General features: G+C 35.1%; 1 long non-coding RNA gene across 2 annotated transcripts; it reads right to left on the bottom strand.

The window, feature by feature from the left end:
* Window positions 1-41,768: 41,768 nt before the first annotated feature.
* LOC120075703 (uncharacterized) lies at window positions 41,769-45,810 on the bottom strand. Of its 2 annotated transcripts, none has more exons than XR_016528960.1 (3): window positions 44,795-45,810; window positions 42,625-42,778; window positions 41,769-42,086 (listed from the first exon to the last, which is right to left on the bottom strand). It is a non-coding gene; the product is annotated as an uncharacterized LOC120075703 (long non-coding RNA). The 2 variants fall into 2 exon arrangements; XR_016528959.1 differs by having other exon boundaries at window positions 42,625-42,840; window positions 44,795-45,805.
* Window positions 45,811-72,089: the final 26,279 nt, after the last annotated feature.

Below are 72,089 nucleotides of genomic sequence, written 5' to 3'. Positions count from 1 at the left end.
GTATGCTCTCTATGCTATCTTTTTGTAAAACACTTTTACTTGATAGCATTTTTTGTGAGATTATTCCGAATGAATCATCAACTAAATTTTGGAAAATCATTTTCCTTTTATCTCATAGTTACCATAAAACTTCCAATAACCTCCCACTCAATTTGATTATTAGAGAAAAAGAATAATTAATTATCATATAATTAATATGTTATAAATAAATATAATAACCAACCAATTATATTATATTTATAACCTATAGTTTTAATATTTCATCATATGAAATATATAAACCATAGTTATTTTATATTTTATGGTATTTAATATAAATCATATTTATATTAATTCCTCCAATGATAATGTATCAAATACATTAAATCAATTATTTCACATATAATTGAATTTTCTCTTGTTAATTTGAACACTTAAATTAACCCAAAATCTGATTCTCAACTTGAACCCATTGAGCTACCAAGGGGATCTCATGGACTTGTAGCTTGAAGCTCTAACGGTACGTGAATAACTAATTAAACTCTTTAATCACGAGATCCACCATCCGTGAACTGTTGGTCACTTCATTAAAGACTGACAGCTACACTTTTCGCACTACAAATATATTTCTGTGTCCATAAGACCAATCAATAGTACGATGACCCTTGACAAATTGCTCAAGTACAATTGGGCCAATTTGTAGCTAAACGATCGTGTATACCCGATCGCGTTTACTAAACGATAGGAGCTTCACCCGAGCAATTCAAGACTCGGTTCGCCTGTGAACCGATTTGCTCGATGGAAAATGTAATAGATTGAATTTTTATTTTCGATTTTGAGGCGGTTCATCCTGGTCCATTAATCTTTGTGAATGTACATAGGATGTATGCTTATTTATATGTCATATGATATGCCATATAGAAAAAATCCCACCTTAGGTTATGCATTGGTCATGCATCATCTCTTTATTGTAAGTATTATGATTTAGAGAAGCATGATTTAAATTACATAAGAATGTGCTCATGCATCATATAATATAAGAGTTATATTTATGCACGCATAAAGCATAGACATGTATCTCTTTATATTATAAGTGTTATAGTATAAGGGTGTATGGAAGCATGTTTGCTTGGTTAATTACATGTATATAAAAGTTATGTATAGTAATAAATAGATATTTCATGAAACATGACACATAGGTTAAATTTATAAGAGTTATACATACCTAGTTATGTGGCAATATGTATGGTTTTAGTTGTTTCTTTTATAAAGGTTATAAGGAAATTAGAACTAAAATCTATAAGGAAGACATGCATGCGAACTTAGGTTTGAATCATGGTTTTAAAAGTGTTTTAAAACTTGGTGGAGATAGACCTAAGATCACGGTTCTAATGAGATTAACAACCTAGGCTATAATCTTTTAATTAGTTTAATAAGATTAAATTGACTAATAAAAGGTTAAAGTGTAGCAAACCTATCTATAAGGGACCTTTTGTCTAAGGTGGGTTCTATCTAGACTGAGGTATTTAAGGTGACGGAAACAAAACATCCCTATCTGGGAACCTACCTAGAAAAGTGAATTAGATAGATTTGATGCATGCATTCAAATTTGAGTATAGTCCATTAAAGAGTTTAATGTGACTACTTGAACTTGTTTAATTTCAAAGACAAGAGTTGTTTTTGGGAAAATTAAACTGACTTAGATTAAAATTAGTAGCCGGATGGTCTAAGTTAATGAACCCCTAGGTAGAACATTCAATAGGAGGTACTTGGGATATCTGATACTTCATTTAAACCTCTCGCATTTCTCCCTTTATGGTCCACACTGTGAGATCTATCCTCGGCCTCATGGCACCCTGGGAGTGTCCCCCTAAAGGATGGTGTTTGGATAGGTCAATATTAAGGTGGATGGAGAGAATGTTCATAGTAAGTGGGAGCGAGACGTGCGACAACATATCCCATGGTCTCTCTCGTTAGGTTGGATAAAGTTTTTGTACATCGCCTCGAGGCACCCTGGGAGTGTCCCTTTATAGGATGGTAGTTTTGCACGTTTCTTTATTTGATCTTCTGTATAAGATAAGGTCTTTAGTCTCTTGTCCTAATTTTCTTTTTCCCTATGGTTGGTGCATTAGGGTGGGACTCTAGGACCGAAAATGAGGAGTTACACTTACACGAAATTGTTAAGGGTTCACAGTCTTGGACCGAATGAATGGTGACTGTTAGGTGCAGTTCCAAGAGTTGATTTTGCCTAATGATTGAGAGTGTCTCATCCCAGTGAAGGGGCATCTGATCACCCCACCGGTGACGTTTGTCTTGTCTCATTGGGACATCATTATGAAATAGAAGTCTATTCACTTAGGGTACTTGGAAACTATTTTTCTAAAACTAAAATTGGTGTTAAAATGTTGTTTAGCATAGACTTATTAAGTTTTTTTTTTTTTTTCAGCAATGTTTTAAATGATTACAGCCACAATAGCTCTACTTAGCACCGAAAAACTGGCTGGCAAGAATTACGCTAGTTGGAAACACACGATCACAACAATATTAATCATCGATGATCTCATATTCGTCCTTATAGAAAAGTATCCTCCTATTCCACCTTCTAATGCTGATCAAAATGTTTGGGAGGCCTACGAGCATTGGACACGGGTGAATGTGAAGGCTCGAGTCTATATCTCGGCCAGTCTTAACAATGTTTTGGCCAAGAAGCATGAACTCATGGTCTCAGCACATGTGATCATGGGGTCCCTACGGGGGATGTTTGGACAACCGTCTGGACAACTTAAGCACGAGGCTCTCAAATGAATTTTCAACTCGAAAATGGAAGAAGGCACCTTTGTTTGTGAACATGTGCTTAATATAATGGTCCACTTCAATGTGGCGGAGATGAATGGGTCTCGGATCGATGAGGGCAGCCAGGTTAGCATTATCCTGCATTCGTTGCCAGATAGCTTCCTACACTTTGTCAGCAATGCGATTCTTAACAAAGTGGACTATACCCTTACAACTCTCCTCAACGAATTGTAAACATTCCAATCCTTATTGAAAAGTAAGGAGAATAAGATTGGTGAGGCAAATGTTGGCTCACCATCAAAGAAGTTCCATCAAGGTTCGACCTCAGGGACAAAGCCTGCACCATCTACTCCTTTCATTGGAAAGTGGAAGAAGAAGAATGGTGGTAAGGGAAGGGGAAGACACTTGCTAACCACAACCTGTCACCCAGCGTGGTAGGCATCCGATGCCGGTTGACAAGGGAAAGTGTTTCCACTGCAACCAAAATGGACAGTGGAAAAGGATCTGTCCTCGCTGGCTTAAGGAGAAGAAGGCGGCCAAGGCTAAGACCAAGGCTCAAGAAAAACAAGATAAATACAATTTACTAGTTTTGGAAACTTGTTTAATAGAGAATGATGATTCTGCTTGGGTTATTGACTCGGGCGCTACTAATCATGTTTGTTCTTCTTTTTAGGGGATTAAATCTTGACGGCAGCTGGAGGCTGGTGAGATGACGATGTGTGTAGGCACCGGGTATATCGTCTCAGCTGTGGTAGTGGGAGGAGTCCAGTTGACTTTACAGAAGAAATTTCTTGTTTTACATGATGTATATATAGCTCCGGAGTTGAAAATGAACTTAATTTCTGTAAAGTGTTTGTTGCAGTGTAAATATACTCTTGAATTTAACTTGAATAAGGTGTTTATTCATAAAGATGGAGTAGAAATCTGTACAGCATATCTGGAAAATAACTTGTATGTGCTAAAACCGTTAGCAACGAGTTCCCTCTATAATATAGAGAGGTTTAAAACTGCCACAACTCAAAGTAAATGTCAACGGGTTTCTCCCAAAGAAAATGCCCAACTTTGGCAACTTCGATTAGGGCACATCAATCTCAATAGAATTAAGAGGTTGGTGAAGAATGGACTTCTAAGTAAGTTAGAAGAAAATTCTTTACTGGTGTGCGAATCTTGCCTTGAGGGTAAGACAAGTAAAAGACCTTTTACTGGAAAAGGTTATCGAGCCAAAGATCCTCTAGAGTTAGTGCATTCTGACCTCTGTGGTCCAATGAATGTGCAAGCCAGGGAAGGCTATGAGTATTTCATCACTATTACTGATGATTACTCTAGGTATGGGTATGTTTATTTGATGCAACGGAAGTTTGAGTCCTTTGAAAAGTTCAAAGAGTTCAAGGCTGAAGTTGAAAATGCATTGGATAGATGGATTAAGGTACTTCAATCGGATCGAGGTGGAGAGTTTTTGGATTCGGTGTTCCAGAGCTATTTGATAAAACATGGAATCGTTTTCCAACTCTTAGCGTCGGGTACAACTCCGTAAAATGGTGTAGCAGAGAGGAGAAACAGAACCTTGTTGGACATGGTTTGGTTGTTGATGAGTTATGCTTCCTTACCGGACTTGTTTTAGGGTTTTGTAGTGGAGACTGTAGTGTATATACTCAACTGTGTTCCTTCCAATAATGTTGTGAGAATACCTTTGAAGTTATGAAATGGGCGTAAAGCTAGTTTACGTCACTTCCACATATGGGATTATCCAGCACATGTGCTTGAGGCTAACCAAAGAAATTGGAACCACGGTCAAGGTTGTGCCTTTTTGTAGGCTACCCCTAAAGGTACACGAGGGGGTTACTTTTATGATCCGATGGAAAACAGAGTGTTTGTTTCTACGAATGTTACCTTCTTGGAAGAGGATCATATCAGGGAGCACAGTCCACGTAGTAAGATCGTGTTACATGAGCTTTCCAATGAAACTACTGAAACTTCAATAAGAGTTGTTGAAAGGCCTGCTTCATCAGTAACAGTTGTTGATGATAGTTCATCTGGCAGGTCGGTTCTACCTCAAGAGTTGAGGGAACCTCGACACAGTGGGAGGGTTGCGAACCCACCTGTTCGCTATCTGGGTTTCACAGAAATCCTGTCTATAGTAGCCGATGGCGACGTTGAGGATTCGTTGTCTTATTAGAATACAATAGAGGATGCTGATCGAGATGAATGGGTCAAAGCCATGGATCTCAAGATGGTGTCGATGTACTTCAACTCAGTATAGGATTTTGTAAATAAGCCTGATGGGGTAAGACCTATAGGTTGCAAATGGATCTACAAGAGGAAACAGGGTGCCGATGAGAAGGTGCAAACCTTTTAAGGCTCGACTTGTTGCAAAGAGTTATACCCATATGGAGGGAGTCGACTATGAGGAGACTTTCTTACCTGTTGTCATGTTGAAGTCAATCTGCGTCTTCCTGTCCATTACCACTTATTATGATTATGAGATTGGGCAAATGGACATCAAAACTACCTTTTTGAATAGTAATCTTGAGGGCACCATTTATATGGTACAACCCGAGGGATTCATTGCCCAAGGTCAAGAGAAAAATGTTTGTAAACTGAATCGATCCATTTATAGGCTGAAATAGGCATCTTGATCTTGGAATATTCAGTTTGATACTACAATCAAATCGTATGGCTTTGATAAAAACGTTGATGAGCCTTGTGTCTACAAGAAAATCATCAACAATTTAGTAGTTTTCCTAGTGTTGTACGTAGACGATATCTTACTCATTGGCAATGATGTAGAACTACTGACTGCAGTTAAGAACTAGCTAGCGACCCAATTTCAAATGAAAGATTTTGGAGAGGCTCAGTTTGTTCTTGGTATTCAGATCTTTCGGGATTGAAAGAAAAAAGAGGTAGCACTGTCTCAAGCATCATACATTGATAAGATGTTGCTCAAGTACTCAATTCAGAACTCAAAAAGGGGTCTACTGTCTTTTAGGCATGGAGTTACTTTGTCTAAGGAAATGTGTCCTAAGACACCTCAAGAGGTTGAGGAGATGAGACGAGTCCCATATGCATCTGTCGTTGGCAGTTTGATGTATGTGATGCTCTATACTAGACCAGACATCTGCTATGTTGTGGGAACAGTTAGTAGGTATCAGTCTAACCCAAGCCAAGGTCACTGGACCGCAGTTAAGAACATCCTTAAGTATCTTCGGAGAACGAAGGACTACATGCTCGTGTATGGAACTAGCGATTTGATCCTTACTGGATACATGAATTCTAACTTTTAGACTGATAAGGACTCTAGAAAGTCCATTTCAGGGTCAGTTTTTACTCTTAATGGAGGAGCAGTAGTGTGGCAAAGTACTAAGTAGGGGTGCATCGCCCTGACTCCACGATGGAGACCGAGTATGTAGCGGCTTGTGAAGCTGTTAATGAGGTTGTTTGGCTCAGGAAGTTCCTGACAGATCTAGAAGTTGTTCCATACATGTCTAGGCCCATCACCCTCTATTGTGACAATAGCGGTGCTGTGGCAAACTCTAGGGATCCCAGGAGTTACAAGTGCGACAAACATATAGAGCGGAAGTATTATCTCATCCGCAAGATAGTGCATCAAGGGGATGATTGTTATGAAGATCGCTTCCAACCACAACGTTGTTGACTCATTTATGAAGACTCTCACGGCTACTTTTTTCAGGGTCACCTTCAGAGCATGGGTCTATAGGACCGCCGCGGCTAGACTAGTGCTAGTGGGAGATATTTGTTGTACTTGACCTTAGTGCCCTAGTTTATTGTTTTGTACTAGTTGTTTGTGCACCCCACTCGCTTTAGGACAAGTGGGAGATTGTTGGGGATGATGCCTTAAACTTTCGTTGGGTCCTGTAGTCTATAAACACAGTTTTGAACAAACGTTTGTGATGTAATTATATATGAATTTTTCTTCACTTTTGTCTATGGAACATTGGATGTTTTAATTGTTTTACCACAAACCAATCAACTAAGATCCTTGGTTGTCGTTTGTAATTTAAGCATGTATGTAGAGATATACAAGTGGATCATGTCTTAAGTGATAACCAAAATGGTATGTAGTATATGGATATAGGAGGGAAACCTTATTCTGGTAACGTTACGGATGCAGCTCGCTTTGTAGAATAGTTATAAGTGTTGTGACTTGCTACAGATGGTCTGATCTTGATCATTTATGTGGAGACATGCGAGCGGGAGCGTCCTATACAAAGGAGTTTGTATAAGACCGGACAATGAAGTGCTATAGTCTCGTTATATAACGTCGTTCATGACAGAGACTTCACTTCACTAGGATGACTATAGGTAACATGACTACAACCCTGAGTGAGTTAAGAACTCCTGCCTTTGAGGGTAGTCCTTTAATTTGTATAAGTGTGAGTGGCCAGATCGCCGACTCAAACCTAGCACTTTGGACGTTCATCTGATTTAGGAGCTGGGAACTCAGCTACACAAGATAAAATTCACTCCTTCCCCGAAGTAGGGGTAAGTAGATAGATTGCTCCCTAAAGGGCTGATTCTGGGGCTTGAATGATGTGGCGCCATACATTTCTCATGGCCCAAGAGGTGTCTACACATAGTAGGACTATGTTGTATTGTTCATTAGAGGGATTAGTGGTACTTAAGGAGTTAAATGTAACTACAGGGGCAAAATGGTAAATTGGCCCAGCTGTACTTATAAGCATCTGTGGTAAAAAGAGTGCAACTGTCAGTCTTTAGTGGAATGCCTTGCAGTTAACAGATGGTGGATCTCGTGACTAAATAGTTTAGTCAGCTATTCACATACCATTGGAGCTTCGAGCCATAGGTCCATAAGGTCCTCTTGGTAACTCAATGGATTCAGGTTGAGAATCAATTTTTGGGTCAGTTTTAAGTGTTCAAATTGACAAGAGGGAGTTCGATTATATACGATATGATTGAACTAGTCAATTATATAGGATATAGTTGACATGATGTATGAGATACATTAATTGGAGGAAAATGATATAAATATGATTTATATCTAGTGGAGGAGAAAATGACTATGGTTAATGTATTGCATGTGATGTGATATTAAACCATAGGTTATAAATATAATAAGATTATATTTATTTTTTAATTTGACAATTATAGGATAATTGTTGCCCAGCTTTTTCTCCATAACTAAATGAGTTAGTGGGAGGTTACATTCAACTTTTGTAACTGAAGGATAAAATGAAAATGGTTTTTATTTTGCAAAGCATCAGACATTCGCTTACCGAATTGTGTATACTGCCTATCGCATAGCAAATCGAGAGCATACACGATAGCTCAACTTTCCTAAACGATCGTATACACGCGTGGGGTTTACTAAATGGTCTTGCTTCCGCTCAGAGGTACTCTTTGATAAAAGTTCCTTCAGTAGTTACATCTAACTCCTTAAGTACCATCGATTCCTCTAATGAACAATAAGTCATAGTCCTATTATGACTAAGTTCTATCGAGCCAGGAGAGGGTGTGGCCACTATGTTTAAGACCCGAAATCAAATCTTAAGGGAGCAATTTATCTACTTACCCCTGCTTCAGAGAATGAGTGAATTTCTTCTTGCGTAGCTGAGTTCTCAGCTCCCTAATTAGATGAATCCCCAAAATGGTAGGATTGTTGAGTTGGCAATCTGGCTACTCTCACCCATACAATCAAAGGACCGCCCTCATAGGCAGGACTTCCCAACTCACTCAGGACTAAGGTCATGTCACCTATGATCATTATGGTGAAATGTAAGTCTCAATTATCAAAGGCGTTAAATAAAGAGACTAATCACCTCGTGGTCTGGTCTTATACAAACTCTTTGTATAGGATATACCCGTTCGCATATCTCTACATGAATGGTCAGGATCAGACCATTTGTAGCATTTTATAACACTTATAACATCTACAAAGTAGTCCATATCCGTAATGTCAACAGGATAAGGTATTCCTCCTTTATCTGTCTACTACAGACCATTTAGGTTATTACTTTAAGGCATGATCCACATGTATGTCTCACATAGCTGCTTGAGTTACATGAAATAACCACGAATCTTAGTTTATTGGATTTGAGTAAATGCTTATAAAATAACATTTATTTTATTAATAACAATATATGTACAAAATATTTTCAAACTACGAGACAACCGAGAGAATTAGGACATCAATCACACCAATCTCCCACTTGTCCTAATGCCTCGGGAGATTAATGTACAACACAAAAAACAATACAATATACAATAAACTAGGGCATACTTTATACCCCAGTATCATCTCCCACTTGCGCTAGAAAAGGTGTCGCATGTCTCGTAGACCCAGACTCTCCAAATGACCCTTGAACACTTTAGTCGTGAGAGTCTTTATAAACAAATTAGCAACGTTGTGCTCCGACGCGATCTTCGTGACTATCACATCACCCCGATGCACAATCTCCCTGATCAAATGATACCTTCGTTCAATATGCTTGCCTCTTTGGTGACTTTGAGGTTCTTAGAATTTTCTACAGCCCCACTATTATCACAATAGAGTGTGATCGGCAAAGACATATTTAGAACAACTTTTAAATCGGTAAGGAACTACCTAAGCCAAACAGCATCTTTAGCAGCTTCACAAGCGGCTACATATTTGGCTTCCATAGTGGAGTCTGCGATGCACCCTTGCTTGATGGTTTGCTAAACTACAACCCCTTCATTTAGAGTGAACACTGATCCTGATGTTGATTTTCGAGAATCTCTATCAGTCTGAAAGTCAAAGTCTATGTATCTTGTAAGGATCAAATGCTTATCTCAATACACGAACATATAGTCTCTCGTTCTCCGAAGATACTTGAGAATCGTTTTGACTGCCGTTCAGTGATCTAATGCTGGATTGGACTGATATCAACTGATAAACCCTACTGCATAGCAAATGTCAGGTCTACTACATAACATTGAATACGTAAGGCTACCAATAGTCGATGCATAAGGAATCTGTCTCATTTCCTCAACTTCTTGAGGTGTCTTAGGACATTGTTCCTTAGACAAAACAATTCCATGCTTGAAGAGTAATAAACCCCAAAACAATTCCATGCTTGAAGAGTAATAAACCCCTCTTTGAATTCTACATCGAGTACCTGATCAAAATCTTGTCAATGTACGATGCCTGAGACAAGGCCAACCTTTTGTTCTTACGATCCCTTATGATTTGGATCCCTAAAACAAACTGCACCTCTCCCAAATCTTTCATTTGGAATTGGGCGACTAGCCATTTCTTAATGTCAATCAGAAAACTTACATCATTCCTAATGAGTATGATGTCATCCACATACAGCAGAAGGAAAACTACTGAGCTGTTGATGATTTTCTTGTAAACACAAGCTCATCAACATTCTAATCAAAGCCAAATGATTTGATCGCATTATCAAATCTAATGTTCCAAGATCTAGATGCTTGTTTTAGTCCATAAATGGATCTATTAAGCTTGCAAACAATTTGCTCTTGATCTGGAACAATGAACCACTTTGGTTGAGCCATGTAGATGGGCTCCTCAAGATTACCATTCAGAAAGGTAGTCTTGATGTTCATTTTCCATATTCATAATCATAAAATGTGGCTATGGACATGAGAATCCTGATAGACTTCAACATGACAACAGGTGAGAAAGTTTCCTCATAGTCCACTCCCTCGACATGGGTATAACCCTTTGCCATAAGTCTAGCCTTAAAGATCTGCACCTTTTCATCTACACCTCTTTTCCTCTTGTAGATCCATTTACACCCTATAAATTTTATCCCATCAGGCTAATTCACAAGTTCCCAGACGAAATTGAAGTACATAGACTCCATTTCCTGATTCATGGCTTTAATTCACTCATCTTTGTCAACATCCTCCATTGCTTGCTTATAAGACAATGGATCCTCAACTCCATCATCAGATATAATATTTTGGGCTTCAGTCAAACCCATGTAGTGTTCCGATGGGTTCGCAACCCTCCCACTACGTCAAAGCAACCTTAACTCTTGAGATGGTTGACTAAATGAACCGACATCAACAACTCTTGTTGATCTATCAGTCTGTTCAACAAATCTTGTTGAACTCTCAGTAATCTCATTAGAAATCTCATTTAAAAAAAGCTTACTTCATGGTTTATGATCCCGTATGTGGTCTTCTTCCAAGAAGATAACATTTTTTTTATATAAACACCTTGTTCTCACTTGGATCATAGAAGTATCCACCCCTCGTTTCTTTGGGATAACCTACAAATAGGAAAAATTTCAAACGAAGTTTCAACTTTTTAGGGTTAGCCACAAGCACGTGGGCTAGACATCCCTAAATCTTGAAGTGGTGTAAACTACCTTTACGGCCTCTCCATAGCTCAAAAGGTGTTTTAGAACCACTTTTTAGGGAACATTGTTCAAAATATAAACTGTCTCCACTGCAAATCCCTAAAATGAGTCTGGAAGATGAGTATAACTCATCATAGACCGAACCATGTCCAACAGGGTTTTGTTTCTTCTTTCTTATGTATTATTCTGTTGAGGTGTACCTGGGGCTGAAAGTTCGGACGTGATTCCATGTTCTATCATATAGTTCCGGAATTCAAAGTCCATATACTCTCCACCATGATCAGATCGTGGTGTTTTTATCTTCTTACCTAACAAGTTTTCAACTTCAGCTTTATACTCCATGAACTTTTCAAGAGCATCAGACTTATGTTGCATTAGGTATAGATACCCATATCTTGCAAAATCATCTATGAAAGAGATGAAATATTCATACCTACCTTAAGCTCTTACACTCGTCGGATCACAGAGGTCTGAATATATAAGCTCCTGGCTCTATAACCTTTTCCAGTAAAAGGTCATTTGGTCATTTTGCCTTCAAGGCATGCTTCACATACCGACAAAGAGTTTTCTTCTAAACCATTTAGAAGTCCACATTTTACCAACTTCTCAATCCTATGGAGATTTATGTGACTTAACCTTAGATGCCAAAGATGGGTGTTTTTCTTAGGATAAACCCTTGGTCTTTTTGCAGTTGTCGCTATTTTGAACATTTCAGTATTAAGTAAGGCTTTTATGACTAATAGCCTTAGTACATACAAGTTATTTTCCATTAAACCAAAACCAATCTTCATACCATTTTTGAAAATAAACACTTTTATTCTCAGACAATGAGATGGAATAATCTTGTTCAATCAGATAAGAAACTGAAATTAAGTTCCTCTTGATATAAAGAACTATATAAACATTATCCAGTAACAGATAACGTTTCTTGTCCAAAAAGAACTTCAGCCTGCCTACAGCAACAGCTGAAACAACCTCACCAGTATCGACTTTAAGAGTCAATTCTCCATCTTCCAACTTTTTCCAGGAAATAAATACTTGGTAAGAAGAACTTACATTGTTAGTAGCACCTGAATCAAGAGGCAAAATCATCATTCTCTACCAATCATGCTCCAAGACAAATAAATCACATTACTGTCTTCCTCTTCATAAGAATAATGGGATCAGTATCAGAACCTATATAAGCTCCAAGTTCCATTTCAGAGAACAATTCAAATCGATGAACTTCATTAGAGTCAGCAATAATTGCTTTCTCTTTTAGTCTCTTGACATTCAAGAAAGACTGGAGGTTATCTTGGGAGCTGATACTACTGGTTTCTTTGTCATCTATCCCTTTTTGCTAAAAAAGTGAGAACTTAGGTTCAAACAATTCTTGCAATGAGTCCATGATCTGACGTGTAAAGACCATGTTCTCCACCCTTTTGGCCAATGCATCAGGTTTGCTAGCCAAAATGTGAAGTCGGGCCATCGAATTAACCTTCATCCACACCTCATATGCATTATGAACATTTCGCGATGCATCAAGGGTTGAGACTTGAGAACACTCCTCAACCATGAAAAACTCGAGGTTGTTTACCATGAAATACGTTTTAATAGCCTCTTTCCAATGTATGTAATCGGTCAAATTAGAAAAGGCAACTAACGGAAAATCATACAATGACATGTTGCTAAAAAAACAAACATATTGATCTGCATTTGATTTTAGCAAATACTCTTTTAAAACAAAATCCAATCTGGTTTAGCAAAATCTAAATGAACCCCATGTGACATCTAGTTTTGCAATGACACTTCAGTGGTTTAGGAAAAAAGCCACCAAAATGTAGTCAATTTATCCCTCCTCTGAATTCAGACACTCTCAGCTAATCATTACACCATAACAACTCTTGTTCCTATAACGACTAGCCATCATTAATTTGGTCAAGAAATAATTAACTTACTTAACAATTTCCTATAATTGTGACCCTTCATTTTAGATCCTAGAGTTCCACCCCAAACAGTCAATCCAAAGGAAAAAACTACGATTGGGGGAAAAACTAAAGCGACTCTATCCATTTCTGAAGTTCACCTTGATATTGACCAACCACACAAACTATCCGAAAGGGGACGCTCCCAGGGTGCCACGAGGTCATACAAGAAGATTTCATGGTGCAAACCAATAAAGAAGACCATGGGTCATGTTAACATACATCCTTCACCCATTTACTATAAATACTCTCTCCGTTCACTCGATATTGACTCATATAAACACCATCCGAACGGGGGTGCTCCCAGGGCACCACGAGGCCAAGCATGAATCTCACGGCATGAACATTCAAGGAGAAACGTGAGTGGAATTGACATATCATATATATCCTTTCCTCCCACTGAGTATTTTAAAACCTAGGGTTTAGTTTACTTAGAAAAACACAACTAGTGATTTTAACTAAGTGACTGTTTAGGTTTGCCCAAAATTAACTCTTTGGAAAATTGAACAACTTTTTATCGTCATTCATTAAACACTTTAACGAAGTCTTTGATCAACTGTTGTATGCTTGTAGTAAATCTATCTAATGCACCTTTCCAGGTAGATTCCTAGGTAGGGGCATTCCATTTTCGTCAGCTTAAATACTTTAGCCTAGCCAGAACCCACCTTAGACAAAAGGTCCCTTATAGATAGATTTATTACAAATTTAATCTTTTATTCAAATCAATTTAATCTTGTTAAACCGATTCAAAATATTAAACTTAGGTTTCTAATCTCATTAGAACCATGAACTTAGGTCTATCTCAATCAAATTTTAAAACCCTTTTAAAACATGATTTTACCTAAGTTCGCTTGTAACTCTTTCTTATTGATTTTAGTTCTAATTTTCATTATAAATCTTATAAAAAGAAACAACTAAAACCAACCACAATGTGAAGCAACACATTCATAAGGCATTTATAACTCTTATAAATAAACCTAAGCGTCATGCTCCGTGCATTGTTCGTTCATTAATACTTTTATTAACTCTTATTTAATAAAGCAATGAACCAAGCATATATGCTCTCATACACCCTTATACTATAACACTTATAATATAAAGATGATGCATAAATATGTATAATGCATGCATAAATATCTCTTATATTATATGATGCATGAGCATGCTTTAATGTAATTTTCATCATGTGATCTACTATATTATAACACTTATAATATAAAGATGATGCATGAAGAAATGCATAACCTAAGGTGGGTTTTAGATCTATATGTCATACATTATGGCATATAAAAAAACACACATCTCATGTACATTAAATAAAAGTTGATGAACTGAGATAATTAGCCTCAAATCCTTAAGAATAAAGCTAACTATTACAAAGAGTATTGAGTCCATCGATTCAAACAGGTGAATCGGGTCTTAAACCGTCCGGGCGAAGCCGCGTCTCCTTGATCGTGTAACAGCTCCTTGTGATCGCCTAGCAACGTTATACAAGCATAAATGATCGTTTAGCATGGATCAAGTGTCAATGACTATGCGATGAAGCATGAAGGTCACGTGATCGTGCAACGTACATTGTGTAACTCATGCTTTAAACGATCAAATAGACAACAACTACATGGTGAAGCATGATCGTCTAAATGATCGCGGAGCAAGCATCAAGTATCATATACCAAGTGATCGAGTAGCCAGTGACTATGTGATGAAACATGCTGGACTACACGATCGTTTAGTGCATGCGCCTACCATCCGACGAGTATTATAAACTCTATGCGATCGTTTACCCCAAGCGTCCACGCATCGAGCAGCCAACACAACACGATAGAGTAAACTCTTTACTTAATCGTTTAGCATCAGTTATGCGATCATTTAGTAAATACTACACGATCGGGTAGAACTTTTCTACACGATCGTTTAGCCAAATCTCAACGATCGTTTAGCCTGGACTACATGATGCGACCAACATTTGGTCTTCTTCCTCGATGAGAACAAAATCTTCATGCTTCGAAACTTCAACACGAACGACTTAAAAACACTTCAAATACTTTGGATACAAACTCGATTGCTTGTTAATTATGCCCAAAAACACAGGAGTCCTTACAAATTAACACTTTGTAAACTTAAAGAAAGCTTTAAACAGAGGCAATCATCTCATAAACATCCATCAACACATCCACAAACACATTTAACTCTTAAACGCATTGTAGAAAACTTAAAACCCACCATGACTGTAAAATAAGTTCAATACAGCAATGAAATTTGGAATATTAGAACAACCTGGCTCTAATACCAATTGAAGGAAATCTAAATAGACATCCTGTAAGGGGAAGCGAATCGTTCCAAATCCCATTGAGAAAGAACACACAAACAATTACAGTCCACACAGAAACGATTGTGCATAATCAGAAATTACAGCATGCTACTTAATATGAAGATACAAGGGATAAAGTATGCAAACCTTTGAAGAACTCTTCTTCAAGTATCCCTCGATCGTTCAACAGCACGAACTGGATCAGAACACGATCTCAATGAATGTATAAATGAACCTCAATCCCAATCGAGTCCAACTCTATCCTCAAACTGAATTAAAACACCACCAAATGGTTACCATGGTATTCTCGGTGTGAGAATCCAGGAGTTATGGGCTCTATATGACTTTGAGTTCAGGAAAGCAGGAGGTAGACAATCGAGTAAGTGGGAGATGAATGTTGTCTATCGTATAGACAAAATAATCGATCGTTTAGAAAGCTGAAGCCTATCATATAGACTTTGCTATTCAATTGTGTAGTAATGATTAAGCGAGTAACTATCGTATATTAAACTCGTAACTCGATTGCGTATGCTCTCTATGCTATCGTTTAGTAAAACACTTTTACTTGATAGCCTTTTTTGTGAGATTATTCCGAATGAATTATCAACTAAATTTTGGAAAACCATTTTCTTTTTATCTCACAGTTACCATAAAACTTCCAATAACCTACCACTCAATTCGATTATTAGAGAAAAAGAATAATTAATTATCATATAACTAATATGTTATAAATAAATATAATAACCAACTAATTATATTATATTTATAACCTATAGTTTTAATATTTCATCATAGGAAACATATAAACCATAGTTCTTTTTCTATTTTATGGCATTTAATATAAATCATATTTATATTAATTCCTCCAATGAGAATGTATCAAATACATTGAATCAATTTTATCACATATGATTGAATTTTCCCTTGTTAATTTGAACACTTCAAATTAACCCAAAAACTGATTCTCAACTTGAATCCATTGAGCTACCAAGGAGATCTCATGGACTTGTAGCTTAAAGCTCTAACGGCACGTGAATAACTGATTAAACTCCTTAATCACGAGATCCACTATCTGTTAACTGTTGGTCACTTCACTAAAAACTGACATCTGCACTATTCGCACTGCAAATATATTTCTGTGACTATATGACCAATCAACAGTACGATGACCCTTCACAAATCGCTCATAAGTACAATTGGGCCAATTCATAGTTAAAAGATCGTGTATACCCGGCCGCGTTTACTAAACAATAGGAGTTTCACCCGGGTGGTTCAAGATCTGGTTCGCCTGTGAACCGGTTTGCTCAATGGAAAATGTAATAGATTGAATTTTTATTTTCAATTTTGAGGCGGTTCATCCTAGTCCATTAATCTTTGTGAATGTACATAGGATGTATGTTTATTTATATGTCATATGGTATGCAAATAGAAGAAATCCCACCTTAGGTTATGCATTGGTCATGCATCATCTCTTTATTGTAAGTGCTATGATTTAGAGAAACATGATTTAAATTACATGTCCTCTCGGGCTAGGAAAGGGTGTTGCCACTATGTTCAAGACCCGAAATCAACTCTTAAAGAAGCAATTTATCTACTTACCCCTGCTTTGGGGAAGGAGTGAATTTCGTCTTAAGTAGTTGAGTTCCCAGCTCCTCAATCAAACGAATCCCCAAAATGGTAGGTTTGTTGAGTTGGCAATCTAGCCACTCTCACCCATGAAAATCAAAGAACCACCCTCATAGGCAAGACTTCCCAACTCACTCAGGATTAAGGTCATGTCACCTATGATCATTTTAGTGAAATGTAAGTTTCAATTATCAATGGCGTTATATAAAGAGACTAATCATCTCGTGGTTCGGTCTTATAAAAACTCTTTTTATAGGATATCTTCACTCGCATGTATCCACATGAATGGTCAGGATCAGACCATCTACAAAGCGAGTCATATCCATAGTGTCAACGGGATAAGGTATCCCTTCTTTATCCATCTATTATAGACCATTTAGGTCATTACTTAAGGCATGATCCACTTGTATGTCTCACATACATGCTTAAGTTACATGAAATAACCACGGATCTTAGTTTATTGGATTTGAGTAAATACTTATAAAATAAAATTTATTTTATCAATAACAATATGTGTACAAAATGTTTACAAATTACGATACCACCAGGAGAATTAGGATACCAATCCCAGCAAATAGTGTGATGACCCTTCACAAATTGCTCATAAGTATAGTTGGGCCAAAATTACTGTTTTACCCCTATAGTTACATCTAAATCCTTAAGTACCATTGTTCTCTCTAATGAACAATAAATCATAGTCCAACTATGACTAAATCCCTCTCGGTCCAAGAGAGGGTGTGGCCATATTGTTCAAGCCTCAAAATCAGCCGTTAAGACAGTAATTTATCTACTTACCCCGGCATGAGGGAAGGGGTAAATTCCATCTTGTATAGCTTTTTTCCCAAGTCCCCAATCAGAGGAATTCCTAAAATGGTAGGCATATTGAGTTCACGATCTGGCCACCCTCAGCCCATGCAAATCAAAGGACCTCCTTCATAGGTAGGAGTTTACAACTCACACAGGATTCAAGTCATGTCACCTATGGTTATCCTAGTGAAATGTAAGTCTCTACTATTAACGGCGTTATATAATGAGACTATTCATTTCGTGGTCCAATCTTATACAAACTTTTTGTATAGAATACCCTCACTCACATGTCTCCACATGAATGATCAGGATCATATCATTTCTAGCACTTTACAACACTTGTAACATCTACAAAGCAGGTCATATCCATAATGTCACTGGCAACATGATGTTTACCATCGCCCATAAACCCACGCCTATGAAAATAATATTTATAAATCACCGAACTAACTACTTATACTAACTGGTAGTACAACGGCAAGTCCGGAGTCGAACCTTAGAAAAGCACAAAAGATTAGTTTATCAAAGCTCGTTTTCAGTTAAAGAGATAAATTGGGGGTTTGGTGTGGATGGATAATTGAAATTGCATAAAAATAAAGTGCAAGAAAATAAAAGATAAAAGTGCAATTAATCGAGATATCTTAGCTTAGAGGAATAAATTTACCCAATGTAATTTAGATCATCGATCTAATTTATGACTTAAACTTCTTGTTTATGCTTAGCCAAATTGATTGGAATCCCAACCAATAGTCCTAATTATCTAACTAATCAAAATGCACAGAAAACGAATCCGCTCTATACAAATTTAAAAAGTGCATTAAGTTCTAAGGATTACGTTAAAAGGAGTGTTTAACTTCTAACGTCTAATTAAACAATTAATACAATTTTTTTCTCTAGGTTGCTAAGAGTCATCCTTTTTGCCTAACTTATTGCTTCCAATGAGATTAACTTATAAATATGTGTCAGATATTATAAGGTAATCACAAAGCATTAGAATCACATGACAAAATTATTAGGCGTCAATCAACAATTAAAATCATGCAATTCATAAATATAAATTCAGATAAAAACCCATAAACAAGTTTGTACACATCATTAAATTGAAATCTCACAAAATTACACCAAGTTCCTTCGAATCTCTAAACAAAGAAACCAAAATCTTACCTTCCCATTGAGGATGAGAAGCTACAATCTGGCATTTACTCGATAAATTACTAAAGAAACGCCCAAATAATAAGTGGAAGAGGGAAGAGAGGGGGAAAATCGGTTGGAGGGCGAAGGTGGGCATCTCTCTGCCCTAAAACGAAAAACTGATATTTATAGAGCAGCATCACAGCGTTGAAATGCTACTTTACTTTGCAACGTGCTTGCTACACTACATGTAGCGTTGCAACACTACCCTATCTTGCCCAAAATAGGTTAGTATTGCCTTATAGCATTGCATAATGCTCGTTTGAGCATTGCAACACTCCATCCAAGGGTTTTTTTGTCCGTTCATGTCCCTTTGAAGTCCAATTGCTCAAATTAGCTTCTATTTGCTCCAAATTAATCTCAAATAGCTCGTAACGACTGATTCTACCTCCAAGATGCTCAATACCTACAAAGTCATCAAATAAACACATTAAACATAGTAACAACCTAGAATTAAGAAGAGGAAAATAGCACATTTTCGGTGCTATCAAATACCCCCAAATCAATTCTTGATCATCTTCGACCAAGGTAGAATCACACATTCACACAAAATATTATGCTTGCTTAATCACAAGGGTCATTACTCTAGTTTCAACAAGCTATAAGAATGAGATTTGCAATAAAAAAAAGTATAATCAGATTACAATCAATCAATAAAACACATTTAAAAATGATTCTAAACTTTTCATGCATGAGTGAGACAAAAGCCCTACTAATTAAGCTCACAAAATCCAGAATGGTTTTATAAGGCCCTCAATTTGTTTTCTCCCTACACTAGCTTGAAGGTTCAAAAGCGGAGCTTCCTAGACTCAACTTTGTAATGGCACACTTAAGGAAACCAAATTTTTATTTTACCCTTTTTTTTAGTTTTTATTTTATTTTTTTACACAAAAGAGGAAGCCTTATCTCGACACATCACCTTCATTTTGGCTTGCTCACACAGGTGTCATGTAAGTCATCCACTACGAGCAATGTCTTCTAACAGGGTGCTAAAGCTTACTCATTCCCCGGGGTACTTTAGCTTAGAGAAAAAATACGGGTGTCATAACCGCCCCAGGTTAATTATATCCCAAGAAAGAGGAGTAATCCCCTTCAAAAATAACATACAAACTTGCTTTTACTTTACAACACACTCTGCCTTTTACAAACTTGCTTCTTACATACTCTACATTTGGCTTTTACAATACAAAACAAGAGTTTGGCAAAAACTCATGCATGCATTACTAGGTTGAGCTTCAGTCACTTAACACGTATCACCTAGGCCTTTCGGGGTGACAACAAAAATATAAGCCCCATAACACCATTCTAAGCATGAAAGTCCTAATCGTTGGACAATGGACTTAAAGGTGAATGAGAGGTAAGAAAAAAATTTTAAAACGGGCGAAAAATCATGATCATGCTCTTTAAACATAGTTTCATGCAAACCTAATTACAAAAAAGGGTGAGTCATCAACTACTTCATCATAACAAACCAAGCAAAAGAGTAAGCAAACAAATTTAGCACACAAACATTGTCCGAGCACAACGCTCAAGGACCCCAATAGTTACAACATATCCCACCTCAACTTAAAATGATACATTGGTCCCAATATATCTCTAACCTAAGCCCAATAAAATAAATAATCAATGGAACAGAAAACCTCCCTTGATGATGTTTTCGCACATGGGATGGTGGTAATAGGGCTGACTTAAATTGATCTTCTTCTTCTTTAAGGTAGAGGGAAAGATCCTACAAAATAAAAATAAGAAGTTAAACTAGAAAGCAATAAACGAAAGCAGTAAATTTTATCACCTGGCTCCCTCTAGGAAGGGCAAATTTTTAACGTCGATTACTCGACGTGACCTGTCCACTATCAAAGTACAAAGAAATTTTTGTATTTCTCTGGTCCTTTCTTGGATGAGTCAATATAACCTGGTAAGACTATAAGGCTTCTCATCTTCTAAAGAGAACCAGACAAGTCGAATTTGGATTTTTTAGAATATGGCAAAAAAGGTAAAAAGAAAGAATCAAAAGACTCAAGTGACCCAAAAGAGTCAAAAGAAAAAAATTATACAACAGACTCGTGAGGACTAGGGGAAGAAAACTCAAATATACACGAAATACCAGGAGTCAGAACAAGGCGAGTCTTTTTACCTCTAACTCGATCACCTGGATCTCGTAAGATTTAGGCTTAGCATTCTCCTTAACCTTACAAATTGGCAAGCATGGAGTGACGTTCTCATCATTACTAGAGTAGTAGCACTCTGCAAGGAACTCGGCCTCTGAGGTACGGATGATGGGTTGCTCTAGTGTGTTCTCTAGTCTCTGCATAGCCTCAGTTAGCTAGGCAACATGGGTAATCAATCCTTGCAGTCGAGCTTGAAAATCCTGTTGAAAATTCTTTGTATCCTGCTAAAACTGAGAAGTACTATTATCAAGTTCATAAACTAAAAACTCCAACGTCATACCTGGGCATGAATATCTAGGAAATGGTTCCTACTCCTCCACCGTGTCGACATGGACTACCTCATGCCTCTGGGCCTTTGAAAAATCAAAGGAATGATCTGGCAATGGCTCGTTCAGCCTCCTAACTGAAGTTGCAAACTAAGCAACAAGGTCACTCATACCTTGCAAGTCAGTTCTAGCCTCTGCCTCGGGGCAAAGACTCCTGCTGGATGCGCTCGAACTCTTGTTGCAAAGACTTCTGCTCAAACTTAAAAGCTCTATTGGTAAGCTCCATAACCAAAGCCTCTAAAGACATACCTGACCCTGAAGACTGAATGTGAGTCGACTGGTATGGTGCTACGAAATCTTCGCTACCAAAGCTCTGTTACTATCTTGAGTATCCATGGTCAAAGGACTCATTTCGCTAAGAATGGTGAGGCTCATATTCCTAAGGACCATAATACCCCTCCTCGGAGAATCCACATGGTGTTGGCATCCACTATAATCTCAAGCATGCTTATGTGGGATACCCCTCGAGTAGGAAACTCCTGCAAACCTCTACTTGTTGTGATCTCTTTTAAACCAAGTGGCCAACCAAGGAAGTCAACTCAGCAAGCTCGTGGTGAAGGCCACTCACCTCGTCATCAAAATTTGGCCTTTGGACGTCAAAAACTAATTCATAAATTCTATCATGCTTAACTGACACAAAAAGAAAACAAATCAAAGCAAAATAAGCTTTAACTAAGAATTAACTTAGAAGAACTAATTGACTTTTCCGGTAACGGTGCCAATTTGGCAACGTGGCATTTACCGTCACCCGGAACTAACTACTTATACTAACTGGTAGTTTAGAGGAATGAATTTACCCAATGTAATTTAGATCATCAACCCAATTTATGATTTAAACTTCTTATTTATGCTTAGCTCAATTGATTGGAATCCAAACCAATGGTCTTAATTATCTAATTAATCAAAATGCACAGAAAATGAATCTGCTCTATACAAATTAACAAATCGCATTAAGTCCTGGGGCTTACACTAAGATGAGTGTTTAACTTCCAACGTCTAATTAAACAATCAATACGGTTTTTTTTTCTCTAAATTGCTAGGAGCAGTCCTTTTTGCCTAACTAACCTATTGCTTCCAATGGGATTAACTTATAAATATGTGTCAGATATTACAAGGTAATCACAAAGCATTAGAATCACAAGATAAAATTATTAGGCGTCAATCAATAATTAAAATCATGCAATTCATAAATATAAATTTGGATCAAAACCCATAAACAAGTTTGTACACATCATTAAATTGAAATCTCAGAAAATTACATCGAGTTCCTCCAAATCCCTAAACTAAGAAACCAAAATCTTACCTTCCCATGGAGGATGAGAAGCTACAATTCGGCATCTACTCGATAAATTACTAAAGAAATGCCCAAATAACAAGTGGAAGAAGGAAGAAAGGGGAAAAAATGGCAGAAGGCCGAAGATGGGCGTCTCGTCTGCCTTAAAATGAAAAACTGATATTTATAGAACAACATCACAATGTTGCAACACTGCTCTGCTTTGCAGCGTGCTACCGTCTTCAATTCGTAGTGTTGCAACGCTGGCCTGTTTCACCCAAAATAGGTAGCTATTGCCTTATATTGTTGAGCAACGCTCTGTCTAGGGGTGTTTTCATCCGTTCACATCCCTTTGAAGTCCGGTTGCTCAAATTAGCTCTTTATTGCTCCAAATTAACCCCAATTAGCTCATAACAACTGATTTTACCTCCAAGATGCTCAATACCTACAAAATCATCAAATAAACACATTAAACATATAACCAAGAATTAAAAAGATGAAATTAGCGCATTTTCTTGCTATCAGTCACCAGGATAAGGTACCCAACCTTATTCATCTACTACAGACCATTTAGGTTATCATTTAAACATGATCCACCCGTATGTCTCTACATACATGTTTAAATTAGATAAAATTACCTAAGATCTTTGTTTATTGGATTAAGTGTATGCTCATAAAATAACAATTTATTTATAGAGAGTTTACAAACTACAAGAATACAAGAGAGATTTAGGACACCAATTCAACAAGTGAGAGGTTGAGGCCTCAATGTTCAAGACCCGGAATCAGCTATTAAGGGAGCAATTAATCTACTTTTCCTAAGGTCGAGAAAGGAGTGAATTCCATTTTGTGTAGTTTTATTTCCAACTCCTTACTCGGACAAGTCCCCAAAATGGTAGGCTTGTTGAGCCGGCTAACAAGGCCACTCTCATCCATAAAAATCAAAGGATTGCCCTCATAAACAGGAGTTCACAACTAACTCAGGATTAAGGTCAAGTCACCTATGGTCATCCTTGTGAAATGTACGTCTCTTATAGCAACGGTGTTTATTGAGAGACATTCATTTCACGGTCTGGTCTTATACAAACTCTTCGTATAGAATACTCCCACTCGCATGTCTCCTTATGAACGATCTAGTTCAAATCATTTGTAGCACTTTACAATAATTGTAACATCTACAAAGCAAGCCATATTTGTAATATCACTAGGGTAAGGTACCTCTTTATCCATCTACTACAGACGATTTAGGTTACTACTTAAACATGATCTACCTGTATGTCTCTACATTCATGTTTAAGTTTCATAAAATAACCTTGGATCTTAGTTTATTGGATCGAATTAATGTAGTCTAAACATTAATAAAATACCTCTTATTTTTTTAGATATATAATTTGTCTTTACAAACTACAAGATACACTCGATTTAGGACATTAACTCCAACACAAAAATATGCTTTGAACATAGGAAAACTTTTAGGATAAAGGCATGCGTTGGACTAGGAGGAAATGAGTAAAATTGGCCAAGGGTTGGGAGTGAGGGTTGAACGCATAGTAAGAAAATTGGAAATTTGACTAAGTGTTAGGAAGAAATGAGTGGGATACAATCCTTGAAGCATGTTTGAACAAGTTCAACTCGTCTCTCTTAAGTTGAATGCATACTAGTATATAGAAGCACATTTGGACGCATAGTCCATGGAGAAATTGAAGGATTAACCAAGTATTAAGTATGTAAGAAGTAAGGGCTCAACCTTGGTTGGAAGTAGGAATGAGTCCAACCCATCACCTTAATATTGGTAGGATAGTTAGAGTAATGTTGGTAGAGTAAATGGAATAATATTGGTAGCATAGTGAAAGAAATCGTGCATGAGGATTTCCATGAGCAGCGGAAAGATCATTCCAAATTACAATCATGTATGAACATTACAATTACAGACATAAACACAAACATACGAATATGCATTCATTACAGAAGTTACAGCATGATACAACAAATACTCAAGGAGAAATCTACAAACATTTGTAGACTCATCTCCACGCTCCTTTGTCACGAATGCTCGAACACAGCAACCTCGAACGCTCGAACAACACAACTGCTACATAGCACGAACACCGCGCACTCGAACTCAACGATTGCCTCCGTCACAAACACCCCAATGGCATGAACGGCCTTCACAGAACTTCAACGATGTTGAGTTGAGTATGACACCACCAAGAAGGTTACCTTGGTATTCTCGGTGTGAGAATCCAGAGAGTGGGCACTATGCGGACTTGGTTTGAGGCAGAAGACGGAATAAACAACAATCATGTAAACAATTGAACAAGTGGGGGAAGGCAGAACCTATCGTATAGGTTGATGCCCAATCGTTTAACAAAAGCTAAGCGATCGTTTTGCCCATCGCTTAGTTATGTGCATGTCGCCTACAAACACTATATGATCATTTACCTTAGTCAAGATGTCACTTAGTAAATTCTATTTACTTGACAACTTCCGTGAGATTATTTTCGGAGAGAGAAAATCTCAAAAAACAATTTGCCAAAAAACTTAATAAATTAGGAAAAAAAATTTCCTTTTATCTCACGATTACCATGAAACCACCAATAACCTCTCACTCAATTGGTTATTAGAGAAAAAGATTTAATTATCCAATAATTAATATTATTATAAATATAATTGATAACCAACTTATCATTCTATATTTATAACATATAGTTTTAATATTTCATCTCATGAAACATATAAACCATAACTCTTTTTTTATTCCATGGCATTTAATGTAAATCTCATTTACATTAATCCTCCACTAGATATATCTCATATATCGTACCGATCATATCATATATAATCAAATTATCTCTTGTTAATTTGAACATTTCAAATCAACACCAAGAACTGATCCTTAATTGAATCCATTGAGCTACCAAGGGAACCTTATGGACCTGTAGCTTGAAGCTCCAATGGTAAGTGAATAACTGACTAAACTCTTTAGTCACGGGACCCACCATCCATTAACTGCCGAAACTCCACTAAAGACCGATAGTTGAACTCTCCTTACCACAGATATATTATGTGTCCATCTTAACCAATCAGCAGTGCAACAACCCTTCACAGATCGCTCGTAAGTATAGCTAGGCCAATAACCGTTATGCCCCTGTAGTTACATCTAATTCCTTAAGTACCACTGATCCCTCTAATGAACATCAGACATAGTCTTACTATGACTGAGTCCTCTCTTCCAAAGAGAAGTTGTGGCCACTATGTTCAAGCCCCAGAATCAGCCCTTAAGGGAGCAATCTCTCTACTTATCCCTGCTACAGAAAATGAGTGAATTTCATCTTGTGGATTGAGTTCCCAGCTCCAAGATCAGACAACTCCTCAAAAAGGTAGGTATGTTGAGTTGGCAATCTAGCCACTCTCATCCATACTAATCAAAGAACTGCCCTTAAAAGAAGGAGTTCCCAAAACACTTAGGATTGAAGTCGTGTCACCTATGGTCATTTCGGTGAGATGTAAGTCTCTAGTATCAACGACGTTATATACAGAGTCTAGTCATCTGTGGTTCTGGTCTTACATAAACTCTTTGTACAGGACACCCCCGCTCACACGTCTCCACATGAATGGTCAGAATCTACCATCTGTAGTAGTTTACAACACTTACAAACCTCTACAAAGCGGGTCGTATCGGTAGTGTCATTAGGATTAGGTATCCCACCTTAATCCTTATACTACATACCTATTTAGGTTATCACTTAAGGCATGATCCACTTGTATATCATATATACATGCTTAAGCTCACATAAGATAACCATGGAGCTTTGTTTATTGGATATGAATAAATGCCAGAATGAAATAACAATTATTTTATTCATCAAACAATGTGTATCATTAAAAACAACGAGACTCCAAGAGAATTATGACACCAATCCCAACACATAATAGAATAATGTTAGTAGCAAAGTTCAACTCGTAGCATAGTTGAGTAAAACCCTAAGTGTTCTATGTTGAACACATAGGAAAGTAGTCAAGAAACTATGCTACAAAGAATGAGAAACCATGCTATGAGAAAGAGGAACTATGCTATGAGAATGAGAACTATGCTATGAACTTAAGTGGTGAATTAGACTATGCCATCAGGTGGCGAACTATGCTCAGGTAGTGGACTATGCCTTCAGGTGGTGAATTATGCTCAGATGGTGAACTATGCCTTCAAAGGGTGAATAGGTGGTGAACTATGCCATTAGGTGGTGAATTATGCTCAGAGGACGAACTATGCTCAGGTGGTGAACTATGCCTTCAAGTGGTGAACTATGCTCAGGTGGTGAACTATGTCATCAAGTGGTGAATTATGCACAAGTGGTGAACTATGACATCAATAGTGAATTATGCTCATGTGGTTAGCTATGTCATCAAATGGTGAACTATGCACAGGTGATGAACTAAGCTATGAACTTAAAGAGAGGTATCATGCATTGAGATAGGAGGTTACTTGGGGAGCAAAGCTAAGTTGACAACTAAAAGGGGCATATGACAGACTTGGAAGAAGTCTTAACTAAGTCTAAATAGCAGGTGGCCACATATGGAGTAAGGAGGATTCATATAAAATGTTGGGCTAAAGTAATTCGTTAGCGGCTTGTCAACTTAATTCGGAATCGATCGTCATCAGCTTTCTGTTCCATCGTGATTAATTATGCTTTCACCCAGATGCGCCCACCAAGTTGCGCCGGCTCTATGCGACAATCCTTCTTGCGATCATTGTTTTTTTGTGATCGCATTTTACACTTTGTATCACCGCATATTCTGCAAAAAATACAAAAGTTAACTTTTTCTATGCGATGAACGCATGCGACCGCAATGTTATAAACTTAATGCTTTTTGGACACAATCTTATATAATTTATCAACGCAAACCTGCATTGTTTGAGAACGGGCATTTAATAACTTAGCACTGTAATAACGTGCATTTCTGCCCGTTATCAATCAGAGAATCTGTCCCATATCTATTTAGTAATCCTTGCGTTCAACCCTGGACTTACCAGGACCCTAACAAGTCTTATACTTAGGCTTTGTTAGGAAAACTTGCATGATCATCGCATCCACACATCATTTCATCACATGATAAATCAACGCATCAAGTTTTTGGCGCCGTTGTCGGGGATTACGGTATAGATTGCGCTAACATCAAACCTCTTTGATCTTTGAAGCTTTCAACCTTTGAAGTATTGTCATTCCTCCTATGAAGGAAGAAGCAACCATCGTATGAGCGAAAGAAATGCTCCTAAGCTCAAGTACGATCCAAAGATTGAAAGAACTTTTCGCAAAAGGCAGAGAAACAGACGTAAACGGCAAAGAAGAGTTCGTAGAATGGTTGAACAACCTGAAGAACAAGTAGCGAATGAAAACAACATGATGGAAAATCCCATCCTACTGGCAAATGATCGTAATAGACCCATTTGGGATTATGCGTCACCAAATTTGTATGATTTCTCTCCAGGAATCATGAGACTAGCATTGGATGGATCAAGGTTCAAGATGAAGCCAGTAATGTTACAAATGATACAAACAACAGGATAGTTCGGAGGACAGCATGGTGAAGATCCGCACGCCTATCTACGAAGCTTCATTGAAATCTACAACACTTCTGTGTTCCCTAATATTTCCCCATAAAAGGTTCGACTCACGTTATTTCCATTTTCACTATGCGATAAAGCGAGAAAATGGGCATACTCTCTCGAACCAGAAGATAACGTCATGGGAACAAGTTGAGAAATTTATGAAGAAGTATTTCTCTCCCACAGAAAATGCCAAATGGAGGAAATTGATCACCAATTTTGAACAAGAAGAAGATGAATCGCTCAGTGACACATAGGCGAGATTCAAGAGACTAGTACGCGATTGCTCACACAATAGAGTATCGAATTGCCTTCAAATGGAGATTTTCTATCATGGACTCAACTCTGCATCACAGACAGCTGCCAATGCTGCAGCAGCAGGAGGTCTTTTGGACAAAACATATTATGAAGCAAAGAATATTCTCGATTGCATCTCAAAAAACCATGAAGATTGGCAAGAAAGCGATCAAAGAACGAAGCCCAGAGAAGGTAATTTGAGTAATTGTGCCATCGCATCGTTACAAAATCATATGAATGCGATGATAAACTTGTTGCAAGGCATCGCATTAAACAATTCAGGAGCTCGAAATGGGCAAGTCAATGTGATAGAGTAAACAAGCACCAACTTTGTCTTATGTGAAGAATCGCATTCTTTTGAGGAATGCCAACAAAATCCTCAATCAGTTTACTTTGTCAAAAAAAATCATTTTTCAAATACTTACAACTCAAGGTGGCAAAATCACCCTAATTTTTCTTGGAAGAACAGCCAACAGCAAGGCAATCAGCCTGTGGCTCAGAGAGAGGGACCACCAGGGTTTTTTCATAGATCTAATGGACAACAGCAAGCTAGCAGTTCTCAACCACCATCCTCATCATCCCTGGAAAACCCGTTGAAGCAATACATCGAAAAGAATGAAACAGTCCTTTAAAACCAAGCTACATCCATCCATAATTTGGAAATTCAAATGGGAAAAATTGCGAGAGAGCTAAAGAACAGACCCCAACGGACATTGCCTAGCTCAACCGAGATTCCACGCAATCCAGGGAATGCTGGGAAAGAACATTGCCAAGCAGTCACCCTAAAGAGTGGAAAAGCGGTGATAGAAGTCATAAAAGAGCCTCGCAAGACCAAGTTAAAGGAGCAACCTGTGATTGAATCAAAAAAGCCTCTATCGCAGACTGAATCAAAGGAGTCCAAGACTAAGGAGCCAGAAGATGCAACCACCTCTAAGCCTCCAGACCATGAAACATTGGAAGTGCAGCTACCTCCATTTCCTCAAAGACTGAAAAAGAAACATAACGATGAAGGCCAGTATCAGCGCTTCTTGGAAATATTGAAACAATTGCACATCAATATTCCATTCATAAAAGTGATAGAGCAGATGCCCGTGTATGTGAAATTTTTTAAGGAAATGTTCTCGAAGAAGAGAAGCACGGGAAGATTCGCCACGGTGGCATTGACACAAAAATACAACACTATAATTCCACCAAAGATGCACGACCCAGGCAGTTTAACGATACCCTGCTCGATAGGAGGAATTTGTATTGGTCAAGCATTATGTGATCTTGGGGCAAGCATAAACTTAATGCTCCTTTTAATTTTCAAAAGATTGAATGTGGGACAGCTAACACCCATAACGGTAACTCTTCAACTTGCTGATAGATCCTTGGTGCACTTTGAAGGGAAATTAAAAGATGTCTTGGTAACAATAGACATATTCATTCTACCTGCAGACTTCATTCTCTTAGATTATGAGGCGGATAAAGATGTTCCAATCATATTGGGACGACCATTCTTATCTACTGGTCATGCTCAAATAGATGTGCATAAGGAAGAAATCACGATGAGCATCAATGGAAAGAAGCTCGGGTTTAATATTATCATGGAAATGAAGTTCCTAGATGAGGAAGGCTTATCAGATTCTGATGATGAACAAACTTACGTTGAAAATTGGGAGTCCGCAAAAGAGAATGAAGAAAGAGAGGATGCGATAGCATCCATTGAGACTTACCATGCGATAACAGAGATGTTGAAGAATGACAAAATGTTGAATTTGGATGAAGAAAGAAAAGCACAGAAGCCCTCTTTAGAACAACCACCTATACTAGAACTAAAAACTCTACCAACCCACTTGAAATATGTATTTCTCGGCCAGAATGGAACCTTACCAGCCATCATATCCTCTACGTTACTTGAAGAAAAAGAAACCACGTTGATAAGTGTTTTAAAAACATATATGTTAGAGCAATCGAATGGACGCTCGCAGACATTAGAGCTATTAGCCCAACGTATTACATGCATCGAGTCTGGCTTGAAGAAAATCAGAAGGGCTCAATAGAACCTCAATGTAGACTGAACCCTGCGGTGAAAGAGGTTGTCAAAAAATAAATCATCAAATGGTTAGATGTCGGCATTATCTACCCTATCGTAGATAGCACGTGGGTCAGCCCCGTGCAATATGTTCCCAAAAAGGCTGGGATGACAGTGGTTCCTAACGCAAACAACGAATTGATCCCCATGAGGACCGTCACGGGTTGGTGGATTTGTATGGACTACAAAAAACTCAACGCGGCGACAAAGAAAGATCATTTCCCCTACCTTTCATTGATCAAATGCTCGACAAATTAGCGAGGAATGGTTATTTCTGCTTCTTTGATGGGTATGTAAGCTATAACCAAATTATGATCGCACCAGAGGATTAAAAAAAGACCACGTTCACATCTCCATATGGAACATTCGCCTTTTGTCGCATGCCTTTTGGATTATGCAATGCACCCAGTACGTTTCAAAGGTATATGATGGCGATCTTCTCCGAGTACCTTGAAGACTCGATTAAAATCTTGACTTCTCAGTCTATGGATAAACATATGAAATCTATCTGCAAAACCTAGAGAGAATACTGAAAAGATGTGAGGAAACTAATCTGGTATTGAACTGGGAAAAGTGCCAGTTTATGGTCAAGGAAGGAATTGTGCTAGGACACAAGGTTTCGAGGAATGGGTTAGAGGTGGACAAAGCAAAGATTGAAACTATAGAAAAACTTCCACCTCAGCGAATGTGAAAGCTTTGAGGAGTTTCCTAGGACACGCGGGGTTTTACATAAGGTTTGTGAAGGACTTTTCCAAAATTGCTCGACCTTTGAATGTGTTGTTGGAAGCTGATAGACCCTTTGATTTCGATTCACACTGCCTCATTACATTTAAAACACTAAAAGACGCTTTGGCTACAATGCCAATTCTACGTGCACCTGATTGGGCAAAGCCATTCGAATTGATGTGCGATGCTAGTGGATATGCAATGGGGGCAGTCTTGGCACAAAAAATAAAGACAATGTTACACCCCATTGCATATGCTAGCAAAACGCTAAACTCTACGTAGGTGAATTACACCACCACTGAAAAGGAAATTTTATCGGTGATTTTTGCAATTGAAAAATTCAGACCTTATTTGTTGGGGTCAAAAGTGATTATCCACACAGACCACTCCCGATAAGATATTTGATGACAAAAAAAGATGCGAAGCCTAGACTAATCTGATGGGAACAGAGAACCAGGTCGCTGACCATTTATCGCGATTAGAAAATCCATAAGTGGATCGCATCCAATCAGTGGTGAACGCCTCATTTCCTGATGAGCAGTTGCTTAAAATTGAAGAACTACCCTGGTATTCGAATATTGTTAACTTCTTGGTCTACAAACAATTCCCTAAAAACTACACATCTCATCAAAATAAAAGGCTCATATATGAATGCAAATTTTACTACAGGGACGATTCAAATCTCTGCAAAAGGGGACCAGACCAGATATTGAGACTCTGTATTCCAGAAACTGCTTTCCATTGCATATTGTTTCAATGTCATGAATCATCCTATGGAGGGCATTTCGGCGGACAGTGCACGGTAGTGAAATTTTTGCAATATGGGTATTACTGGCCCACTCTATTTAAAGATGCACGAGAATACTCCATGAAATGCGATAAGTGCCAATGCACTGGAAGCATTTCAGGAAAAAAAAATGTGATTCTAATGAACATCATTTTGGAGGCGAAGCTATTCGACGTCTGGAGAATAGATTTCATGGGACCATTTCCATCGTCAAATGGTCATAAATACATTCTATTGGTTATCGACTGTCCAAATGGATTGAAGTTGTTTCATGTGTTGCAAACGATGCGTCAACAGTCTCTAAGTTCTTGCAGAAAAACATCTTTACTCGTTTTGGCACCCCACATGCCATAATAAATGACAAAGGGACCCACTTTATGAATCATATTGTTAGTAAATTGTTGATCAAATATAATGTCCACCATAAGATCAATATCGCGTATCAACCCCAAACAAACAAACAAGCAGAGGTTTCTAAAGAGAAATAAAGATAATCTTAAAGAAGGTGGTGAACCCATCGCGGAAGGATTGGGCCATGAAACTAGATGATGCCTTGTGGGCATATGGACTACTTATAAGACACCCATAGGCATGTCACCATATGCGTTGGTGTTTGGAAAGGCTTGTCATCTACCGTTGGAACTTGAATATAAGGTGATATGGGCAGTTAAGAAACTTAACTTTGATCTTAAGGCTATAGAAGAATAGAGAAAAATTCAACTGCTAGAGCTAGACGAGTGGAGAATACAAGCGTATGAAAATTCCAAAATTTACAAAGAACGCACCAAGCAATGGCATGATAAACGTCTTTGTAAGAAAAACCTCAAGGCAGGTCAAAGAGTATTGCTATTCAACTTAGGCTGCGTCTCTTCCCTGAAAAACTGAAGTCGTGTTGGTCTGGACCTTTCATAATCAAGGAAGTATTCCCACATAGAGCGGTGGAATTGACCAACGAAGATGGGACCAACGCATTTAAAGTGAATGGACAAAGAGTAAAGCTATATCGTGGAGGGGATTTCCAACACGAGAAAACCTCCATTGACTTAGGTAAGCCAGAATAAAGAAGAAACACTTAGCCCCTGCGATGATAAGCAACATACATTCATCAGGGACGAAGTATATCCTCTTTTTGTTTATCTTCCAAGAATCTATTTTACTTTCTGCATATTTACTACTTTTTATGACTGTCAACTCTTTTCTTCGTACTATCTTTCAAAAGCACAACCAATCGCGTGTTTTAAGCCCATCGCATCACTCCATCACACTCGTTTATTGCAATCAAAATGATGCGGGAGAAAATTAAATTTTGGGGTTGTGTCCCTTCTTGCCTCATCTTATTTCAATTCTTGTACTTCTCAATTTCAATTTATTATTGTTGAATTATTCTACTATCGCATTCTCTCTCGTTTGGCTCAATTCCGAATTTTTTATTGCTTTATTTGGTCGCCACATTCATCCTTTGCCCATTACGACTTCGATGATGAAATATATGCTTTTTTTTCTTATCGCATGAACTAGCGTCGGATTAATTTCAGGACATTCGATTCATAAAGCATTTCTAAAATTTAGTTGGTCTGTCAGCTTTGTTATTTTCAGCTTTGATAAAGTTTTATTTCATTTCAAGATATATATATATATATAGCATTGAGATAGGATCTTGCTCGTAGTGGGATGTCCACATGACACCCGTGGGGCAAGCCAAAATGAAGGTGAGAATCGTGATCAACGCAAGAGATAAATGATCGTAACTCTACTACCAAATAAAACATGGGCATGAGTTTTGACTAAAAAGAGTGCCTTGTTTGTAGTTGGATGTCCGCATGACACCCGTGGAGGCAAACCAAAATGAAGGCTGGGCACTCGGATCAGTGCAAGATCACAAAACTGGTATCCAAATCATGCGAAGGCTAAAACCACTTGAACACCCCGGTTTGATAAAATTTGAAATAAATCATGCGATATCCAGGGAAATGAGTAAAGATTTTTTTGAAGATTAAGCTCGCGGTTCCTAAAGGTTAGGAATATTTTAGGAAGAAATTAGGATAAAAATTAATAATGACAACGGTTTAGCAGTTTGAATAAGGCATCATGAGAAGCCTAGGCAGGGTAAAGGCGAATGAAATTTTGAAAAATATTTAGTTTATGCTTGAGAGCAAGCATTGTTTTAAATTTTGGGTGTGATAACTGACAGAAATACAAGTCATTAAAGCTCAAATTATGAAAACAAATGGAGAAAGCGATGGTGAATAGGCAATATTACGATTGAATGCGCCAAACTAAAAAGAAAAATTGCGATCGCTATGCGCCAAACTAAAAGAAAAATTGCGATCGCTAACTCTCATCGCATAAAAGAAGTTAAATGGAGTTATTCTGTGCATGAACAATGCGATAGCGTGTTTTGAGTTTGCGATCCTAGGTTACCTCAAAGATGATCGCGTGATGACCTTACATAAAGGCGGTGGCCTAATGTAATAAAACGTGATGGGACGTAAATCATTAATGAGAAGAAGGCACAACAGGGTATGGAAATTAATGCTGCCCTTCCACGCAATCATTAGTGAGAAGAACTGTTTTGTCTGGAAGTCTATAAATACCAATGCTACCAAACCAGGAGGACGTCCAAGCGAGGCGAAGCTGAGGAAAGGGCATTCTTCAGAAGAAATCAATTTTTGGAGAGGTCGAGAGACTGCCGAAAATAGCACAGAGGAGAGACACCAAACCCCTGCGAGAGCAAGACATTGCTTATCTGGCTTGATACTTACACCATTCATTGTTCTGTACTTAAACACTTTATTTACAAGAATGGAAACTTCATTTCAATTTATCTTCAGTCTCTTCACACCATATATGAATAGCTAAATTTGTGAATGGGTTGAGAAGTACTTAGCTAGCATGACCTAAGTTATGCACTTTATGCGATCATTTTGTCTTATGTATGCTTCATTCATCATTTGGAGTACTTGAGAGAGTAGTCTAAAGACAGAATCTAGGCTTGAGAAAGTCAGATTAGATCGCATAAGCAAGAGTAGATACATAGAAATAAGGTCTATCTACTATTGGATCAACACCATCACGTAGAGGAAGAAATCAGGATCCATAAGCACTTTAATTCATTAATTTTGGTTGAAAAGAAACATGCTAAAAACAGAGTATAATGGGTTTCATGAATATACCTTGGTCGAACCAACGAAATCTCCATTTTCAGCTACCAAAACCTCTGAATCCTTGTGTTGACCACCACAAGATCTTCCCTACTATCCTCTTGGTACTCTAGATTGAGTTGTGGAACTCAAAATAAGATGAAATCAAAGGGAATATGGAGAAAACTCACTGAATAGAACCCATTGAAGAACACGTTCTTCATCCGGATTTTTAAGCAAAAATTCAGTCGGTTCATTTCCCTTTCTTCACTCCAATCTCTTCAATATATTGTAGACTATCATGCAAAGAGATGTGTTGCATGGGATGTAGCTCATGCTTGGAGTAAAGCAAAGGAGAATGTAGGTTCCCAGTAAGCTAGTTGAAGATGAAAAACCCATTTTTTCAGGTTTGTGTAATTTTTTCCATTTTCCATTTTCCAAAATTGATTTTAAAATAATATTTTATTTCTAAAAATAAAAATTAATTAATTTTACAAATTAATTTCTAAAATTAATTTTCTAATAAAATTAATAAATAATTATTTAAACAATTTAAATAATACTAATTAATTTAATATCTAATATTAAATTAATTTTTACACAAATTCATCTTCATATATTTAAATCATATTTAAATATATTTTTTCCAATTCCGTTTGATTCTAATTTGAACGTTTCAAATTAACTTATCACGCTACTCTAGAACTATCCATTTTCGAGCAAGTAGGGGGACCTCATGGACCTACAAATCATAGGCTCCAACAATCCAAGATTAATTGACTAAACTTATTAGACCGATCTAACCCTCATTCGTTAACTAATGGGTCACTCCAATAAAGCCCATAGTAGAACTCCCCTATAGATATATTATGTCCACTCGATATAACCATGATTAGTAAGTTAACCCTTCACAGGTTAATCGCAATAACGGCTAGGTCAAATCTCTATTTTACCCCCGAAATTACCTCTTGTTTCTTAAGTCCCCACTGATCCCCTAATGAACAATTGTTTGTGATCCAATCACAAAATCGAGTCCCTCTCATGCCAAATGAGAGGGCGAGATCCCTTGTTCAAGCCCCAGAATCAGCACTTAAGGGAATCTCTCTACTATCTCTAAAGCGGGTAAGAGTGAATTCCCTGTGTTACACCCTATGTCCCCAGCTATCTATCCAGTCTTACCCCTGAAATGACAGTCATATTGGGTCGGCGTTGTTGAGCCAACCCTCACCTATGCAAATCTAAGGGTAATCCCAAATAAACAGAAGTTCATAGTTAGCTCAAGATTAAGGTCAAGTTAACTAGGCCATCACTTTGAAATAGTCAGTCTTAAACAGTAAACAACGTTATAAAGTAAGAGTGACTCATTTCATGGTCCGATCTTGTAGAAACTCTTTTGCACAAGGACACTCTCACTCCTCATGTCCAACATGAACAAATTAAGATCACTTCGTTTGTAGCACTTTACAACTCCTTGTAACAACTACAAAGCAAGTCGTATCCAATAGTGTTACCGGAATAAGGTACCCAACCTTATCCATGTACTATAGATCATTTTGACTATTTATTCAAACCTGATCCACCTTTATGTCTCTACATAAAGCTCAAGTACTCATCCAATAGTCAAAGGACTTTTAGGTTTATTGGAGTTCTATTCAAGCAATAGACCTATTCAATAACACCTTTATTGAATTATCAGAATAAGTTCCATTGTTTACATACCACGAGTTTTAGGACATAAAACCTAACATCTACTGCATTTCATACACATCGCATGCATCCTAGACATAGGAAATGTGTCATTATGCATTGAGAAATGTAGTACTTAATATTTGTGTATAGCATGATCGCATGACTTGTACAATATCTTAAGAAATGATAGCAAAACCTCTTCTCAACCCCTCTATCACATATTTGTTACAACACCACCCTTCCATCGCTGTACATTTAATTCCATCGCATCAGAAAATCAAAGTTAAATCACTATTTACTTCCTAATCACTATCGCAATAGGATCAGAGAGCCTATCGCATATCTATTTAGTAATCCCTGCGTTCGACCCTGGACTTACCAGGACCCTAAGAAGGCTTATACTTGGGCTTTGTTAGGAAAAATTGCATGATCATCGCATCCACACATCCTTTCATCGCATGATAAATCAACGCATCATATATGCTTTGAGTTGTTATTAATAAAATAAACCTTGATTTAAATTCAGTTGTATACTTAGTTTATAAGTTCAAGTGTAACAAGTCAAGGCGGGCAGTAAGTATCATGAAAGGATGGTATTAAGTTTTTACATCTTCTGGGCAAAAGAGGTAAGCTCGGGAGGGGGTGTGACATATGCATTATAAATCACAAGATTTAGGGCGCAATCCCTAACAGTTTTCCCTATTTTATGAAATTTATGGATGAATAGAAAACAACCAAACTTCTAAGAATATTTGGACGATCCCTTAGTTATTTTTTAAAACGGTGCAACACAAGGATTTCCCAAGTTGTCCCCACACTTAGTACAATTCTCACCCAAGTACATTTAACTACGGAGTTCTGATAAAATCTGATGCATTAGTGTTGGTATGGTCGCTCCCAGTGCCTTAGTTATTCTTTGGTCTACCAAATTAAGGCTATTCATACTATAAGAAAAAACACTTACAATGGCATACAAAATGCGTTGTTAAAGGTCAAAAAGTACCACTAAAAATATTAGTAACGTTGAGACACGTGTCGCTAAGAATGCCACTGTAACCTCGTAGCTAAAGGTTTTAATGACATATTCACCACGCGCCGCTAAAAGAAAACTTTTACTTATGCGTACGCGTTACTAAAAACTCACTTTTAGCAATATATTATTTTTCGCTATTTGTCTTATACAGTGACGTTACAAGTTTGTCACTGAAAATTAAGTTTTAGTAACATATAAGACTGTTGTTAAAAGTGGATCAATGGTCATTGCAAGTATCTTTTGCAACATACGTATGCATCAGTAAAAGTATTTTCTTAATTAAAACAATAATATTCAATTTGATATATAAACTTGTTATCACTACTACAAAACTAGAGTATAATATCAATCAAAAATCGACATTATAGGGGTACTGACTGACATCGAAGAAGGCTAACTAACATTATTTATATGAATATAATAAAAGTAATATGATATTTGTATACACAACTTAATTTTTAACAAACATAATAATTAACTAATTCACTTCAACAAAAGTAATATAATTATTCATCCCTCTATAAGCTATATTCAACTTACAAAGATAAACGGAATTGGTAACTATAATAAGTACAATACTCCAAAAACCTTAAAATTACTTGTTGGCCCTAAATAATTAACTTTTCGAGCTTTATGAAGTCTCATCATCAGTTTCATCACACCCAACTTGAACTCAAGCATCTTCTTACCTTCGTCGTAAATGTTTTCAATATAACTCCATCATACTTTATCTTCTTTAAGAATTAACAAGCACTCAAGATCAACATAATAATTTTAGAGAGATCTTAGCTTGAACATGAAAATAGATACTGATAATTGCATTAAATACCAATTTTGTTCTTCGATAGAAACATATAACATGTATCAAACTAGATGCCAACAAATGTAAAAAATTGCATCCATAATTATGTGTGCAATACATTTTCAAGTTGAATTATCCTTTGATTATGAAAACAAGAAAATAGGTACCTAAACTAGAATCCACCTGAGTTGAACTATCTTTGATATGAAAGCCGAGTGTTTCTTCAAACTAAGTTGGAAATCATAACAATTCAATGGAAACAATAAACAAGTTTACAAACTTATGAACACAAAAGAACTCATTGAAAACCATTAATAAACTTTATCTACCAAGCAAGTTAAGCTTATCAAAATTAAGAGAAAAGACTAAAAGAACTCAAATTTATTTTGATAAAATGCATAAACAATAAAAACCATAAATAATAACTTAAACCAAAAAACTTATAAACACATACAACTCAATGGAGACCATAGAAAACTTATCAACACAAGCAAGTAAGTCGAAATTTAATAGAAATCATAACAACTCAATAGAAACCATTAACAATAACTAAGTTGTGACGACCAGAATTGTAGAATAATCAGAACATTCCAACACATATTCTGATCTAAATACATTAGAACAAACTAGAGTTTTAAGAAGAATATTTTATAATATTACCTTTTAAAGAGAACACATCATCCTAGTTTGAACTCATAATAATTAAATAGAAACCATAAATAAGGACTAAGTTATAACTACCATAATTGCATGATAGTCATAGCATGTACTAGCCCCAACACTTTAGAATAAACTAGAGTTATAAGAAGATGAATATTACCTTTTAAAAAGCAAGTCATGGTAGTTCGAACTCCATTTACTTATTGTACTCCTAAAATAATTACAAGATTTCTTAGACAATAAGAATAAGGTTTGAGAGCCCAAACTTTAGTTCAAAAATCTCAAAATAAAATAATGTCAAGGAGTGTTGATGTTCTTACCTTAACAAAGTCTTAAAAATTAACTTGAATGCTTCTAATTAATTTCAAAGAAAAAAGTGTACCTTCTCCACTTGCCAACTTTCTTTAAATTTCTTTGATTGTCTTTTGTTGGGTTAGATGTATCTTCCCCATTTGTGTCGTAAACATTAGCAATGAAACTAATATGTTGCACATAATAAAGAAAAAAATTAACATTTACATTATAAATAATAGTTATAGCACAAATAAAACCCACAACATACTAGCACACAATTTCAAACCTTCAACCAGTTTTCATCAAGCCAAACAATTCAAACCTTTCTTTGTTATTCATATAAATATATTTTCAAACATTCAAAACATACTTTCAAATTCTTATCAAATTACAATAGTTAAAATTAGATTTAGAAGGTGTGTGAAAACTGCTTACAATTCGCAATTCTTGATCCAGATTTCATTTCCTTAACAGATGTCAACTTCCTTAAAGTTAACCAAAGACAAAATTTAGATATATTAAAACTCAAATCGAAAAACTTAATAAATAATTTCTTAAACCAAAGCAGGTTAAATACTTACTAAAATTACTCAAACAGACCGAAAAACCTGCTAATTAGTTTTAAATTAATTTACATTATTTAGTAAGGATTCGAAAAATTCTAAAACCGATACTCTACCACCTAAATATTACCCAAACAAACTTATTTGCTGGAACGAGTACAAAGAAATCCAAAAACCTACCAAGAATAACTTGGCCCTTGCTGAAAATTGTTGGAAAGAGTTCGAAAGTAATCCAAAGATACAAATAGAAGCTTCAAATGTTAGGGATAATTACAAAACACCTCAAAATGAGTTGAAGATATTCTAAAAAACGCAATTACCGATTAAATTTCACCACAATGGCTCAAATTGAAGTGCGGTAGAGTAGTTTCAGATTTTCCAAAAAATTTTAGTGTGACAGCATACTGCCTAGTAAAATCAGCCTGATACATTTAATTAACAATTGCTTCAGAGAAAAAACTAACTTCCAAAAGTTGATCTATAGAGTAAAAGATCACTCGTTTGAAATGACATTTTAAAAAGATTGTTCAAGTGAGCAAAAAGATGTTTCTAACAATAATAAATAAATATAAATATTGTCTAGAAGAAAATAATATAAATTTAGAACATATATATTTTTTAAAACCTAAAAGTTTTTCTTACTATAACCGAATAAAGAACCAAGGTACATCAAAATATTTCAACTAAATTGATACATCGTGATCCTCATCATGCCACGTAGACAGACTCGCCAAGTATATAAGGATGATGAATTGAAAATGATATAATGCAAAAGCAGGAAGCAGGTTTTTTTCCCCCCTTTTTTTTGGCAAAGAATTATTAAAATGTGAATGTTATTGGCAGGCAGCAGACACTAATTCTGGAAACTGGAAAGCAAAAGCCCTTACCCTCCTCCATAATACTGAGCAGAATAAACAAAAACCTTCCATAAAAGAGAATTGGAACATTTCAATACTTTGGTTCTTTGGGAAGATATCATTGCCTTAACCACTATTTTTACTTTTACAACCTACTAGAGATTTAGTAGGAGGTCAGTTAACCCTCACTAGATATCTCAATTACATTACCGTATCCTCTAACACCTTCATCACACTCGGATAAGGATAGAACTAGAGAATCTCTCAAAATTTGGATACAGAAAAATTGTTCCAATTGGGCGATGCGCAGGATGTGATTTATATCTCTTTTCAGCTAAAGAAAAGGTTAGATAAAAACCTTCCAAAAAATGCCTTGAACAACCGTGTATTAGTGTCCTAATTCCGAACTCTCTTTTGTAGTTATGATGATTCTTCTATTTCACATATCTCTTTTGATCATAAATTAAGTGGTTTGTCTCTTTTCAAAAAACAAATAATAATTATTATTATTATTACTACTATTCTTATACATTCAACATATAAAATATGGAGCTTCACTTAAAAATCTTCAATATGGGTTTCACGGTTTCCAACAACACCAGGGAAGAGTGTGAGACACAACCCGTCCTGCGTTTTTGGCTAATACAGCCTTCCAGTTGAGCTGCTCAAAGTCTCCCCTTCACCTATCTCAAGATTTCCAATTCCATTATATTGTCTTCCGACTTGGTGCATTAGTCCATCACAACCACCGTACGGTCACCCCCACCTCGCCTCGCCTGGTTCCCCTTAACAGTCCACTGTACTAATGGAAAATTAGAAGGGTGTTAGACCTCAGAAAGGGGAGAATTTTGGTTGTTAGGAATGGGAGAAAACATGCTATTAGAAAGTTATTCGACCTTTCAATTATTTATATAAGTTTGGATGCTTGGAATGTGAAGTGTAAGAGAAGTGTCATCATGCATTAGCAGGAGTGAAAAAACATGCTCAACCTCAAAATATGCAAAAGGAACAAAGATGTACTCTGAATTGGTGAACAATAAGCAGAAGATGCACTCTTAAAAATTGCCGAACACGGCATGAATGTCAAAAGCAACCAAGTTGTTCGAAGACTAATAATAAGCACAAACAATAAGCAGAAGATGTACTCTCAAAAATACATCCCCAGATGCAAAGGGTTGTGTGAAGTGGGAGGATTATCGTGCATTATTGCACGGATTTTTCCTTCATAATTGAAAGGAAGTTAAATTCAAGTAAATCAAACAGCACGAAAGTAAAACAAAAAATTAGTAGAATTTCAAGTTAAGCAAGCATTTCCTATAGTTGTTGATACCATACCCTTGTACGCATGCATGATGCAAAAATTTGTAACCTTGCACCGCACCTTTCAGCTACATACTGGATCAGGATCTTCTACTTTCATCGGGCAACCTCATTTTCGAGAACATCTCCCAAAAGTTGCATCCAAATTTGGGACAATTTCATCTCTAGGCTGCATATTGGTCTTACCATGGTCAATTATAATTCTTCCTCCATTGCTTTGAACTAGTCTGCCTATATACTTTAAAATGATCAATAAATACACCAAGACATTGAGACATCCATAACACCCTCATCACATACCTCAAGATCTAATCGAGATGCATTAATCAACCTAAAATAAGCAACAATTATATACAAAGAGAGCTAGAGTTAAGCTCAATAACAAAAAAACAAGCAAGAAGCTAGGAAAAAAACCTTCCAATTTAATGCAATAGTACAAGCACCATAGTGGTAGAAAAGAGAGGATTTAGAGCTCAAAAGGGCAAACGTTGAAACAGGCTTCTTTATGCTTTGAAATATACGGTTGTTGTGCTCTAGCCAAAGACACCATAAGCAGGCCGCAATAAGATTGCTCCGAAAAATTTTGGACTTTGTACCATTGTGAGAGGCCGCAATAACTAATATGTCTATATCATAACTCTATACCCATATGTGTCTCATATACGATGAGAAAATAAACAACAATTTCTTCTCTTTTTTTTTCTAAAATAATACGACGAAGAAGAGGAATCAGAAGATAGACCAAGATATCTTAGCTAGGTTGACACATCCTTAGTGAATCATGTCCGGCTTAAAAGCATATGCATTTGTGGAAAGAACATATGTGCGATCCATCCCTCAACAGGTAGAACCAACCAAATATAAAAATAAATAAATAAACAAATCAATACAAATTTTTTTGTCCTCTTCAACTAACCAACAAGTGAAAAAGCTTGCATTTATCACAATCTGTGCATTCAATCGTGATTTTGTTTAGAAGTTGGAAGTCAATATTTCACTTCTATTCCTTTTCGTATAACACACTAAAAAATTGTTATTCCTTAGTTAATCCATGAACTCAATTTTCGTTTAGAGAGAGACTTGATTAATTTTGTAGGATTTCATCAAATTATTAATATATAACTAAGGAGGGCACAACATAGAAGAACTGCATAGAAAATATTTAAAAAGCATAATAGCATTTAAAATATCATAAAAAGTTGTGTACAATTAGCTTTTTATTCAAAATCATACATTTACAAGAATCCTAGCTTTTAAACATAGCATTTGATTGAAAATATTCTTCACAGCATCAGTATAGGTGGAAGTTACATATATATGATGCAATGTAAAAGAACTGCAAAGTGTGATGCATACGCTGAATAACGATACATTAAATTCCCTTGATGGGTATAAAAAATTATTGTCCCTAATTTTAGTATTTTCTCCAACGTCCTATCAACAATTATTAAACCAATGAGGAAATTGACATAATTGCGCAAAAAACGTCACCTCCACACATGCACAGTAAACTTCGAAATTAAGAAAATTCTCGAGCATTAAACAGCTACTCAATTAAAACATTCGTGTTCATATTATTCTCAAACCTGGATGAAGAAACGCACAATAAATCTGACATTTTGCTTCCACAATTTCACCATCACTAAGCCACGGGAAGGGGTAAAAAAGGTTACTACTACATGGTGAAATCAGAAATTCGAGGATTTAACAAACTAATTAATTCTATTGAGCCAATCTCCAATAGTGTGGCGTCCAAATGTCTAAAATTCAACTGAACTACAAATACAAAAAGACAATAGGCTCGCTATTTTGCGAATTTCGATAAATGGGTAAGCAAGTTTTCTACAATTAATTAATGCATTATAAATCGTGAAAATGATGATAACATGACCGGAAATCAGAATAGAAATTCTCTCCTCCGCTTATGAACCCTCCCCATTAATACACTAATAACAACTACATTCAATTTCAAGGTAACATAGGGTCTATTAAATTACCTAGAGAAGCTCCCATCAACAGTATTTAGAGGAAAAAATCAGGAGAAAAACATACATCGATGTCATGAATTTAAATCAAAGCATGCGCGTAATAATAATAAATTAGTGCATCAAATCACAAAGCAGCAAAATAAACAAACAAGAGAAACAAAACGACTTGCTCGAGAGAGAGAAAAAGAGAGAGATACCGATAGGGAGAGGACCAGCCTATGCTATGTAGCTTTGAGAGAGGTCCCGTTGTACGGTATTCTCACGATCGTGCCGGTAATACCGGTCAGTGAGCAACATGAAAAGCAACGCTTCTAAAGAAAGAACACACTGCATAAATCCGATTCATATGAGATGAAAAGTAACATACAATTCTGAGTCTAATCCATAAAAGGATTAACAAATCTAAAACAGAAAAATCGATGGAGAAGAATTGTGAAACTCGATCCATCTAACGAATCTGACAGAGAGAGAAGTGAGCACGCAAAAGAATTAGTATACACTTTTATACCAACTGCCTCTGGGTGCTCACTCTCTTCTGTCAAATTCCAAGTCCAGCGGACGATGAAGAACAAAACATCATCAAGAACGATAAACAAATAATTTTCAGTAAAAGAATCTTTCACATGTGAAACGGAGACAAAAAAACCGTCGTATACACATAGAAATCCGCAGAGCGAGACGAGAAAGAGAGAGATCCGAATCATCCGATAATGATGAAGACGACGAGATGAGCCAGATCCAGAGTATTAAACACCTTAAAGCCGCCTAAAATTCAAATCATAAACACACTATTTCATGAAGGAACAGACATTTTCTGAAGATAATGAAAATTAATTAGGGTTTTTAGCTTCAGTACGAAATAAATAAGCAGTTAAAGAAACCAAAAAAAAAAACTCAATTCTCTCTCCTCCATGCAGGACGTCGGTAACAGTGCCGACAGCACGTAATCAAAAGCTTCTGAAAGACAAATCAAACAGTGCCGTGACGACGGTGACCGTCGCAACCGTTCTCCAAAAACAAGAACGACAGGAAATCGATTTGAACAGATGAATCAAAACAAAAAGAATTAGCAAAAAGAAGAACGATAAAAAGAAGATCGATCCAATCTGATCGATCGAGGAGCAGTGGCCTTGGGATGGAAATGATCTTATCAGTTAAATCAAAACCCCCACTCGTGGTTTGTTTTTATTGCGGAAGAAACACACAATGGATCGAGATCTTTCAGGACGCAAACAAAAAAAACGTAAATAAAAGGAGGAGGAATCCAGTACTTCGCTCACAGTGAAACTTTGTGATCAAAGAATGCGGTGTGTATACGTGTCAGCAGAGTATTGGGTGGAGTTGATTTGTTGAGGGTACGTGTTGGAGTACGGAGGATTGTTACTGGGAAGGAATGCTGACCGTACATTTTGGTTTTGAAAGAGAGGGTAAATCCCCGCCGTAGGATCATTATCATTAGGGTGGGGCCACCAGATGTTTCTCATCGCCTTGGAGAATGGTATAATAGGAGTGCGTAGGGACCGCCAACACCAACCAACCTCAATATCTTATGTTATGGTAACCTGATTTATAATTAGAATTTAGTTTTTATTACTTTATACAATTTTTTTAATTAAATTTTAATTTTCTTCTAATTATAGAGTCTAAATTTTTAATTAAATCTTAATTTTAAAAATATATTAAATTACAAAATTTAAGGTTATATTTGATCTTTAAAATTTAAATTTGTCTAGTCAATTTTTTAATTTTAAATTTTTATAAATTTTTTAAATAGATGTCCAACTAATAATTTTGTATATATAATAGATTCTCTTGAATTGTCAAATTTATTTTATATGATCATTGAATTATTTAACATTTTTGAAAAAAATTATGAACTTATACATAAAAGTTGGAAATTTAGGGTTAAGTTAGACATGAATTTTAGTTTTATCTCTATTTTAAATTGATTATTTTTTTTATAATTTTTAAAAAATCATTAATTTATTAGACATAAAATTGAAAGTTAACAAATTTATTAGACATCTTTAGTTTAAAAAACTATTACACATAAATTGGAAGTCGAAAACTTAGAGTAAATACTTTTTGAAATTCATGGACTAAATTTACACAAACTTAAAAATTTTATGGACTAGATTAATGTTTTGAATTTCGATAATCACGTTAAAAGTCTTGGATTACATCACGATAAACTTTAGGTTATATTCTAAATCCTAACCATCAGATTAATAAATTGGCAATGGGACCAGAATATAAACTAATTAAAAGGGATAACTAATGGGTCCATATATATACTCAATTTTGATTGCTTCACATTAAAAAAAAAAAATGAAAGCTTTGTTAATTAGCACTTAAACATATGTGATGACATTTTGCAACTAATTATGTTTTTGCAAAATATTATTATAATCCATTGATTTATTGTTTTTATCAAACTTATAATGTTTTAATTAAGAACCATAAAATTTATATATTATTTAAGGTGAGAAAGTCTTCCTAACCAACATTAGGTAATGACTTTTATATTTAGACTAAAAAAGCGAGCACGTAAAAATAATTACAATTTTGGTTAAATTATAAGTTTTTTACCTCTAAAATTTTATGCCCATGATTAATTTGGTTTCAAAATTTTAAAGTGAATAATAGGTTAGTGAACTCTAAATTTTTTATCAAATAAATATCTAACATTTTAACTTTTTTATATAAAAACGGGTTTGATATGTCTTTTAACCCATTTAATATATTTTTTTAAAACATTATAAATTCTATTAGACATAAATTTCAATTTAACATAAAATAGGTCTAGTTAATTCTTAAAAAACCTTGACTACGTGGATGAAGAACCCTATTACATTTTTAAAGTTCGGAGAAAGACAAAATCAAAATTGAAATGTTGGACATTTTTAAATTTACGAATCTCTAGAGATTTGAAAATTAAAATATTTTAATCTATGAATAATCGTGGGCATACAAATATTTGGTTAAATTATCAAAAGTTACCCAAAACTGTGGAATTAATTTTTTTTTTTTTTTTTCTGAAGTACCATGGAATTGGTTTCAAGTATAGTCGGGTTCCAAGTTTGTTTCAAAACAGTTGATTAAAGGTTTGTGACATTAATTAAATTCGTGAACGAAAAATTGTATTTATGTTTATGAGTTCTTCATGTGAATAAATCTAAACACATACGAAAAAATAATTTTGAGATTGGATCAAGGAAAAATCATTATTGAAATAACAAAAAAAAATTGAAAACATGGAATTGAAAGGAGAAAGACGACAATATTTATATATGGTTCACGAACTTTATATATCTTTGTTTTAATTTTCTTTTATTTGCATATGTCTATATTGTTTGTTCAAAGAATTAAAATGAAATTTTTCAAAATTTTGGAGAAAATTGAAACCAAACTCCATTGTTCAATATTTTTTCGACAATTTAATGAAAATATTGACATAATTTTGATATATTCTTTATCTATAAGTACTTCATTATCCTTGTTTAGATGTACTCTTCTCATCTTACTCTTAAGAATAATAATTTGGATCTTATTGACTGAGTTATAGGCAAATTTACATAAACCTATGATTCAATTAATTGAAGCTCTTATACAAGTCATTCAACAAAGTAAAAGCAAAAATTCTTTAGTGCAATATCATTGGTGCTTCTCTTGAGTGCCTATAAATCCAACCAACAAAAGTATTTTTCAAGACATTGAAAAGTCATTTATCGTCGGGTGAAAAACTATTTACATCTGCTTTGACTTTGGGTTATGATGAGGGTACTAAAGAAGTGCCAACCTAGTTAAGATGTCCTAATGTGCCTACCGATCCCTCTTTTTTAATATCTTGTTAAAAAAAATACTCAATTCTAATAATTTTAATAGTTATAATGCATTTACTATAGCTTTAAATTAGAAGGGATTGTTTCTCTATTTCTCTTTTATTTGTATTGTACTCCTATCTAGCTCTTCTATGTATAGAATTTTCTTTTGAATGAATACATCATTTTTTTATCTGAGTCATAATAAGAGTGCTAAGAATGTGTCAACCTAGTTGGGATGTCTTGGTGCATCCTCTAAATCCTCACTTCTCTAATGTTTCATTAAAAAAAGATTAGATGGAATTATATATGATGTATGTAGTAGGTATGTATAATTACATGAATGTATATATGCAAGTACATGTGCATGGATATAAATATTAACTCTATTCTCATTAATGGGTCAACTTTCAAGCATCAATATGGGAGCCAGTATATTAATAGCCAAGAAATTTGAGCACTTGGGACCACCTTTCCATTTTTAAAATTTATTTTTTACTATTTTACTGAAAAATGGGAAATACAGTAAAGTATTTTAAATACTATTTTAATATGTGTCAAACTTTATAATAACTGTTACATTGACATATTTGGTGACCATTGCACGAAAACCCTTTCCTTTCCACATCTAGGTTTTAAAGCCTCTTGTTTAGGGTGAAAGAGACTTTTTTTTTTTTTCCCTTTTGAGTTTATACGTATTTGAAAACGGTTAAATTATAAATTTGGTCCCTATAATTAACATAAAGTTAAAATTTAGTCCTTTTGATTTGATGATTTTGACAAATTTGATCCATGGTGAAAACTATTTTTCAAGGGTTTTATCAAACCGTAGAGACTAAAATCTAAATAGTTTAAATTTTATTTAATTATGATTTTATTCCTGTTTTCCCACCCTTGTTTTATTTTCACATTCTTAAGAGATAAAATAACCAAGTATATACAAATTATTAACTATATTAAAATTTATGTTTAAGCTTTCGAGTTGCTAATTAAACATGTAGTGTAAAGTTTGTGTGTCTTCTAAACTTTGTCTTTACATTTTCTCTTTTGGTTAGAATTGATTATCTAATATAAAAATTAATATAGTATTAATCATTTCTTAGGCCATTGGTTGATTTGAAAGTTATTTATTCTTATAATATGTTATGCAAGTCATCGTGCTACCTTGAAAATTCAATCTTTTTAAAACAACGTAGTCTAAAATTTTAGTATAACAATTCAATATAAAATAGACAAATATAGGTTATTTCAAAAGTAGATAGACTACAAACAAATAAAAAAAAATAAAATGTTAAAGATATGTCAACCTGTCGAGATATCTCAATGTATCTACTAATTTTATTTCTTCCATATCTTTTTTCAAAAAACAAACAAAAACTTTATGACTAAAGAATACTTTGATCTCCTTCTCATCAATCTTTGCCCTAGTCTCTTAAATTCATTTTCAATCTTTGTTAACATTCCTTTGTGAAAGTAATCTATAGGATGAGTTTGGAGAAGTATAAATAAAAGGGAGAAAATAAGATTTTTTTTTTTTTTTTTTTTTTACAAAGAGAATGAATATCCAACTTTCAATTTTAAAGAAAGAAGTACACGTCAAATACAACGGAGAAAATTTTTATTGCATGTTTTATGAGAGAAAATAAAGCTTACTGACCTTTGAAAAATAGTTTGTTTGGCAAGCCATTAATTTATATTTGGAAGAAATTAAATAGTATATGATCAAATTATCTAATGAAGCTGACCTTTCGTTCATTAATTCATAGAAAAAAAAAACACTTTATTATTCTAAAGAAGAAATTAACTAAATAGAAATGACCAAATATATTTATAAACTAATAATTTAATTCGAGGGGGAAAAAAGGCCTGAATTTTTCAGAGTGTCAGGTAGATAAATTAATGAAAAGAAAGTGGAAAAAAAGAAGATTTTATGGGAAGCAGAGACCACGCTATTAAAGGGGCAGTGATTATTCCACATATCCAACTTCCTTAATTTAACAGATCCATATGAAAAAATTAGGTACCTTTTTAGTGTTTTTTTCCCCTTTTCTTAAAAAGAAAAGATAAAAATTTGTAGGGAAAAGCTTTAAGGTTATTAGGGTTTCATAATGGCTATGGACCACTCTCTCAACTACACATCGACTATTGTATCAAGGCTTTCTTGAAACGAGCCATGATTTTAATGTTCAAACAAAATATCTTTTTATTTTCTTTTTTATCCATCATATTACAATAATATGGCCATTAGCGATCGTTCGAGGCACCAATCAAAAATTAGTAGAGTGGATTATTATAGTCCACTCCACATTTACAATACCAAATATAATAGTAGTGTATACAATTATTTATAACCTGTAATAAGTATTATAAATACTATTTCAAAAATCCTATTTGCTAGTGTATATACCATTTTATGCTCTCTCTCTCTCTCTCTCTCTCTTTTTTTTTTTTTTTTTTTTTACTATATTGCTTACTATTTACTACCTAAACAAAAAATAATAATTTACATTCTAAACACAAACTATTATATTCAAATAAAAATAATTTGAACCTCAAACACTCTATAACTCACTCACTATTATAACTTACTGACTATAATAACCAACTCAGCATCCCAAAGTCCCCCTATTTGTTTCAAAAAATAAATTTATTTAGAAATTTTTGGGAGTGTTGAAGTGAAAATTGTTTGTAGTTTAGGTCTCATTTGATAATAAAATTTGGTTTTTAATTTACCATTCTTGAATTTTATTCTTGATTTTTCACTTTTTGTTAAGAAAAAAAAAACATTTGAATTTGTAATAAAAATTTTAAAAAATTAAATTATCCTTTAGTTTTCAAAAACTTTGTGAAATAGTGATAAGCTTCATTTTCAAAAATCAAAATGTCATCAAATCGATTCTCAACGTTACTTTTTAAGAAGTATATAATACTATAAGTTTAAGATGAAAATTTTGAAATGTTTGATATCTAATCTGTAAAAAAAAAAAAATACAAAGTAGGTTAGTGAGTGCACTCGAATATATCCATTAGGTGGAAACATTCTTAACACCCTCATCATTTCCCGTTCATTAATATTTACTTTCCATCTTTAGTGGTGATGTTACTAGTTAACTTAAATAATTGTAATTAATTAAGTTTCACTAAAATTAAATTTAAAATTTCACTTCATAATTATTTAAAATTAATTAATAGATATCAACCATCTCAAAGACTGAAAATGAGTATTTAGTGAAAAATCGATGTTAAAAGTGTAAATCTTGAAAAACTCAATGATCAAATTGAAATAAAGCTCAAATTTCAAAGATAATATTTAACATTTTGGAACTTAAGGACTAAATTAAAACCAAATTCAAAATCCAATTAAAATTTAGAAGGGTAACATTTTGAAATCTAGTGACCAAAATAGAAATTAGATCCAAAATTAGGATTCAAAATTATTTTTTTTCAATATTTAACAACTTATTAATTAGTTAGGTAGGTTTAGGGTCACTTTTGATTGACTTAAGAAAAAATATTTTTCAAAAAAATTATTTTTATTTAAATATTTTTTATAAAAACTTATTAAAATACACCTAAAAAATTTTTGAGTGGTTTTTTTTTTTTAAACAATTTATTTTTAAAATTAAACATTTGATAAACACACCTTTAGACTGAAATTGATATTTGTATACGTTGTTTGTTTTTTTCTTTGTACAGAAATCTTTTTATTGTCTGAGTCGTAACATAAACATGGTTCAAATAGTTAAGAAGTATTCGCCATTTATGTAATAATAACAAATGTTATAATGAATTTTTATTTTGAAAATCACGTTGCTATTGTAATAATGGCAAATATAAAATTGAAGCGAATCATAACTCGGCGAATATCTCTAAATGAAGCTAAACTAAAAGACTTAAAATGGACAAAATAATATGACATTTAAAGTTTAAAATGTCATTCAGACGGCTCAATTTTATGGAATCGACCGTTGACATATGAACAAAATGTTAGATATTGATGAGAAAATCTTAAAAGGAAAAAACAAACTAAATTAATAAATAATATATGTTGTGTTTTAAGCTAAAATACTCCATATTAATATTATATTCACATTAGTTATATTGATCAGTATTGTGAACTTGAGAAGTACAACGGGAATACAGATACTAATAAAATATAATATTAAAATAAATATAATGTAATGTAATAATAAAATAAATAAATATAAAAACAAATTAAACATAATATATAAATTAGCAAAATATAAAATAAGAAATCTCTCTAAATTCTCCACTTTCTCCAATTTTTATGGACTCTGTCTAATGTGTGTCCTTCACAACCTACCAAATGTCACTATTTATAAGCAATTTGGCAAGTAGGGGTGGATTACATAGACACTAATAATGTGTAATGTTGAGACACGTGGAAAACACTTTAGAAAATGGGGACATGAAATATGGTTAATGGACAATAAGCATGAACATCTAATAGGCATCTATTATCATAATATTTATAATACTCCCTCTTAGATGCCCATTATATATAATGAAATATGTCTCGTTAAAACCTCACTAGGAAAAAACCCAATGGGGAAAAAATCCTAATAAAGGGAAAATAGTACATATTTCATATAATTTATACTCCTAAAAAGTATATTTACTCCCCCTTATGGAAACGTCACTTGAGATCTCTGAGTCGCCGTATTCCAATGTTTTGCGCTAGTTTTTCAAAGGTTGTAGTAGGTAATGCCTTTGTAAATAAATCTGTAAGATTATCTTTTAAACAAATTTGTTGTACAATGATGTCACCATTGATGGAGTTAGCATGCAATTAGTGGAAGTAATCATGATCTAATTAAGCACTCTAATTCAATCAATTTTAGCATCTATACAAGCATGTTCAAAAATAAGAAATATGGTTTCTAAAATTACCTTTAATGCACACTTCAATCTTCAAATCCAACTTGAATCTTCACTCCAAATGCTTGTAGACTACCACTTGATCTTCCTACTATTCTCTTGGACCTTAGATTGGATGGTGGTATCCAAAATGAGTTGGAATCGAGGAAAATTGGAGAGAAAGACTGGTTTTTTGTTCAAGAGGTTAAAGGTGCCAAAATTTAAAATAAAAAGATAATTTTAAATTGCATGCCCCCTCAACTGAGGTAATTCTGATCTTTTATCCAATTTGCATGCAATCCTAAAATCTCCTTAATTTGACACCAAACACCCATTATCTAGTGGAATCATGTGGTGTTTAGTGGGAAAACCCACTTAAACCCATTTTTTCAATTTTAAATTGAAATCCAATTTTCTCAAAAATTAAAATGAATTTATTATTTCAATTTTCATAAAATTCAAATCATCAATTTTAAATCAAATTAATTCAAGTAATTAATTTTAAATAAATTTTATTTAAATAATTAATTAACAATTTAATTAATTAAAATATTTTAATATCAAATATCAAATTATTAAAACACTAATTCCACAACCATGAATCTCTATTCATGTAAATTAATATTTAAACCATATTTAAATATTATCCAATTCTCCAATCTCGTTTAATTTTATAATTAAACGCGTAACTATATCATATATAATTACTAATTTCCTTAATTTGAATTTGAACGTTTCAAATTCACTCATCACTCTATTCTAAGGTTTAATATGTTTGTGAGCTAGTAGGAGGACCTAATGAACCTACAGATCATGGGCTCCAACGATCCAAAATTAATTGGTTATACTCTTTAAACCGACTTAATCAACATTCATTAACTATCGGGTCACTCCACTAAAGCCCAGTAGTTTTGCTTCCTTCACTATAAATATATTTTTGTCCAATCAATATAACCGTAATCAGTAAGTCAATCCTTCATAGGTTGTTCGTAATAACAGTTGGGTCAAATGTTGTTTTACCCCCAAGATTATATCTTGTTCCTTAAGTCCCGCTGATCCTCTAATAAATAATTGATTTGTGATCCAATCACCAAACTGAGTCCCTCTTAGGCCAATGAAAGGGTGGGGCCCCATTGTTCAAGACCTACAGTCAGCACTTAAGGGAACAACCTCTCTATTATATCTAAAAGTGGGTAGGAGTTAATTCCATCTTACATTCTATGTTCCCAGCTATCTACCTAGTCTTACCCCTGAAATGGGAAGCTTATTGAGTCGGCACTGTTGAGCCAACCCTCACCCATGAAAATCTAAGGATAATTCTGAATAAACATGTGTTCGTAGTTAGCTCAGGATTAAGGTCAAGTTACCTAGGTCATCGCTTTGAAATAGTCAATCTTAAATAGTAAACAACGTTATAAAGTAAGAGTGACTTATTTCTTTGTCTGATCTTATATAAACTCTTTGCATAGGATGCCTCCACTCGCTTGTCTCCACACGAATGATTCAGTATCACATCGTTTGTATTAAATATAAAATGAGCTGCATCCAATAGTATTTTTAGAATAAGGTACCCAGTCTTATTTATATACTCATAGACCATTTTTGCTATTTACTCGAACTTGATCCACCTTATGTCTCCACATAAAGTCCAAGTACTCATGTAATAGTCATGGATCTTAGTTTCTGTTGGGTTTTATGTCCTAAAAACTCGCAGTTTGTAAAATAATAAACATTTTCTATTATCAATATACTTGTTATTGATCTCATAAATTGTATGAAAGTCTAAATTCATAAACTAAGACCCATGATTATTGTATGAGTACTTGAACTTTATGCGGAGACATAAGAGTGGATCAGGTTCTAGTAAATAGTCAAAATGATCTATAGTACATGAATGAGGTTGGGTATCTTATTCTGGTAACACCATTAGATGTGGCCTACTCTATAGTTGTTACAAAGAGTTGTAAAGTGCTACATACGATGTGATCCTAATTCGTACATGTTATGACATGAGGAGTGGGGGTGTCCTATGCAATGAGTTTGTATAAGATCAGGACCAAGAAATAAATCACTCTTACTTTATAACGTTGTTTATTGTTTAAGACTGACTATTTCACCTAGATAACCTAGGTAACTCAATCTTAATCTTAAGCTAACTATGAACTCCTGTTTATTCGGGATTGCCCTTAGATTTGCATAGTTGAGGGTTGGCTCAACAGCGCTAGCTCAATAAGATTCCCATTTCAGGGGTAAGACCGGATAGATAGCTGGGGACATAAGGTGTAAGACGGAGTTCACACCTACCCGATTTATGGATAGGAGAAAGGGTGTTCTCTCAAGTACTGAATCCAGGTCTTGAACAAGGGGCCCCACCCCTCTCATTGGGCTGAGAGGGATTGGTTTAGTGATTAGATCACAAACCAGTTATTCATTAGAGGATCAATAGGGACTTGAGGAATAAGACGTAATCTCGGGGGTAAAATAGATATTTGACCACCGTTATTACAAACAACCTGTGAAGGGTCGACTTGCTGGTTATGGTTAAATCATGTGGACATAATATATCTACAGTGAGAGAAGTGCAACTATGGGCTTTAGTCGGGTGACCCATTAGTTAATGAATGAGGATTAATTTGGTCCAATGAGTTTAGCCAAATAATCTTGGATCGTTGGAGCCCATGATCTATAGGTCTGCGAGGTCCCCCTACTAGCTCGTAGCGGACTAGCTTTAGAATAGCGTGATAAGTTAATTTGAAACGTTCAAATTAGAATTAAGGGAATTGGTAATTATATGAGATATAATTATATGTTTAATTTTAGAATTAAACGAAATAGGAGAATTTATATATTTAAATATGATTTAAATATATAAAGATGAATATGTGTTAAAATTAATTTAATATTTGATATTAAATTAATTAAGTTTTATTTAATAATTAATTTATGAAATTAATTACAATTTTCATTCTAAAATCAAAATAGATTTAATAAAATCAAATTTTGATTTTTTGAGATAAAATTGAAAAAAGAAAATAAAACAAACAAAATACATAAAATGGAAAAATAGGTTTTTCCATTATCCATCATCAAGTAACTCACTCAAATGGCATTATCATTTCCTTGTCTTCTCCAAGTACAAGCTGCAACTCATGCAACTTTTCTATTTGCATACTGATATGCAATATAATGAAAAGATTGGAGTGAAAATCAGGCATGCAATCTATAGAGTTTTTTAGAGAAAAACTGGTTTGAAGAAAGAGTTCTTCAGCTGATTTTCTACAGTGAGCATTTCTCCTTCTACCTTTGATTCAAGCTTGTTTTGAGTCCCACAACTCAATCCAGAGCACCAAGAGAATAGTCGAGAAGATCTTGAGGTGGTCTACAACAAGATTTGGAAAAGATAGCAGCTGGTGAAGGAGCTTTGAAGAAGTTCTACAAGAGGTATGTCTTGAAACTCATTTTTTTCGGCAAAAGCATGCTTTATAGTTTACCAAAATTAGTGAATTTGAGTGCTTAAATGATCCTTGTGCTTCCGCTACTATTGATACAATCCTTCAGTTTCTTGGATTTAGTGCAATTTACATATTCAATAATAGTTTTATTGAATAAAACCTTAATAGCATCTTTATTGCAAATAGAATATGTTTAATTTTACAAACTGCGAGTTTTAAGACATACAACTCAACAAACTCCCACTTGAACTAAAACTCCAGTGGGTTTACATATGTACAATGTTGAGTATGAAAGAATAAATACAATAAACTAGGGCATCAAATACCCAAAAATTCTCTCATTTGCCCTAGATTTATCTATCTCGTAGTCCTAGTCCCACTAGGTGATCCTCTAACACTTTAGCCGAGAGGGGCTTCGTAAAAGGATTAACTAAGTTGTCTTCAGAGGTTATCTGCATGACGATTATCTCCTCAGTGTATGATCCCCCTGATGAGATGGTACTTGCACTCGATATGTTTTCCACACTTGGCTTCTAGGTTCTCTAGAATTTACAAATGCTCCACTGTTATCACAATAGAGGGTGACCGGCAGATGCATATTTGGGACCATTTCCAAATGGGTCAAGAACTTTCTAAGCCATACTGCCTCCTTGGCTGCTTCACATGCAGCTACATACTCCGCTTCCATAATGAAGTCATCAATACAACTTTGCTTGATACTCGTCCATACTATAACTCCTCCATTCAGAGGTAATACTGATCCTGAAGATAATTTCCTCGACAGTCTTAAAATCAGAATCAGCGCATCCTATAAGGATTAGATCCTTAGCACCATACACGAGTATATAGACCCTCGTTGTTTGAAGATACTTGAGGATGTTCTTAACGGCAGTCCAATGATCATATCTAGGATTGGACTGATATCTGCTGACTATTCCAATTGTATAGTATATGTTAGGGCGTGTACACAACATGGCATACATCAAAATTCTAACTGTTGATGCATAGGGAATTCGCTTGAGGTGTCTTAGGATATTATTCCTTAGACAAATCAATTCCATGCCTGAAAGGTAACATACCTCTTTTGAAATTTTTTATTTTATATCTAGACAATATTTTGCCTGTATAAGATGCCTAAGATAATGCTAGCGATTTTTTCTTTCGGTTTCAAACTATTTGGATCCCAAAAACATACTGCACATTTCCCAAATTTTTCATTTGGAATTGTGATGCTAGTCATCTATTAATATCAGCTAGGAATTCTACTTTCATATCTAATGAGTAGAATATCATTAACATATAAAACCAGAAAAGCTACCGTTTTGTTGACAATCTTCTTGTAAACACAAGGTTCGTCAACATTCTATTCAAAACCATAAGATTTGATCGCAGTGTCAAATCTCATATTCCACGATCTATATGCTTGTTTTAACCCATAAATAGATCTTTTAAACTCTTAAACTTTTTGTTATTGAATCTGTTCTATAAACCCCTCTAGTTGAGACATATAGATACTCTATTCAAGATAGCCATTCAAAAAAGTTGTCTTAATGTCCATTTTCTAGATGTCATAATCATAAAAGGAAACAATAGATAAGAGTATTATAAAAGACTTAATCATGACAACTGGAGAGAAGATTTCTTCATAGTCCACCCCCTCTCTTTAGGTAAAACCCTTTTTCCACAAGTCTAGCTTTGTAGGTCTGTAGTTTACCAGTTTGATCTCATTTTCTCTTGTAGATCCATTTACAACCAATAGGTTTTACACCTTCTAGTTGATCCACAAGTTCCCAGACTGAATTGAAGTACATAGACTCCATTTCGAAGTCCATGGCTTTCATCCATTAGTCTCTATCCACATCTTCCATTGCTTGTTTAAAAGTCAATTGGTACTCTAGGCCATCATCAGGAATCACGATCTGAGTTTCTATTAAACTAGTGTATCGATCAGGCTGTTGAACAACCCTCTCACTACGTTGAGGTATTCTCAACTCTTGAGAAGGATGTGAAGTACCAGTTTCATCAACAACTCTTGTTAAAGGACTAGTTTGATCAACAACTCTTGTTGATATGCTTGTAGTATTGGGAATTTCCTAGAACTCGCAGTTCGTAAATTTTATGTTAAACATTCCATTTAGAAATAAAATATTATTAAGTATCTTATTCAATAAAGTTATTGATTTTGCATTCTATTATAAACATATCCATGGCTATAGTATGAATACTTTAACTTTATGTGGTGACATAAACAGGATCAAGTTAATAGTATATAGCCTAAATGGTCTATAAGTATATGGATGAAATTGGGTATCTCATCCTAGTAGCACTATTGGATGCGGCCCATTTTGTATAGGTAATACAAGTGATGTGATCCATAGATCATTCATGTAGAGACATGTGAATGGGTGCATCATATGCAATGAGTTTTCATATAGGCTGGACCACGAAATAGTCACTTTTCTTTATAACGACCGTTTACTGTTAAAATTGACTATTTCATACTTAAGTAACCTAAGATAACTCGATCTTAATCCTGAGCTAGCTATGAACTCTTGTTTATTCGGGATTATCCTTTAATGTGCATGGGCGAGAGTAGTCTAACAGCACTACTCAATAAGCCTTCCATTTTGGGGAAAAGACCGGATGGATAGCTAGGGATATAGCCATGCAAGATGGAATTCACTCCTACCCATTTTAGGGTTAGTAGATAGGTTGTTCTCTTAAGTACTGATTCCAAGTCTTGAACAATCGGGGCCCCGCCTTCTCATAATAGAGAAGGACATGATTCATAAGTAGTATTATCAATCAAGATTGTTCATTGGAGGGTCAGTGGGAACTTAAGGAACAAGATGTATTTACAAGGGTAAAATGGTAATTTTGATCTAGCTATAAATACAAACAACCTGTGAAGGATCGACTTACTGATTATGGTTTATATGGACAGATATATATCTACAATGAGGAGAGTGCAACTATCAAGCTATAGTGGCGTGTCTTGATAGTTAACGAATAGTAAGTCGTTTAAAAAGTTTTAACGAATTAATTACAAATCGTTGGAGCGCATGATCTGTAGAACTATTAGGTCCCTCTACTAGCTCATTAATTGGAATAACAAATTAAGTATTGATGTATGAAATTAGGGTTATGAATTTGAAATGTTCAAAATCATTTTTAGGGTTTTCGCTTGATTGTATATGATACAATTAAAAACGTTTAGTTTAATTGAAATTAAATGAAATTGAAAAATCAATTAATATTTAAATTATGATTTAAATATAAAATTGATTTGTTGGTAAAATTGATATAATTTAATATTTAGATATTAAATTAATATTATTTTAATTAAAAATTAGTTTTATTTAAATTAATTATCTTTTGAATTAATTTCGTAAAACTAATTTAAATAACAAAAATGAAAAGATTTTTTTTAAATCATTTTTAAGTTAATGGGTTTTTCCAATTTTTGGGAAAAAACCCACTAACGAATATGATGGATTGTCACCAAAATCCAAATCTTTTTGTGATGATCTTCAAGCTGGAGTTGCCCTTCATGCAACTTTGTACAACTGTATGAGTTCTGCCTATATATAGAAGCTCCATGCATGAAGATCATTAAGCATTCTGAGTTATACTTGCTGAAGTGATAACCTGACAAGCCTACACATCTCTCACTAGTTCTTCACCAATTCAACTTGATTTAAGTGTTTCCCCCACACGTTCCAGCTTGAGCATAGTAGAGAAGATCTCGGTGGTATCCCTCTTGAAGTTTCAAGCTATATCTTGGTGGATTTCAGCTGAATTTATGAAGAAAATCTTCAAAGATAATATGTGTTTCAAACCCTCTTCTGAATATCATATGAACAACATGCTTAAAACTCAAATTAAATGTAGTTTAAGTGATTATTGGTTCTGAAGTTTTTCGTTGCATGTTTGGTCATTCCATCAATTGGTATCAGAGCATGATTTAAGCGCTTAGTTATTGTTAATTTGAGTTTGGTAGGTGTTTTTTGATGAATTGCATAAAATAGTATACTGATATGGGGTTTTCAGTTTTTTGGCATTTGAATCCTTTCAATTATATTGTTTCTCTTGTAATTGGCTCTTGTTTGATAGGGTTTAATGTGTGTTTAAGAGTATGTAATTCATATGGAGTCATTATAAGTTGAAATTAGAATGTAATTGAAGAAAGAAGTGAAGAAGGTCGAGCTGCAAATTTCAAGTCCTTCAGCTAGTGTTTGAATTTCCAACGAGATTGGACCAAGTTCGAGTGAGATTTTGAATCAAGTTTGAGTGAGATTTCTAGTTTGAGCGAAATTCTGTTGGAATTTCAAGTGAGATTTCAAGTTCAAATGAGATTTTGAATCAAGTTTGAGCAAGATTTCTATTTCGAGCGAGATTTTGAATCAAGTTCGAACGAGATTTCAAGCCAAGTGCGAGATTCTGATGTTTTGAACAAGATTTCAACTGGCACGAGAGATTAAGTTTGAGCCAGATTTCAACATGGAGCAAGATCACGTTCAAACCAAGCGAAATCTTGGTCCATCAGTGAGATCCAGTTTATCCTTATCCAAGCGAGATTCTTGAACCGATTTAAGAAAAATGACTGGTTTGACTGGTTTTCTTCAAACTTAACCCTGTTCATTTTCAAAAAAATTTTGATTGGCTCGGTTCAGGTGGTTCACATTTGGTTCAAGTATTTTTGGGTTCGGTTTGGAGCTATTCGAGCGGTCAATAAGTGGTTTGGAGCTGTCAATTGTTTTTTGTAAAACATAGGCTTTTTTTACTTAAAACTTCCAAAACTAAAATCGTATCAGTATGTGTTTAATTATTTAACCATGTGATGTATGTTATAATTAAATAAATCTTGTATATGCATACAGTATGCCATGTAGATTTAAAATCCCGCCGTAAGAAGCATGTTACATGCATTGAAAGTATATATAAATTGTTATAATATATAGTATGCATGTATAGGGTTTCTTTTAATATAAATGTTATATTGAATGCCTTTGATGAATGTTGTGGATGTTTAGCATGTCTGTTTTTTGTAAATTGTTATAAAATATAATTAGACTTTAAAATCCATAATAAAAATACATAGCATGCTCACTTAGGTTAACAACTAGTTTCCATTGTTAAAATAGATTGATACCTTATAAAATTTAGTTACAAACTCAAATCGGTTCATAAACCTGTCTAAGGCTGGGGTACTTAAGTTGACGGTTTACGTAACACCTCCAATCTGAGAATTATGACCGAAATATTGAGTATTGTTAACTTATTTTATAACCTTGCATAAGTGGTATGAGATTTAAAACTAGTTTAAACACTTAGACATCGTAGGGTTATATCCAAATATAAATGTTATACTTGGATTAAAATATAGACCTAGGTTGTTTAAAAGTTAGCCCTTTTTTTAACCTAAGTAAATAGATACCCAAAATATTTAGAATACTTCAGTGGGAGATTAACAATATATTTACTATATAGTTATTAGCTCCCATGTCCTCAAGAGTTCATACCGTGAGATCTATGCTCGACTTTGTGTCACTTTTACCGCGACTACTCCATTCGAAAAGTATTTGCATAGGTCAATAACAAGGTGAATGGGGGAAGTAGTTCATAGTAAGTGGGTGAAGGAAATGTGTCAACATTGTCTTACGATCTCCTCCATTAGTTTGATTTTCCCCCATTTTTTTCGCTAGCTGTCATTTTCAGGAGGCACTAGCTACTCGTTAACCACGTGATCCCCACAGAGGGTTGTAACATAGGATTCGAAAAAACCCAAGCTTTAGTAATGAATAAGGTCTTATTGTTCCATCTTGGGTATTGTCTTCCATCTCGGGGGCATATTCATACCATTCTATAAAATCTGAAAATGGCGGGTCACACTTACAAGAATTACTAATTGTAAGTAAAGATCTTGACCGAAAACGATAACCAAAAGAACTATAGAAGTAAAGAGTTACTCTGATATAGTATTTGGTCAAGAATTATCTTGCTTTAGTGAAGGAATTTTTTACTGCCCACAGTAGCAACTGTTCTAAATCACTAGAGTATCGTTGCAAATAAATAAAGATTTATTGACTACTTTATTATTGCTAAAATTTGGATTTAGATGCATAAAGTTTAATAGAATTTGTTTAAATTTTTTCAGCAATGTCGAATTCAATTATACAACTGCTAGCTTCCGATAAGTTTAACGGTGAAGGATATTTAAACTGGAAATCTAACATCAATACAATATTAGTTGTGGATGATTTGAGATTTGTGTTGACGGAGGAATGTCCTCTAGTTCCCAGTACAACAGCGAACCAAAATGTTCGGGACATCTATGATCGGTGGGTTAGGGCTAATGAAAAAGCTCGGGCCTCGATCTTAGCAAGTATATCCGATGTACTTAATAAGAAAAATGAGGTAATGCCCGTTGCCCGTGAGATAATGGTGTGGTTTAAGGAGATGTTCGGGCAACCGTCATCCTTTGTTCGACATCAAGCCATTAAGTATGTCTACAGTACTCACATGAAAAATGGTTCCAACGTTAGAGAACATGTTCTCAATATGATGGTCTATTTTAATATTGTTGAGGCTCATAGAGCGATGATATATGAGATAAGTCAAGTAAGTATGATATTAGAATTTTTCCTGGAGAGTTATCTGCCTTTTAGGACTAATGTTGTTATGAACAAAATTACTTATAATTTGACCACGTTGTTGAACGTGCTACAGACATATCAGTCTATGATGAAACTTAAGGAAAAGGAAGTAAATGTATTTCTCGATCTAAGAAGTTTTTGAAAGGGTCGACGTCTAGAACAAGACCCACTGATAACAAGAAGTCTGCTCCTTCTTCTTCAAAAGATAAATCTGTACAAATGAAGAAGAAGGGTAAAGAGGATAAGAAAACCACTACTAATAAAAACAAAAACAGAAACAAGACTCCCAAAGGAAAGTGTTTCCATTGTGGAGAGAATGGGCACTGGAAGCATAACTACCCAAAGTATTTGGAGGAAAAGAAAGCGGAAAAGGCGAAACAAGGTAAATCAAATTTACTAGTAGTTGAAACATGTCTAGTAGAGAATATTCACCTAACCTGGATATTAGATTCAGGCGCCGCTAGTCATGTTTGCACTTTTCTACAGGAAACTAGTTCTTGGAGAGAACTTTCTAAACAAGAAATGACTTTCAAGGAGGGAACGGGCGAAGTCACTTCATCTTACTTAGGAATGTGTATTATGGACCTAAGATGAAAAGAAACTTAATCTCCATTTCCTGTCTGCTAGAAAATATGTACAAAATATATTTTGAATCTAATGAAGTGTTTGTTTTTTCAAAAGATGTTCATATTTATTCTGCAAGACTCGAAAATAACTTGTACATATTAAAACCAACTAAAGCATAAATATAGAGATGTTTAAAACGGCTGAGACTTAAAATAAAAAAAGGAAAATTTCTCCTAATACCTATATTTGGCACCTTAGACTTGGTCACATTTAAAGGAAATCGAACACGAGGATTTCCATACGCAGTGGAAAAGATCATTCTAAATTACAATCATGTATGAACATTACAAATTACAGTCATAAACAGAAACAAATGGTTATACATTCATTATAGAAATTACAGCATGAACAAAAAACAAGGAGAAATCTACACAATTGTAGACTCGTCTCCACGCTTCTTGCTCACGAATGCTCAAACACAACAATCTCGAACGCTCGAACAACACGATCATTACACAACACGAACATCGCGCACTCAAACTCAACGATCGCCTTGGTCACGAACCCCAACAGCATGAACGGCCTCCACAGAACCTTGACGACGTCGAGTTGAGTATGACACCACCAATAAGACTACTTTGGTATTCTCGGTGTGAGAATCCAGAGGGTGGGCTCTGTGTGGACTTGGTTTGAGGCAGAAAACAGAGGAATCAACAATCGTGTAAATGATTGAGCAAGTGAGAGAAGACTGAACCTATCGTATAGGTTGATGCCCAATCGTTTAGCAAAAGCTAAGCAATCGTTTAGCTCATCGCTTAGCAGCGTGTCTGTCGCCTAAAACACTACATTCTAAAATAACCTCTCACTTAATTGGTTATTAGAGAAAATAATTTTCCTTTTATCTCACGGTTACCATGAAATCACAAATAACCTCTCACTTAATTGGTTATTAGAGAAAAAGAATTTAATTATCCAATAATTAATATTATTATAAATATAAATGATAACCAACTTATCATACTATATTTATAACTTATAGTTTTAATATTTCATATCATGAAACATAAACCATAGCTCTTTTTCTATTACATGGTACTTAATGTAAATCTCATTGACATTAATCCTCCACTAGATTTCTCTCAAACATCATACCGATTATATCATATATAATCAAATTATCTCTCAATTTGAACATTTCAGATCAATACCAAGAACAGATCCTCAACCGAATCTAGTGAGCTACCAAGGGGACCTTATGAACCTGTAGCTCGAAGCTCCAACGGTGCGTGAATAACTGACTAAACTCTTTAGTCATGGGATCCACCATCCGTTAACTGCCAGGCACTCCACTAAAGACTGACAGTTGAACTCTCCTTACCACAGATATATTATGTGTCCATCTTAACTAATCAGTAGTGCAACAAACTTTCATAGATCGCTCGTAAGTATAGCTCAGCCAATAACCATTATGCCCCTGTAGTTACATCTAACTCCTTAAGTACCATTGATCCCTCTAATGAACATAAGTCATGGTCCTACTATGACTGAGTCCTCTCTTCCAAAGAGAAGCTGTGGACATAAGTCATAACCTTCTATGACTGAGTCATCTCTTCCAAAGAGAAGTTGTGGCCATTATGTTCAAGTCCCGGAATCAGCCCTTAAGGGAGCAATCTCTTTACTTATCCCTACTTCGAAAAAGAAGTGAATTCTATCTTGTGGATTGAGTACACAACTCCCAAATCAGACAAGTCCCCAAAAAGGTAGGCATGTTGAGTTGGCAATCTGGTCACTCTCACCCATACTAATCAAAGGACCGCCCTCAAAGGCAAGAGTTCCCAAAACATTCAGGATTGAGGTCATGTCACCGATGTAAGTCTCCAGTATCAACGGCGTTATATACAGAGTCTAGTCATCTTGTGGTCCTGGTCTTATACAAACTCTTTGTATAGGACACCCTACTCTCACATCTCCACATGAATAGTCAAGATCTACCATCTATAGTAGTTTACAACACTTGCAAACCTCTACAAAGTGGGTCGAATCCGTAATGTCACTAGGATCAGGTATCCCACCTTAATTCTTATACTACAGACCTATTTAGGTTATCACTTAGGGCATGATCCACTTGTATATTACATATACATGCTTAAGTTCACATAAGATAACTATGAAGCTTTGTTTATTGGATATGAGTAAATGCTAGAATGAAATAAATCGAACACGAGGATTTTCATGAGCAGCGGAAAAGATCATTCCAAATTACAATCATGTATGAACATTAAAAATTACAGTCATAAATAGAAACAAATGGTTATGCATTCATTACAGAAATTACAGCATGATACAACAAAAACAAGGAGATATCTACACATATTTGTAGACTCGTCTCCACGCTCTTTGCTCACGAACGCTCGAACACAGCAACCTCGAATGCTCGAACAACATGACCGCTACACAGCACGAACATCGCGCACTGGAATTCAGCGATCGCCTCGATCAAAAACACCCCAACAGCATGAATGGCCTCCACAGAACCTCGACGGCGTCGAGTTGAGTAGGACACCACGAAGAAGGCTACCTTGGTATTCTCAGTATGAGAATTCAGAGGGTGGGCTCTGTGTGGACTTGGTTTGAGGTAGAAGAAGAAGGAATAAAAAATCGTGTAAACAATTGAGCAAATGGGAGAAGACTGAACCTATCATATAGGTCAATGTCCAATTGTTTAGCAAAATCTAAGCGATCATTTAGCTCATCGCTTAGCAGTGTGTCTATCACCTATAAACATTACACGATCGTTTACCTTTGTCAAGCTGTCATTTAGTAGATCTTATTTACTTGACAACTTCCGTGAGATTATTTTCCGAGAGAAAATCTCAAATTCACTTTTGCAAAAACTTTCTAACATTAGGAAAACAATTTTCCTTTTATCTCACGGTTACCATGAAACCACCAATAACCTCCCACTCAATTGGTTATTAGAGAAAAAGAATTTAATTATCCAATAATTAATATTATTATAAATATAAATGATAACCAACTTATCATACTATATTTACAACCTATAATTTTAGTATTTCATCTCATGAAACATATAAACTATGGCTTTTTTTCTATTCCATGGTACTTAATGTAAATCTCATTTACATTAATCCTCCAATAGATATATCCCATACATCATACTAATTATATCATATATAATCTAATTAACCCTTGTCAATTTAAACATTTCAAATCAACACCAAGTACTGATCCTCAATTGAATCCATTGAGCTACTAAGGGAACCTTATGGACCTGTAGCCCGAAGCTCTAACGGTATGCGAATAACTGACTAAACTCTTTAGTCACGGGATCCACTATCCGTTAATTGCCAGGCACTCCACTAAAGACCGACAGTTGAACTCTTGACAACCCTTACTATAGATATATTACATCTAACTCCTTAAGTATCACTGATTCCTCTAATGAACATAAGTCATTGTCCCACTATGACTGAGTCATCTCTTCTAAAGAGAAGTTGTGCCCCCTATGTTTAAGTCTTGGAATCAGCCTTTAAGGGAGTATTCTCTCTACTTATCCCTGCTTTGGGAAAGGAGTAAATTTCATCTTGTGGATTAAGTTCCCAGCTTCCAAATCAGACAAGTCCCAAAAAAGGTAGGTATGTTAAGTTGACAATCTAGCCACTCTCACCCATACCAATCAAAGGACCGCCCACAAAGGCAGGAGTTCTCAAAACACTCAGGATTGAGGTCGTGTCATCTATGGTCGTTTAGGTGAGATGTATGTCTCTAGTATCAACGACGTTATATACAGAGTCTAGTCATCTCGTGGTCTGGTCTTATACAAACTCTTTGTATAGGACACCCCCGCTCGCATGTCTCCATATGAAGGATCTACCATCTGTAGTAGTTTACAATACTTGCAAACCTCTACAAAGCGGGTCGTATCCGTAGTGGCACCAAGATCAGCTATCCCACCTTAATCCTTATACTATAGACCTATTTAGGTTATCACTTAAGGCATGATCCACTTGTGTATCACATATACATGCTTAAGTTCACATAAGATAACCATGAAGCTTTGTTTATTGGATATGAGTAAATGCCAGAATGAAATAACAATTATTTTATTCATCAAACAATGTGTATCATTACAAACAACGAGACTCTGGGAGAATTAGGACACCAATCCCAACAACATTAATCTCAATAGGATTGAGAGATTAGTAAAAAAAATGGTCATCTAAGTCAATTAGAAGATAGTTCTTTACCTCCATGTGAACCATGTCTTGAGGGAAAAATGACAAAAAGATCTTTTTCTGACAAAAGTCTTCGTGTCAAAGAGCCTCTCGAACTTATACATTCAGACCTATGTGATCCAATGAGTGTAAAAGCACGAGGAGGCTATCAGTATTTTGTTAGTTTTATTGATGATTACTCGAGATACGGCTACATTTACTTAATTAGTCACAAGTGTGAAACTCTTGAAAAGTTTGAAGAATTTAAGACCGAGACAGAAAAATTGTTAAGTAAAAGAATTAAAACAGTTCAATTTTATCGAGGTGGTGAGTATATGATTTAAAATTTCATAACTATCTAGTAGATCATGAAATTCAATCTCAGATCACAACATCTGGAACAACACAACAAAACGGTGTTGCAGAAAGGAGAAATCGAACCTTGTTATACATGGTCCGATCAATGATGAGTTATGCTCAGTTACCTCAATTCTTTAGGGGGTTTGCAGTACAGGTTGCAGTATATATTTCAAACGTTGTTCCTTCAAAAAGTGTTTCAGAAATACTGTATGAATTATGAAAGGACACAAAACTAGTTTACGTCATTTCCATATCTAGGGTAGTCCAACAAATGTGTTGGTACAAAATCCTAAGAAACTGGAAACACATTCAAAGTTATGCCTCTTTGTAGGATACCCTAAAGAAACAAAAAGAGGATTGTTCTATGATCCCCAAGAAGACAAAGTATTTGTATCAACAAACGCTACATTCTTGGAAGAAGATCATATTAAAAATCATCTACCTCGCAGTAAACTAATACTGCAATAAATAACCAAAGATGCTACAGTCTCAGGCATCTTATATTGACAAGATATTATCAAGATATAATATGCAAAATTCCAAAAAAGGTATGTTACCTTTTAGACATGGAATTCATTTGTCAAAGGAACAATGTCCTAAGATACCTCAAGATGCTAAGAAAATGACAAGAATTCCATATGCATCTGTAGTTGGGAGTTTGATGTCGCAATGTTATGTACAAGTCCTGACATATGCTTTGCAGTTGGAATCGTCAGCAAGCTCCAATCCAATCCAGGACACAATCATTGGACTACTGTAAAAAACATCCTCAAGTATCTAAGGAGAACGAGAGATTATATGCTTGTGTATGGACTTAAAGATTTGATCCTTTCCAGATACATTGATTCTGATTTCCAGACTGATGTGGATTTAAGGAAATCTACTTTAGGATCAGTTTTCACTCTCAATGGAGGAGCTATAGTTTGGAGAAGCATTAAGCAAAGTTGTATCGCTGACTCTACAATGGAAGTAGAATACGTAGTCGCATGTGAAGTCGCTAAAGAAGTAGTATGGCTACGCAAATTCTTGGTTGGCTTGGAAGTAGTTCTAGTTATGCACCTACCTATCACACTGTATTGTGACAATAGTGGTGTTATTGCCAACATGAAAGAACCAAGGAGTCACAAAGAAGGAAAACATATTGAGAGAAAGTACTATCTCATTAGAGAGATAGTAGACCGAGGAGACGTGATCGTCACGAAGATAGCCTCTGAAGATAACCTTGCTGATCCATTTACGAATGCCCTCTTGGCTAAAGTGTTCAAGGGCCACCTGATTGATCTAGGACTCCGAGCAACGTAATCTATGACAAGTGGGAGGATATCTATGGTATTAGAGATGCCATAGTTTATTGTATTTTTCCTTTATGTTTCTCAACATTGTATTATATATATTTGTTCTCTCTGGAGTTTTAGTTCAAGTGGGAGATTGTTGGGAATGTCCTAGAACTCGTAAATTTATGTATGAATACTTTAACTTTAATGGTGACATTCAAGTTAATAGTATATAGCCTAAATGGTCTAAAGTATATGGATGAAATTGGGTATTTTAGTAACACTATTGGAAGTCATTTTGTATAAGTAATTATGTGATCCACATAATTCATGTAGAGACATATGAGTGATTCCTATGCAATGAGTTTACATATAGACTGGACCATGAAATAGTCATTTTTCTTTATAACGACTGTTTACTGTTGAAACTGACTATTTTATACTTAAGTAACCTAGGATAACTCGATCTTAATCGTGAGCTAGCTATGTCCCCAGTTATCCAACCGGTCTTATCCCCAAAATGGAAGAAATTGTTGATTTTGCATTCTATTATGAAAATCCAATAAACATATCCATGGCTATAGTATGAATACTTTAACTTTATTGGTAACATAAATAGGATCAAGTTAATAGTATATAGCCTAAATGATCTATAAGTATATGGATGAAATTGGGTATCTGATCCTGGTAACACTATTGGATGTAGCTCATTTAGTATAGTAATACAAATGATGTGATCTACACATCATTCATGTAGAGACATGTGAGTGAGGGCATCCTATGCAATGAGTTTGATTATAGACTGGACCAAAAAATAGTCACTTTTCTAGAGTATCCCTAGATTCACGAAAATGGAGTTAACCTCATGCTCCACCAGTGTTTTAAATTCTATTAACAAGGTATCAAGAAATTTGACACTGACTCGAACCCATTTTCGGAGGCTGAATCTCACTTTGGTAATGCAAAGTATTATCTAAAAAGCAATAATATCAGTGATGTTATAATGAAAAAGGTTCCTGTGGCTAAAGGCACTTATAAGCCTGAGCAACAAGCAATCAAACAATGAAGTTGAATTAAGTAGATGCTTTTAGAAATCGAGGAAATGATGAACCAACCATCAAAATCAAATCTAAGGTGTTAAAGAACAAAAAGACGATTAACCCATAAAAAAGGGGTCTCAAACCCTCCATTCCTACATTATGTTCGTTTTTCTCGACGCAAGAAAGGTGAATCACCATTTGCAAAATGCTCAAAAAATCTGACGGTCGGAGACATCAAAATTTTGAAAGAAAACTTCACCACACCACTTACAAAGATGGATAAAGGAGAAGTAGGAAAGGCTAAGAAAGAACAGAAAATAATAGTTCTTCCAGAAAAACGAATAAAAGATGGCTTTGATCCAAAAGCATATAAGTTGTTAGCAAAGGCAGGGTATGACTTTACAACTCACATCGAGAATAAAGTCTAAAAATATTTGATGAAAGGCCCAGACTTTCCCTTGCCCATCACAAACATTATGGTGGATGCCACCACCAGGCATGAAGCTCTATCTTTCATGGATGGGTGATCAGGATATAACTAGATTCAAATGGCTCTAAAAGATGAGGAGAAAACAATGTTTCAAACTCTAAAAGGTATATATTGTTATAAGTGATGCCTTTCAAATTAAAGAATGCAGGTGCCACATACCTGTGTGCTATGCAAAAGAGCTTCGATGATATGCTACATAAACATGTCAAGTGTTATGTCGATGACCTTATAGTGAAGTCTAAAAAGCGACATGACCACCTAAACGACCTGAAGCTTGTCTTCGAACGCCTGAGGAAATATAAATTAAGAATGAACCCTCTTAAATGTGCGTTCGGCGTGACTTCAAGAAAGTTTCTTGGGTTTGTTGTAAGGTACCGCGGAATCAAAGTCGATCAATCTAAAATCGATACTATCCAAAAAATGCCAAATCCAAGAAACCTACGTGAGTTAAAAAGTCTTCAAGGTCGCTTGACCTGTATCAAAAGGTTTATATCCAACCTTGCATGACGATGTCAACCATTTCAGAGATTGATGAGGAAGGATACGATCTTTGAATAAGATCAAACATGCCAAAATGCCTTTGATAGCATAAAAAAGTATTTGCTCAATCCTCCGATCCTGAGCGCGCCTACAGCTAGAAGACCGTTGATATTATATATTATCACACAAAAAAGATCTCTTGGAGCACTACTTGCACAAGAAAAGAAGAAAGGCAAGAA

This window comes from Benincasa hispida, chromosome 4 (genome assembly GCF_027475165.1).
Source record: "Benincasa hispida cultivar pf3 chromosome 4, pf3_genome.v1.1, whole genome shotgun sequence".
Classification (NCBI taxonomy): domain Eukaryota; kingdom Viridiplantae; phylum Streptophyta; class Magnoliopsida; order Cucurbitales; family Cucurbitaceae; genus Benincasa; species Benincasa hispida.
Note: the sequence above shows the minus strand (reverse complement) of the source record. Positions and strands in the feature narration are given on the sequence as shown.